Genomic DNA, 71,316 nt, shown 5'->3' with positions numbered 1-71,316 from the left:
GTGTGTTAGACCTTAAGGAGGATGATCGATAGCACCTGAGTCTTGATTGCTTTTACACAATACAACACTCCTCTAGTCCATACCTTTATTAATGGGGAATTTTTGTGCATCACTGAATCTGGATTGCATTTAATATAACTGTTTCCTACTTGGGACAATTTTGTCTGAACCGCTTGTTGACATATATCACAGTCTCCAACTGAGTTACATCCATGAGCTCCTTGGAATATCTGGGTAAGACTGTACAAAATGCAGCCTAGCAGATGGTAAATCAAATAAAATGTGGTAGGAATACCACCCAGCAGAGCCTCACGCCCAGAGAAACCCTGAGAGTACTGGACATATAGACTGACTTGTTTGTAGGAGCCTAAAAACTGACAATATACTGCTACCATGGAGAGGCACGTCAACTACTGGAAATATGTTTCTGGTAAATAATGATTAATGGGTCAGTGGACAGTCTAAAAGTAGCTCATTAGTCAGTAAAGAAAAAAAACAGTGCTGTAACATACAGCAACATCTGTTTAATGTAAAACCTTCTGCAGTTCACTGGTCTGGAAAAGCTGTTAATTCAACACTAAGTATGTGCACATTATGAATGATGATCTGTCCAAATTCTGTTAGCTCCTCATTCTGAAAACCTGGGATAACAGGGATCATCTATCACATGGCTGACTTCACAAAGCCATTCACAACAGCAGCCAAGCTGACAGAGGGAGTGAGAGCTTCATCATCATCACCACACCCTGCCAGCTAGGCATTTAACTAACAATGGAGCTGAGAACACTGGGCACGAGGGCACTGGTTTATCGTCCAACTTGTCTGTAAGCCTACATATGGTGATTTTACTTAATGTTATGTCATATTTAACAGGACAACATACTTCAGTGCATATTTTATCTTATTTTATGAAATAAAATTAAAGTAATCATGTACAAAAAAAACTTCTTCACAATCTTCAGCCATACCTGACCTGTACCATGTCGGTTGCTCTAACTACTTCCAACCTTTACTTTCCTGTTCCAAATTGATTAAGGAGTGAAATTTCTATTGCTGAAGAATGAATGTGAGGATAGAGATCCCCAGACATTCTTTTCTCACATAAGTTTCTCTGTTTGAGTTGATAATGTTAAACAGAGATCCATGGGGTCATGAGGTACTGAGCTGAAACACGGGCTGCTATGAGAATCCAGCTACACTTGCTTTCTTTGAATCTCGACACATGTCTGAGGATATCATTTCCACGTGAAGTCATGCCATGTGATGATGAGCCAGGACTCAGTTTTGATTGGGAGGAAGTAAAATACTTTTTTAAAAAGAAGAAACAAATATATCTTACAGCCCCCTGGCTAATAATAGCAGCAACAGGAGAACAGACTGACTCGGAGCAGAGCAAAAGAAACAACATCATGTTGTCATTACAAATTCTATTATTAAATTTCCATGATGCCATGGTGTGTTATGGTTTTGAGACATGTTTTGTTTCACAACTGACAGCAATATTCTGTAGACCTGTAAAGTTGGGCTTCGTTTATGTCTATATTCCCATACAGGTAAATCTCCACCACAACTTTATTCCCTTGCAGAAAGGACAAAGCCCTGAAACACCATTTTGTCTATCCAACAGCTAAACACTGGGACGTAATACTGCCTTTAAATGAAGAACACTTACAGGAAATAGAATAATTCATGAGCATTAACAAAAACATGTGTAACGTAGAAGTGGCCTGCCAGGAGATATCAGCAGTGAAAGCGTCAAGTTGTATTTTGACATTTACAGATTAAAATCATGTGGTAACCATATAGTGAAACAAAACAATCCCAGATGGCATATTTGATCAGTGCAATTCAATTAATGACATGCCATATTCTTCAGCATTAACTTTGTGTGTCTGCCTTCTTTAATTGAATGCACATATTTTTCTGTTACAACAAATATCCAATTTCTATAAATTTAGCAATATTAATCAACCTAAAAAGAAAGCACTCTCTACCCATTTGGCTGTGTATACCATATAGTTACTGGACTCCTGGTTTTAAGTGCAATCACATTTTTTATTCCTATGTTATTATCAAAATCATACTCTTGATCAAGCAATGCACTGTATGTAATCAGTCCTGTAAAAACTGAAAAATTGAACACAATTTTATGCAACATGTTGGCAAAAACAGGTCTCAACTGACTTGTTAGGGTGAGGCCTACTGGCTGTTTGGGTAATGTGATTAATTCTTCTATGTCATAAACCTGAAGGCCTACTGAATGACTGTGGACTTAGCTTGGTTGACGCATATTTAAAATTAAGACTAGGAACTGGTATAACTGGCACAAAGGTCTTTTGTCAGTATATCTACTGCCTGTCACACTGTTTGTTTGCTGAGCCAGTGCTAAAAGACACACAGAAATTCCACCCAAAATTAGTCGGACGGGAGTGCAGACAACTTTTGTAAGGACATTGAGGAGCTGAGGTTTGTTGTGTGAAAACATAAAACTGGACTGCCCTCCAGTGACTGGCTGCTGTAACAGCTGATGTGGAACATTCTTGGTTTACAGTTCACAACACTATCTACACTGTCACATGATTAAAAACTTTCAACATCTACAGACTTACAGTTTATATTCCTCACTTGCACGACTGTGTACGCTTATGAAGGGGCAACAGAAAGGAAATGCTTAAATATCTTACCAAACAAAGTCAGTTTGAGTATTCTACTGCACTGGATGGCGAAGGAGAGGTCAGAGCTGTCGAAGATGGTGATGAGGTCGTCATCTACAAAAATGAAAGAGACCAGATGATGTATTGTACTGAAAATTACCTCTATCCAAAAAAAAAAAAAAAAAGCCTTTTTGTTAGGATACCAGAAAACAAACAAACAATGACTTCATTCGCTTATTGGATTTACACTGTCAAGTGTTCAAATACATCATACACTATATACTAGTTTACAATAAATAAGCTGGGCTGAGAAAAAACGTATTGTCAACATTTACAAAGGGCCAGCGTCCTGACTCACCTTCATCCTTGTATTTTATGGTAACCTCGTCGTTACTCTGCAGCTTGCCCCTAAAGACACGCTGCATCATCAGCACCAGCTCATCGTAAGTGATGTCTTCATTATGGATAGGGATGCGTCTGATGTCGTCACCCAACTGGGCTTTGATGATCAGCTTGCCACTCAGGTCCAGCTGGCCGTTCATGGTGCCGTCCGACCTGTTCTGCTCCCACCACTTAACAGAATAGGAGGAGAGGTAGTTTGAAAAACAACCAACTAAACAACATGCCTATTGCCCCAGCTTTCCTTCAGTCTTTCTCACTGTCAGTTAGAGGCCATTTCAGTTTTATTTCTGTAGTATAACAAAATAAGCAGTGGTTGATTTTAATTTCACCACATGCCGATTAAAAACAGAAAAATTTAATAAATAAATACAAAGTAATATTAAGATTAAAAAAGAATAACAATCAATCGGCTCAGTATTTAAAGACGTCTATTATTTATCTTTATATGTACATCTACCTTTAGAATGAAACATGTTGTCAATGTGGTACTCTATTAGTGTCAAACATGCACAGAAGAGGTTCAGTAACTGCAAATACTGCATGACATGGGACTTCTCAAAGTTGTCTGCTGGACACTACAGACAATATGGCACAATACAATGCTGGGTAACACCCATCCCACTATGAATTTTCATTAAATTTTAATTTACTGTTGATGCACTAATCTTTAGGAAAAAGAAACGGATGTATTGCATGTATTATAAGTTAACCTTAGAGATCTTTAGGAATCATAAATATTGATGTAACGTTAGTTTACATGGAGCTTCCAATGAGTAGATGTTATGAGTTATGTTATCCTGGTGTGTCTTTATGCTTTACAGAACTTGGACAAAATAAACAGACAATTCATCTACTCTAATAGCCTGATTTATCCAAGTGCACTACATCATCTCACAAAATTAGAAATAAATTAATAACAGCTACATGTATTTGTCATTATAGTGACATTGAGGCCTTGATCTGTGTAAGTAGGTTAACAGGTCAGGGGATGTGGTTGCTGTGAGAGTCGTTTTTCATGATTAAATTGTGGTTGTTTCTTTAACAAGGACAATGAGATTATGATGAAATTAGCAAATCCTCTGAACTGATCTTTATTGTCTTCCTTGAAGGCACCTTGTGACATTTAAAAAATGAAGGAGCGAGCTGCACTTCACTCTAAGGATTTAATCACACAGTCTCCATCAGTAACAATATCACACATTTTCACTTTAACTGCAGAGTCTAAGGGTCAAACACCACCCTGTGAGGTGGCTAAACCTATTCTGTGCTATTGTAGATCTCCTTACAGACTTTGACCCAAATAACAACCAATTAGATAAAGAGAGTCAGAGCTTTCAACCAAGTTGAGTGGATCTTTTACAAGAATGTAATGTGATCATTTGTATGCCAGATAGGTGAAACTACCAGAATTTGTTTGGTATGCAATCTGAGACCTACATTTTTAGTCTGTGATAATTTAACATGTCTCTCATTGATTGTGTGTAGTCACCAGCTGGATTTATTACGATGTTACCTGCCCATGATCTAGGCAGGACAATTTACTACTGTGAATTTAATTCCAGAAATGCTGCGGCTTTGCCTGTCCTAGCCAGATGAATAATTGGCTGGATGCTAGGGATTGTCTGGTGGCTAACGTTTAGCATACACTTATATTAAATGAGGACAACAACAAACGAGTATCTACCGATACTGACTCTTACACACTTAACATTTAAATGTCATTAAAACGCAACTTAGCTAACGCTGTTTGTGAAAGACGCTCAATCGCAGAGTCATCTGTCAGTGGCCCATAAACAGCAGTCCCCTCCTAACTGCTAACATCTACTAGGCCGCCTCACCACTACAGTGACACTGTTCACAATATGAACTAGGTATCCTGACTAAAAGGCAATAATATGTTTAATCTATCATAGTGATGAGCATGAGTTAAGAGTAAACTGTATGCCTTAATTTCACTTTTTAGAAGTAGGTCGACAAAAAGCGATTTCCTGTGTAACTTATAATAGCTGCTTTTAATAGGCATTGAGGGCTAAGAAAGCCAACATATTCTTAACTAACTAATGTTTCAACTTCTCAGTCCTTTAAATAAGAGTAAATAGTTACGCATCTTTTTGTAGCTAACTTCCCACAAATCAGTCTGCACCTGTTTGGGCGAGTTAGCTTAGCGTTAGCTCATTACATTAGTCAGCTAACGCTAGCTACTTCGCTTGCTAGTTAGCATCATACCAGTCAAACAGTGATAGCATAGTAACTGCTGTGTGGTTAAAACTAAATGATGATACAGCTAGGACCCAAACCCAAGAAAGCCTTTTACCTGAATCAGACGACTTGACCACGCTGTATTTCACAGGTTTCCCCTAACCGTGAAAATCAAATCTGTTAGCTAGCCTAGCCAGACCCGGGCCAGCATCAGGAAGTGTCCTCCAGACTGTCAACGTCAGCCAGTACGTGGCATTCACTGTGCGCAGCCGCACACCATCTGACCAAAGTGCGGTGTGACTGACACACCTAATTATAAAGATAACAAACAAACACCAGTCATCAAAAGTTGAAGAGCATTCGTTTAATTTTATTTGGTTTACAATGCATATGTTATTCATGTGCACAGGCTGAATACACTGGCTTTCTGATGCTAAATAAAAATAACTGAAAACATAACTGACATTGTAAGAGGTAGACTTAATGAAGGAGAAAACAATCAGGACACCTGCAGCAATGGAAAACCACTTCCTAAACACATACACTGGCATTTTCTGAGCAAACTTTACAGAACTGTGCAATAGTTTTAGGCATTATAAAGTTAGGATGTTTTTAAAAACAGACTGACTGGATGATGTTGAGATCAGGCCACTCTGAGGGCCATACCATCTGTTGCATGACACCTTATAGACACCTCCCTGGTGGTACTGCATGATGGATAAGAATCTAAACATCAGAAGAGGTTAACATTTTTGCACAGGACTGTATATGTTGGAACAGTTCATGCCTTCACTCTGTTTTATGAGTATAAACACCTCTACATCTTTTCTGTTCAAATCATGGCAACATCTTTATAGGGATGACAACAATGATGTGGTCCTAAATGACCTCTTTTTCTGTTTGGAAAAAATCAGCAGCCCAGACTCAGTGATGGAGAGGGTACAAGGTGATTGAATTCCAATGACACTTGTCAATAATTGTGACAACAAAAAAAAACAGGTTTCAGCATAAATTGTACATCTTACTCCATCTTATATCTATCTGTGAGAGAACACTGGTTTCTACAGTATGTTATGATATTGATAACTGAATAAATAGACATGAATAAGTCTCATAACTCATTTTTAAATTAAAAAACACAGTTCAGCCCAGTCACAGCTTTCTTCACTCCATTATTTCTTCTTCTTCTCCTCTGTGGCACTGAACCATGAGTCTAACAGTTTTTTCATGTAATATAACTGCCAGGCATGCACTTGAACAGCAACCACCATGATGAGGTACATAACTGTCACTGCAGAAAAGCCAAAAATGAAGCGGTAGGCCTTTCCATGGCGGTAGAGCTGCTGTGCTACAGGAAACATCTCCATTCCACCATAAATAAGAGGTGCTACAGTGAACAGCCCTGCGCTGATCATGGATATGACCAGGTAACTGATATTGTTCTTTGGAAGTGACAGACTGCTGCAGAGCAGAGGAAGGAGACTGAGCAAGTAGGGGTACTCCCACTGGTATGGCATGGATACTGTGTCATGTGACACTAGGTTGAGGTGGCTGACAGTCACCTGTGCAGCAACCAGCAGCCAGATCAGAAGGTGGACCAAGTTTAACTTCCGTACCTCTGACTTCAGAGAAGCACTGCAAAATATAAAGCAGAATGTCAGGGTGTGTTGGAAATCCTTGAACATATATCTGCTATTTGTAGATAAAATTTACATTTAATGAGCAACATCAGAAACAGATCAAATTTACTTGCCTCATTTGGTAGTGTGGCGCCACCTTTTCTCTGTGTTTAAAGTGAGTACCATTGGTACCCTCAGCTCTAGGACCTACACGTGATGTCATGTTGAGAGAAACCTACTGACACACAAAAACCATCCTATTTCAGAAGCCAAAACCTGACAGAACATGAGCTGCTACTAACAATTATTAAACATTTTTAATTATGTTGTCTCTATCAGGAAATAGTGAAAAATGCCTATCACAATTTTCTAAAGCGCAGAGTGATGTCTCATATTGTTTGTTTTGTCAGCAGTTCAAAACCAAAAGATGAAAATATTCAATAACGTTTCATTTGCTATAACATGAGAGACAGAAAAGCACCAAATGCTCACCACCTTTGTCTTTTTTGCTTGAAAAATGAGTTAGATGATTAATCATTTAACAAAATAGCTGCCAGTTGTTTTTCAGTAAGTCATTTAATTGAAAATTTAACTAATTGTTTTGTTTGCAAGACAAAAAAGATGCTATCAGAGGAGAGAAAATCAAGTAAATAATGACACAAAATCGTCCATAATAAACCAGACTGTTGTCTAATTCTGACACCAAGGTGTTAAGTGTCATGCAAACTGACAATGACTAATTTCACCCAGATTATTTGGGCCGTTGGACCGGTTTGAAGTAGGTTAGTGCGTTAGCTGCTGTTGCTAAATAACCCAATTCAGCATATTTACCTTTGAACAAATACGTACTGTTTTTGTTAGGGTTAGCGTCGTTTTATCATAAGAAATGACAACAGAGTATGACACTAAACACGACGCTGCGAAATATAGATTACATATAAATCTTACCGCTGCGTGTTTCCTTACGTCTGATCAAATCCGTTGTTTAAATTTGGACTGATCTCACAAAAGATGTAACAAATGGATTGTAGCCAAAAGCTCAGCGCATGCGCTCAACCTCTTCAAACAGGAAGTCCCCCTCCTCCCCCTCCAACGCAGCATCAGCATCTCTCCTCTCATCACGATTTAAATCCTTTTCCTGGATGTTACTGTACCAGTCATTTAGAAGCAATTCTTTTTTGATTTTATCATATATATCATTTATCCATATTGGGTTTTTTCTCTTCAGATAAGATTGATTAGCTATACAAAAAACTGACACCTTCTTTAAGACAAAAAAATCCATGAAATCACAGCCTATTAGATGGATGGATCAATGTTGAAAAAACAAACAGGTTTTTTGGAAGTGTCAACCAGAACAGATGCGACCCGACAATCCTGTAATCCAGCCACGTGCCTCAAAGCGCTTAGGGGACTCTTTTGTGCCATCAGTCATCAGACTCCACAACATCACAGCACCACCTACCATTATTGTATCTATCATTCCTATTTTATTTTTATCTTATTTTTTATCTTAAACATTTTTCAGTAATTGGCTTTTCTCGCACTTTTTCATGGATAAGCCCCCACATTGAATTTTTAGTTGATATACCAGCCTCTTTCAAAAGAGTTTCCCTTCTGGGAGCTTAGAAAGAAGATGTCAACAATTTCTTTTTAATTAAACAATTTTTATTTAGAAAAAACAACATAGACAATAATAACAAACATGAAACATTAAGACATAAATTCATTGGTTACACTGAAAATATTAGCACCACGATTAAAAAGAGAAATATTTGTTTTTCCTTTAAAACTATGTGTGCTTGATGTTCATTTTAAAGCATGTAAGTGATCAGCAGATAAAATAATAAATTATTGACATAATTGTTATTAAGAATTGCTGAAACATTGAACACCTTCTTTGAGTCCATTCATTGTAGGGCAATTTTATATGTGTTCTCCACAAACCTGGCAGCAAGACATACTGAATGAAGTGCACAATGGATACTATGGAACCTAATTTAGTTATCTCACCTCTAAACAAATCATACAAGAGGAACTAGTTAAATACCAAGTCCCGCTGTTTAAGAGTTTCATTTCAAAAGTATAATCCTTCACATATGACACTTCCTTACAGTATTACACTGCCATTACAACTACAAAAGGATTATGTATGATGGTTTTCTAATTTGAAATCAACGTTTACAAACAAGTTACAGAATATTAACAGTTGAATCTTAAATTACATCAGCCAGGTGACAAGTTGCTTTGAAAAGAAACTAATCAAATGTAGAGTCACTGTACATAACATTCCATTGTAGTAATAACTGTACAATTGTTCATGTTCACAGATCAGCATCTGTCACCTACACCTGTATAATACTACGGCTTGGTTAGTGACACAAGTATTGTATTTTCTGTATATTGTGGTGTTAAATTTAGTGAAAGGAGTGGTTTTCATAGTTCAGGGGATAATAGTGTGTTTGTTTGACCATTGAGTTTTAGCATAAAAGTTTCTATACAGCACTACACCCATAAACCTATATGCAAACATTAAAACATAAAATGAATAATACATTCTTACTCTTTGATTCTCACTCATGGGAGCAATTGTCAGTCAGCAACACACTTGCTTCGGTAACATTTCATGTGTGATTACTTAATTTTGATCTTATTTTTTCTGTGCTCCCTCAAGTGAGCACATTAATTACCATTATTACTGAATCACCAATAACAGTTGTCCCTGTTGTATGTAACACACCTTAAGTGAAAGCTATTTAGGTTGCTCCCACCCATATTTTGTAAGTTTAATTTTTTTTTGGTAATACAATGGGGAGCTTGGAAGATGGATCCTTTAAAAATCTGAATTAGAGTGTATACAATTAACCTTTCTCCAAAACTCAGTCATTTGCAGGTCACAGAACCAGAAATGTGTTTACCTCACAAACACATACAAACTGCTGCCATGTAGACCTGTTAATGATCTGCATTGTCATTCTCTCTTGTCATTTTACATATTTGCTGTTATCAATTGAGAGATATAGACTATATTTATACAAAGGTATGCATGCAAAAATAAAAATTTCCTACCAGAATGTCTTCATGTTTTCTACCGTATTTCACATTCTTAGCACATGGGGTAGCTGCCAGTTTTGAAGAGGTCCAGGGACAAAATTTGACACTGTTGCAACAGTCTAACTAGAATTGTATGGTTTATTTTTTATCTTCTTTTGTATACACTTCACACATTCCCTTCATGTGTTTGCACCTGATAACAAATTGCACTTTTTTTTTCACTCTTATGTATGAAAATACATCTGGAGCCATCTTTAGGTGTTCTTTGAATGTCTTTTTCTCCATGCTGTAAAATAATAAATCTTTACTCTCCCAATTAAACAGCTATAAGGGTTTATAGTATAAAAACTGCTGTACATACAGACTGTCATACTTAATATTTTCCTTGAAATATTTTATCTTGTCCTCTCTTCTCTGGTGATGATCAACAGTTTGTTGACTTTCCATTAAAAAAGACTGCTCAGTCTAAGGTAACTTATGATCATATTTTATATTATACAAAAATATGCTCCCATTTTGTTCTCACTGAAGCCTCTCTCTCCCTGCAGTTTGTGGTTTTACATTGGATACAACAAGTACCCGGAAAAGGAGGAGTGCACGTACTGCCCAGCATAAAGTCCTGAGGCTTGATCTGAGGGCAGCTGAAGGTACACAGTGTCTCCAGGTTGTAGAGGTAATACTGCACTCCCTGATGCTTGGTCTAGAAAACCCTTTTTGTATTCATCATATGTATACATCACTGGCTCATTGTTCCTCATCAAACCCACCCAAACATTAGCTCCTTTGCAGTGGATGTGGTAGGCAAAGTAATAAATTCCAGGCATGTCACAGGTGAAAATTCCTGTCTGGGGGTTGTAGTTTTGGCGACCGTTGTACAAGAGCTTGTCAAAGACAACTGGAGTGCCCACAGGTGGAAAGGGAGTTGTTGCTACAGCTGTGAACGCTGGCATTTCCAACCCATTGGCACCCATTACTTCTGCACCATTGCCTCCATACTTGCCCTTCTTACCATAACTACCAGCCTTAACACCATCTAGTCCAGGACCCATTTCAGAGAGTACTCCAGCCATATCAGGAGACAGACCGGGTGATCCAGGTGGGCCAGGTGGTCCAGGCTGACCTGGTTGCCCTGGGGGTCCTGATAGGCCCTCTTTTCCTGGTGGTCCCATAGGACCAGGAAGACCGGGATTGCCCTCACCTGCAATACCTGGCAGACCAGGTGGACCACTATCTCCTTTTGGCCCAGGAAGACCAGGAGGCCCAAATGGTCCTGCTGTGCCATCCATTCCTGGGATTCCTTTAGGACCTTGAGGTCCCACATTACCAGGTAATCCACCTTGTCCTTTTGGCCCTGGAAGTCCTGGAGGACCAGGGGTACCAGGAAGACCTTTATGCCCACCATCTCCTTTGGCACCACTTGGTCCTGGAGGACCTCTTGGCCCTGGCTCTCCACGGTCTCCAGGCAGACCATCCTTACCAGGTATCCCAGGAGGACCTGTGTCACCCTTGGCTCCATCAAGCCCTTTAGGCCCTCCTTCTCCACAGTCTCCTTTGGGGCCAGGTGCACCTAAACCTCCTGGGGCTCCCATAGGCCCTGGAGGACCTGGTGTACCATTTGGTCCAGGGGGTCCAAGCATACCGGGAAGTCCTCCGTGGCCCTTATCTCCTTTTGGTCCTGGATGTCCAGGTGGCCCACCCATACCTTTATCACCCTTTGGTCCTGGGAGTCCTGGTTTACCAAATCCAGGCAGTCCTGGCTTTCCTGGCAGACCTGGTGGTCCTGGATGACCTTTTGCACCTGGCATGCCTGGCTGTCCTGGCAGACCGTTTTGACCTGGCTTTCCTTGACCAGGTAGTCCTGGTGGACCAGGCTGTCCTCCTTCACCGGGTACCCCAGCTGGCCCTTGCTCTCCAGGATGACCTTTCTCTCCTGGTGGCCCATGTGGGCCTGGTGCCCCATTCAATCCAGGTTTTCCAAAACCAGGCAGTCCTCTTGGACCAGCTGGTCCTGGGGGCCCTGGGAGCCCTTTGTGACCAGGTTGTCCTGGCTGCCCCATCCCTTTATCTCCTTTGGGTCCTGGTAATCCTGGTAGCCCCGGCAGACCTTTGTGACCTGGCTCTCCTTTTGGCCCTGGTTGGCCTGGTAAACCCTGCACCCCTGGTTTACCTATTCCTGGTAGCCCAGGTGGTCCTGGGGGACCTTGAGGTCCTGGCTGTCCAGATGGCCCTTCCTCACCCCTTGGGCCCATTTCTCCTTGTGGCCCTGCCTCACCATTTCCTCCTGCATTGCCTGGCAGTCCTGGCAAACCTGGTTTCCCCACAGCAGGCACTCCCGGTGGACCAGGAGGTCCAGGTCGTCCCATGGGTCCTGGCTGTCCATTTCCTGGAGGTCCAGGAGGTCCTGGAGGTCCCTCTGGTCCAGGTGGCCCAGCTGGGCCTGGTTCCCCTTGAGGAATTCCCTCAGCTCCACTGGGGATTGTCTGACCTGTGACAAATGAGAAACATTAAACTAGAAATCATGAAATTGACAATACATGGACAAAGTTTTGGTTATCAAGTTGCCAAAGTTGCCAGTTGGTTGTAGAAAATACTTTCTATAAATGTTTCTTTTCTGGCACTTGAGGAAACAACAAATACAAATAAATTATTTACTATATGCTATGAAAAATAAAGAAATGTTTGTGGCCTTGGCATGTTTTAGTAGGTCATGTCATATTTGTTCAAGAACTGAATGTAAATGTTCATGGAAGATTCTTGGTTAGTGAACTTTCTCACCTTTGTCTTGACCACCATTATATCCGGCCCCTTTACGAGCATTTTCTTTGCCCTTGTGCATGGGCATCTGGGGTAGCTCCTTTCTATAATGGGGATACTGCATATAGGGCACTTCTTTGCCAAGGTACTGTTGCTGGGTAAAGCCATCTTTGCCCATCCCCATGTGTTGGAATTGCTGTACTGGCTGGTATTGCTGAGGGTGTTGCTTGTGTGCGTAGTATGCCCCACCACTCACACAAGTAAGTACTACAAATTGTAGCAGTGTCAGAAAGAGGGGGGCAGGGAGGGGAGGCATGGCCAGGGCCTGAATGGAAGGTAGAGAAGACAAGATATGAGGCAGGGGTGTATCTCTTTGTAAATCCTGTATGTTAGTAAGTACATCAAACATTACTGTGGTAACAGTTTAGAACTTCTTGAAAGATAATAAGTGCCTTCAAGTGAACATCCTCATTTGCACAGTGAAGGCTGTTGCAGGCCACACTCTGTCTCCCTCAGCTGTCTATACATTGGAACTAAACATTGCACATTGCTCTTGTGAACAGTGGTTTCTGTTCAGTGTGTGTCACCTATGTAATATTGTCATAGGCAGACAAGAATCAAAAGGTTTTTCAGTTCTTTTTTTCTCAACTCTGTTCAGCATTCATAAATATAAACAAAATAGATTTAATGAGTATCTGGGATGGTTTAGTGTATTCCATTGGCAACTGACTGAAGCATTTCTCCTACTATGAACTACTTATTCTACTATTCTATAAAACCACCAAAAACAGTATAACCTACAGGAAACCATTAACAATTTACATAACAAAACAAAACAAAAAAAGTTGTTTATGTTTTAAAGCCTAAATGACATTTATTGGTCAGACCACTTAACTTCATTGTTATTTCCTTCAGTACCTTTCTAAACACATATGAATGGGGGTAATAGGTAAGTGCCAAACAAACATCAACAATAAAAATGACAACAGCAACAACAAAAGTAAATTTGGCAAATTTTAAACATCACAATTGGCAGGGCTGAAATTGCTCCAACTTTGTATATATTTCGGACTGAACTATCAGTCCTTTCCTGTATAGCTCTACTAATGAAAAGCACAATCACATGGACTTGAATAGGACAGGAATATGAACTTCAGGAAATCTTCTTGGGAATAACCTCTCAGACATGTCTCTAATTGCCTTTGTTCTAAATCTGACATCCTCTAACTCCTAACTAAGATGGTGCAGAAAAATTAAATGACTGTATGCAGGCTTTTGATTATGTGTTCTGCAGCAAATTTTGCCAAATTTTCTGATGTACAAATGTGTTCAAGTAACAATATAACGCAATAGTGTCCTTTTGCTTATTTATGGTCTTTATTGATTGAACTGCCTATGTTTTATGCCTACTGGCTCTGTACTTTCATATTTTAGTGATTTCAACTTTGGCTGAGTCTAAGGTAAAATGTGTATGGTAAGCATGGTAAGCAGTGGTATGCAATTTATGCCGTTTAAACCTGGCTCTAAAATTATACACGAGACAAATGACAATGTGTCACTCTCAAAGACTGGGCTGGGGTAAGCTGCATTTACCACAAGGGTCCACAAGAGGGCACTATACTAAATGTAAAAAAAAAAATTTCATTTTCCCACTGATGTTCAATTGCTGGGCTGAAACTTTGGTGGTGCTATGATTAATCTTTTCTGATATCTGCGTTTCCAATAATGCACTGCACCTTCACAGAGGTAAGGTGTGCAGTCCTGTGGTTGTAACATACTGATGTGCACATTATTACAAGGTATACAGATATTTTTGTCAAAGGACAGTTAGGACAATGTACATGACAAAGAAGATTTATATAGCCTGAATTGTAAAATGAACATGATGTGTGGAGACATTAAAATAAGAACATTTGTATGAACATGCATTCATTTCTTGACACTTAAGCTTTTTATTTTTTTATTTTTTTAAGTTTTACAAGTGTGTGAAGTATTTTTGCCACCTCCTAGCTAACTCACTGGTGTGTACACCACTTCCAATGGTATTAATAAGGGCATTCTTGTCGTTCCTGCATTACTGCAATGGATTCAGTCAGGCATCTGTCCAACAAATAAATCCCAAGAAAATGAAAATCCCCATAAATGGCATTAAAAGTAAAGTAAGAAGATGACACAGGAAAGTGCCTAGTAATTGCAATAACTTAGTAAGAAATATCTAGAGTAGGTGCATGTCAGGACTACAAGCAACACACATCCAATGTCAAACCTCAAAACAAGACTTTCTCTCAGCTCAAAACTCGTGAGGAGGAACCCACTCATGTGACAGTGCCTGTCTGATGTCTCTCATTTTGGCCAGCATTCAGACATCTGGTCCAGCAAGTACATTTCTGAGAGAAGAGAGTTGTCATCCTTCTAAGCAGTTCAGACAAGCTATTTATTTCTTACTTGCATTATTTAACCCCTGAGCTGTCTGCTTTAAATAGTCAGTAAAAGAGAGAAGCAAAGAGGTTTTCTTTGGCTCCACAACCCATGAATAAAAATCCCAGCTGCTCCTCTGAGTGTCTGCGTGTGTTATTAGGTCATTCTTCCCAACTACCATATCCAGCTCAGCCATAATCGACTCATCTCCCACCACACTCCCTGCCCAGGTTCAACTGCGATTCCAGTCATAGTTTATTACAGCCAACTCATCTGTAGCTTTTCTAATTCACATCCTAAACAACATCCTTACTGTCCACTCCATCACTGACTCCTTGGATCTTTTCCGCCCTTTCACCTTTTCTCAGTCGACTGCTGATTTTGACATGGCTGTGCCACTGTCTCCCCCAATGAGAGCTGGCCTTTGAAGGAAGCCCACCTAGTTTCCACAACGACAGAGGCCAGACATGCCAAAGAGTCCGGAGGAATGCTGCCGATTTTTCCCAACAAGAACTGGAACCTATTTTTGACCACCGAGCGGAAGCTGTGGCCTGTTCCCAGCACCCTGATCAGCTCTATGAATCTGTGAGGTCTGCAGACAATAAACAGAAGTGGAGGAATGGCCAGTAAAGTTGATCTCTGTGTGAGACAGGCCAACCCTAGCATTAAACCTTTTCCCATTGTGTTTGTGAGGCTGCATTAAGGTTCCCAGGCTGCTGAAACGGACATTATACAGGACAACAATGACTAACAAAGACAGTGAGATAATGGAAATATGTGCGGAGAGGGGAGAAGATGTGTACTGTTTTGTTAAGAGTCTAGCATTAAAACATTTCACATTAGCACTTTAATCTTTTAGAATTGGTTTGTCTTTTACAACAAAGAACGTTGATAGTTCCTTACAAAAGGTGACACTTTGTACTTGTACGCACTACATACTCTCAGGTACTGTAAATGAAAGACTTGTGAAGAGTGGAGACTGGATGTGGGGGGTCGGTGAAAGAGGTGCATTGATCCTGAGACATTTGTCAGGTTAAAATAATCAGACATGTCTGACAACTAATACTTAGAGGTGAGAAAGCCATCATAAGTGTTTCAAGACCCTGAGTGTGTTTTGAGGTTTTGTGAAAAATGTGCAGACTTTCATCCACTATCAAATGAAAAACTCACTCTCCTCTACTTTCCACAACGGGATGAAGAAGTTTTTATGGCATACATGCAGCTGAATGAATTGATTACACCAAAATTCATATTTCATCACTTTTGACATTCTCATAACAAGACCACCTTACAAACACTTAACCATTGTCATTTTAGACATTTAGACCATCTGTATCACATTCTAATGTAATGTAATGACTAATGTATCTAATGTAAATATGCTTATTTCTTGTTTTTTAGCTTATTAGAGAGATGGCAGGGTGTTTGGTGATATAGTTCTGATGTATAATGTGTATCTATCCAGACAAGAAAATGTGACGGTTTTACTACGTTTTAGGAACGTCCCAGCTCAGTGTTGGTATGTGTGTGTGCATAGGTGTCTTTAAAAGGGGTGGAAATATTCTAACAAAATTTGCAACTACAGATCAGAGGGACCCGCACAACGAAGGTCTGTTCAGTGTCACATAGCAACGCCATAACATTGTCATGGTGACCACAGAGTGATGGAAACACCTTGCGTCTTTACCTGGTGTGCTTTTCTCCAACACATTATTCTACATAAGTGTTGCCTCCCGAGTGACTTGTTCATACAGTAGAGCCACTTTCAGACTCTGACATAAACATTGACCAGCAATTTCCAAGTTAAGTTGTTATTACAGAAAACAGAAAGAGAGAAGGGTACAACAAAGTGACTATAAAGAAGTCTGTTATACCCATTACATTTATTTTCAAGCACTAGTGTCATCCCTCCATCTATATTCATGCCTATGGCAGACATGAAGTCACATATAAATGTGCGACAGCTGTGAGAAGTTTTGATGGCATGAGTAGCGTGTTGTGAGCGGTTTCTCACATTTGCAAGATTTACAGTTTAATTTTTCACACAGAAGTGTGAAACAGTTTGTCTCCCTCAATGAGGATTCTCTGAGAAGCAGTCATTTGTAACAGTAACTAAACATGAACAGAAACCATGTTCTACATTTTCATACCAGGCAGATTTCACCAGTATATCATTCAGTTCACACCCTTCCCATACTAGCTTGTTAATATAACAGGAAAAGACACACGCACAGTTGAAAAAATACTGAGAGAACTGTAGACAAATGCACAAACATGCACAACATCCTGTGCAATGGACACATATTTTCAAAAACGGATCATAACTGGGATCATTTTAAAGTCAACTTGAAACAGTGAAGAGTAATGTATTCATGCCTAATCAAGTGATTTCCTCTAAATTAATGGTATATTTATTATCATTTCTATGGTACAATAATCACCTGTGTCTTGTATAATTACATATTTATATTTATTGCACTATATAGGACTGAAAGTCTACATCCATGCCAGCGGCTCTGTGAAGCAGTACTTGTGTTTACCATGTTCACCATCTTGGTTTAGTGTGTTATCATGTTAATAGTTGCTTATTAGTGCTAAACACAAAGTACAGTTGAGGCTGATGGGGATGCCATTAGTTTTTTAAGTGTTTGGTCATAAACCAAAGTATTGGACAAATTGGACAAAAAGTTATTACAATTCAGTGGGTGAACATGAATGTCTGTTTATCGTAGTCTGTGAGAGGTGGTGGTGCTGGATGAAACTCACCAAAGTCCCAAGGATTCATCCCCTGGGAATCATGGTTGTATGTACAAAATTTCATAGCAGTAGTAGTTGTTGAGATATTTCAACTTGGACATAAGGGGTAAACCATGCTGCCAGCACGGCTCAAAAAGCCCATGTAGAACAACTTTATCACATTTGCTCACGCTGGGAATGCTATGAAAAGTGCTGATTGTTAAAAAAAAACATTATAATTGTTTGTATCTATCACTATAAAAAACATTTTCATTTACTTTTTCACACTCACAACATCCCATCCTGTAATTCAAATTTGACCTGACACATTTACCATTAGACAACAACCCAAGGGGACAAAGAGGTACAAATATCTGTGGTTCAAACCCAAATTTTTCAACATCTGCTGCCAAAATCATGTGTGGCGGGTCATACACCACTGAGCTCTCAGCATGTCCCGTCTGGCCCAGACAGCCTCAAAAATAAGCAAACCTGAAAGCAGTCTACACTGTATGTCTATGTGTCATGTGTGTATGAACGCGTATGTATGTGCCTCTGTTTCCTCGACTACTTCCAGATGTCCATCTTTTTGACATTTTACATAAACCAAACACAGCAAACTGTCCATCAGGTGTGCGACGTGAGAGGACTCATGGGTATCATATGTCTGTAAGCTGTATTGTTTTTTTTGCTGAATCAACTTTCAGCCGGCGGAAGCTGAGGTGTTACTGCAGTTTATACAAGCTGCAATCTCCATAATGTCATTAAAACCGCCACAGCTGTGCCACCCCATGAACAAATGTGTGAAGAAAGAATAAGGATATCAAAACTACAGAACACTGGAAAAAAATTCCTCAAACATCGTGGAAGAATGTGTTTTTAGCTCATTACAAAAAGAGAAAAAATTACTTCATTTTATTCAAGAAAGCTACTGAGATAAGTTAATTTGCTTTGAATTACCTTTCAATGCTTGTAGTGTCAGGACTACCACTGAACATAATACTTAGGTGGTAATTATATTGTGTAACAGTGATCTCTGGAGTGCAGTGTCACCTGAATAATTTCATACATATTGTAAACATATTGTAAATAAAGTAAATGTAATTCATGTCTTTTTAAATTGGTGTAATTTCCATCATACACGTCAGAACTCAACAATGTGGGTCAGGAAGAAGTACACATAATGGTTGAGTGAATTCTGGCCGATTTTTCACTCAGGAAACACAACTGCGTCTGGTGCCCTGGATTTGTATTGCTCATGCTCACACACGCACACGAACGAGCGTGCGCACGCACACACACACACACACACACACACACACACACACACACACACACACACACACACACACACACACGCGCGCAAACGCACTTTAGCTTACACAAACTGATGCACACACAGTGTGTCAGCTGATGGGACATGACTACCGAATAAACACAACTAAGCAGTGTGCCACGTTCAAGCACTTTTTAATCTCTGGAAATATAACCTGTTTATACTGTGTTCACGTCTCCAGACACATCTGTCTATTCTCTCTCCTCTGTCAGATACAGACGGCTCTCTTCCCACAGTGTCCCTTTCTCCCTATGTCTCAGTGTGAACAGAGCCATGTCTGTTCTTCACCATCTTCACCCTCTGCCTCATTTCTCTCCTCTCTGTCTCCATCTGTCTGTTTGCCCTCACTGGCCTTTTTCTCACTTTGGAAACATCCCGGTTCAGTGACCTGGAGCCACTCAGTGACCTTGCAGACTGCAGTGGAGGTCAGAGGGCAAGACAGCATGTCTCTTTAATCCACCTTGCTAACAGAGTAGAGAAAAGAACTACAGCAAAGTCCAGAGGTGATGAGATGCAGGAGGTATTGATTAAATTTGGGCAAAGATTTGAGGTTGGATCATCTTATGTGAACATTTTGCTTGTGCTATATTTTTGTGTGTGTAGAAAGACAGCATTGCAAAAGCAGAAATAGTCACTTATTCAACCAAGTTAGGTCTTACATAAACTCTAGTTTCTCCTGCTGACAGGAGGCCTGACCAAAAACTAGTGTTTAAATCCCACAGAACATGTTTGTCAAACCACTCTGCCTTCCTCCCTGTGCTGCAAACCATTTACAAATTCATACTTAAGCCAGCTGTACCCGTGCACTCAATCTTGGTAAGTGTCCTGACATTGTGGTTTCTCAGTGAAAGGGAAAAACATTTGCAGCTCCTCGGCTCCCTTAACGCAGCTTTTATCACAAAGCACACCTCGTAAAATTAACACCTCTTCAAGTCACGCTACAAACGTCCCCGTTCAAACAAACTTCGTACACACACGTACACAGCTGTGCAGCTAAATGACCAAAGTGTTTACTTCTTTCCCTCTCCTTTACCCTACCATCATTCTTGGTTTTCATTGGGCCTTTTTGTCCCTTTTTGTCCTGCACATTCCTAAAGTTTGTTGAATAATGTATACAGGGAGGTGCAATGTTGTATATACACACACACACACACACACACACACACACACACACACACACACACACACACACACACACACTTTACACAAAGTTTACCTCTTGTGCATAGAACCATCCATATCTAAGGCCTTTTTTTGTAGTAACACTTACACAATCTAAGGTCAATGCAGGTCCAATACATCAACTTTACAGTATGAAGAGAGAAAGAAACCGAATGTGCAGAAATGAGAGAGAAAGGAAGAATTTGTAATCAATAGAAAAAAGGCTTGTTTAATAGATTTTATTTTTATGTGGTGTAATGTGTCAGACTACAATAAAACTTGCAGATACCACATGCATTGATGCCACATACTAACACCAAAGTGCATCAAAATATTTCATTAAAATTTTCATTCATGGACATGCAACTAAAGGACTGTAGTTTCTGTAAAAGGATTGAGTTGCATGGATATGGAATCATATGAATGGCCAGCAACAGTCCTGAAAACCCACATTGCCTTGTGAACATTTATGTTTTAGTAACTAGTACAAATCATATCTCAGCTGTAGCCTCATAGCAACAGGCCTGAAAACCTACATTTGCTCAGGCTTTTGAGCCCTCAGATGATTCCTCAGGTTGCACACTCCTCCTAAAAGTATGACCAAGAGGAGTTGTACTGAATAAAAATCAAGTGATGAAGATTTTATCTTGTAGCAAGTGACTCATTTAAAAGTTGCTGTGACGGATGAGGCCCCAAACTGAGGAGCATTCTCAGAGAAAGAGCATCACAAAGCAAATCAGGACAGAGAGACAGAGCTGCTCAGAGCCAAAGACCACGTTTGCTCTGCAGTCTCTTCTCACCAAACTGCTGGTCTTGCCCCAGTCACATACATCTGACAGTTTGGCTTCAGCTTTCTGCATGTACACGCTCATACACATGCACACAAAACATTTGAATGTATATTTGCCTTCAGCAGAGGCTTTCTCTTACAGAGGGATGTACAGCACACACTTCAGCTCTCTGAAGCCCTGGAGAAATCAGCCTAACTATAGGGATGCTGTACATGCAGCTGCCTGACAAAACCCCACTGCTGCTGTGGACATGTTCCCTGAAGGACGAGGGTGTACAGAGATGATGCTAACTCCATAGCTAAAGGCCAGATTTGTGAGGCCTATCAAATCCTACAGCAGCCCAAAACAGCTATGACTGACACTTCATTTTATTTCTGTTACGAAGAACACACATATGATTTTGGACTAGAAATAAGAATTATGTATATCAATTAAAATTTATTTTCATTGATATATTTATATTGGCGCTTTCGTTTAAAACGTTGATCAAATCTGAAATTGGAACTATGTTAAAATAGTGGGGAAGGGGGCATTTTGAATTCTGCAATGAGTCGCTCTGTGATCAACAATTCAACCAGTCAAACTCAAATAATTTCACTATGCATTCCTGCAAAATTACAGTTAGAATTAAAGCAGACTAAGTTTACTTGTTAGAAGATCTATTGGATGGTTAGTATGTAATGAAACAACACTGGAAACTAAGTCACAGAATGCTCAAACAACTCATTAAAGGCAATAAAACAAAACTTTCATGAAAAAGAAAAAGAAAATGCTTGTATCAATCACAAATGAACTGCTATCATCGGTTAAAATCAAATGCCTGTGAAACACTTGATATTGTGAGAATATAGCAGTGCTTACCTTTGTGAGTGGCCGTTTATGGGGAAATAATCACTGCAGTCAGACTAACAGACAGAATAGCAGGCAGACAGAAACCACACAGAGGGGACCCTGGGATATGTGCTCATAACAGGCGCACACCTTGTGGACACAGCTTATATCTGCTGGAAGGTGGAGCCACCCCGGTTGGTGGGAGAGAGAGAGGAAGAGAGAGAGAGAGAGGAAGGGAGGGATGGGGACTTGACTGAGAATAAATATAATTCCCAAAAATGTTATGCCATAATTTATAGTGGCAAAACATGCTCACATCCCCCTGCTGAGCGCCCACAATGGATGACAATGATAAAGAGGAATGTTTCCCTCATTAATGTTGTGATATACTGGCCACTGAATGCAATAAAAAGCAGATTAAATCATTAACCTTGTGTATGAGTCCAGACACACTGGAGCTGGTTGTTCAAGATCACCTGTCCTGGCACACACCTGGTAAAAAACCATCTCAAACTGCCAAGGATGCATACATACACACACCTGAGATCATAATTAAGTATTTCCAGGGACTATATTTACCATATGTGAACTATTGCATGTAAAGACATTATAGCACTTGTACAATTAAAATTTTACTCAGAGGGGAGAGGTAACTAAATATATGTATTATGAAAGTGACAATGGTACCTCAAGTATTCATTTTTGTAAGTTATACTTTTAATCCTCCAAATTATATTATATTATTACATTTGTCTGACAGCTATGGTCCCACAGTACATATATATGTAATAATATAAATATAATAGTTGGCTGTACTTAATTTATAACATAATTATTATTTATTAATAATTATAATTATATCATCATTATAATCTAACAATTAAGGTTTAAAAATAGGCAACAAACTATGGAAACATGATCCTTTGCTGCAGTTAGACAAATCTAACAGTATAGTGTTATTAGAGTTGGCGCCACCTTGACCAATACAGCATCAAAGTAGAGATTATACATTAATATATCAATAATTCAAATTTTTCTGAAGTGACAACCTTTCATTGTTCTGGCACATTTCATTTTGAAACTTAACTATATTTTAATTCAAATACTAATACCCTAAAATTAATTAGATCAAATGGGAATGCAACACTTGAACAATATATACAATAAATTTATTGCGGTATTACTTATTTAGTTTTCTAAGTAAATTATTTAAGCACTTGTTCTACCGCTGAAACATACAAAAAGTCTATTTTGCCATGATTTTTTTCCCAATCATGCGAGGATCACCACCAGTGTAAATTTGACATGTGTTTAAAAGCAGAGGGAAAAATAACATTCTTGATTTCACACCTATTTTAGCAAGAGGGTGAAAACTTTAGTCAGAATTAAACGTGGTGAAAAGCTGTCTGATGAGCAGCATTGAGTCACAGCCACAGACTGAAAACAATCTTTCTCTCAGAGGTTCTTTGTTGGTCTGTGACGACAGATACTTTCCAGGGCAGTTTTGACACCTGTGTACAACAACTTCGTAACTGTGACGTCCTGTCACCTAACTATACATAGTATGAACAGTATTGTACCTGTGCTATGTCTGTGTCTTCTCTTTTATTTCCTTTGCGTAAATCACTGCACTCTTTGCTCTTGGGATTTTAGTTGCAGAACAGAGGCCAGCAGTGTGTCCTGGATGAGGGTCGTGGTTAAGGGTGGCTTAATGTGCGTGAGTATGAGAGATAGTGGATGCGTGCAGTTCCAAAGTGACACAGTGGCGTAAAAGGGTGGATGCCTTGCTGTATCTCCAACAGCCAGGTGTCAGCTTAGTCAGCTTACCAGTCTTTGGCGTCATATGGTAGCTGAGGACTGTCAGCCTCAATGATGGTCTCAGCAGGATCAAACATTTTTACTGCTATGTCGAGTTTATACGACAAACCAAAAACATTAGACTAATAAAATTGTATCGTCTTATATCCGTGTGAAAACGCTCTAATGAAATCATCCTTCATTAATGAGGTAATCATTTTAAAGTCATCATGTTAGCTTCAATGCTACGGTGTTTGTAAATGTAACGTAACGTACAACCTAAAGTCCAAATACTCTAATGCAGTTTTCATCTCTAAGGGGCATAGCTTGTAATTGTTCTCCACCCGCCCACTCAAACACAAAACTCATATAAATGCAATGAATGCACCACACACACACACACACACACACACACACACACACACACACACACACACACACACACGCACACACTTTGAGCTGCGGTGTGAAAGGTACACGATAGCCAGGGTGTAATGAGTTGTGTGTGTTTGCCCTTGTGCTTCAAATCTCTTCCTGTTCCATTAATGAAGCCTCAATGGGCCTCACAACTGCCTCTCACCATCCAGCCTGCACCTGCTCTACTGTATGCTGCAGCATGTGAAAGCAGGTCCTGAGCACTGCTTCAGTGCTGTTATTTCAATGCTGCAAAGTCCTCTTCTTTGACTCATGTCATCTTATCATTCAGTTTGTTCTTCTACCAGAAAGGGTCCACAAATTAAAGCTGCACTAATCATTATTTTTATATCAACAATGGAAGAAGTTACTGTATGTAATGTGAAAGGAGTTGCTTATAGTAGTGAACCTACAAATAATTATCATCCTATTATACAGTCTCTTCAACTCTGCTGAGTTAACCTTTTTAACCTTGTTTCCAGCAGCAGCAGGCAGCTGTTTTCAGAATAAAAGCTCTGATAAACCCACTGTCCACAACCTGTCCTGCTACAAACAGCAACCACACAAAGTAAGCAACCAGCTGATGAAAACAGTGAAGCATTCAGCAGGTAAGGAGTTGGTGGAGACCAAAACAGAGCTAAAACGAGTTACTATTATACTCTGGCATTCACCACATGACTCAATAAGAATTCAAATGTTGCTCTGTGTCTGCTGGATGTGCAAATAAGTGACTGTTTCCCAACATGTTTGCCATATCAGCTTTAACAGGTGATAATATATCAATGTTATGTTTTCAGCTTGTTGCATTGCCCCAAAGTGTCGCACATGGCTGCAGTCTTGGGATTAGAAACACAAGTGAGTCTTCATGAGAAGTAGGCGGACGCATGAAGCTCTTCGCTCCTGTGTTAGACATATAGTGAGTGGGAATAACCCAGAATCTACACACATACACGATTAACAACATATTTCGTGTGCACGTATCCAAACAAAGAATTGCATGCAGTATATAAGATAGAGTGTCTTTGTTTTCCCACCAGCTGGCACGTCTCCTCTGTGCCTTGAGAAAGTTTATGATGCGTATTATGCATGACATTGTCCAGAGCCCCTGATGAGAGTTACACTAGGTATTTGTGTTTTAGCCTAAGCGTTCCAGTGGCGAACCACTTACAGGCTGAGAAAAAACACTTGTTTGGTCATACTATAAATACTACGTATTAATAGTACAAACAGTTAGATGGCAGACAGAATGGCATTTAGGCAGAAGATGTAGTATGCTTGTCAGTGTGGGGAAATGTGCTGAAGTTTTCTTATTAGTATTTGTAACTTACAGAGCAATCTGTGCCCAGTCTGTCATTTATCACTGTCTATCTATTGCTCATGGTCTCCAACTTTCACACACTATTTTCTATGACCTCTGCTCCTCAAACTGTGCATGCTTGTGTTTTGTGAATGAATGCACATGTTGTCCAAAGGCCTACGGGGTCCCAGCAAGCTTCAGTGCAGCACGACGACTATAGATGTATTTCTAAATATTTGCACTGCTTTGAGTTTACATTTTACAGTCATAAAGCGGAGACAATCAGCCCAGCACCACAGTAACTCTCTGTTAAGAATCTGTTTTTAACAGTGTAAGATGAGTTTGAGTTGCGGTCCCATAGTGCTGTCACATTTTCAGATGAGTTTACGGCATCTGAGTTTGTAAGTCGTCCACATTCCTTACTCTGTCCCTCTTCACCATGAGGCAATCTTGGAATTTGCAGTGCAAACAAAAGTAAACATCTGAAAGTGTCCATGTCACCTCACCCGTAGGGACAGAGAGCTGTGGAATTTAGCTCTGCTGGAAACCACCCAAAAATACTAGTGATTTGTTAATCAATCAGTGCCATCAACATGGGAATGCCAGTCTTCATAATACCTTCCTTGTCAGTAATCAAACTGCTGTTTTCCTTTTTTTTAAAAAAAGCATCTCCATACTGGGTAATTACCTAAATATAGTCTGAAAATATTTATGTCCCCGTTGCCAGATTCTGATCTCACACTGAGTTAATATTTACCTCTTCATGATGTCACCCAGGGGCATCCAGCTGCTGGGGGACTCTTTCAGCAGACAACAAGTAAATCAGGGTTATACCTACAATGCTTTTCAACAAGTGTGTGATCAGCTTCTTTCTTTTTAGACTTTTACTATTTTGAACTTTTGCCCCAGTGCCCAGAACAGTGAACCTTGACCTTCCTTCTCTGACCCCGTAGGTCACACTGAACTAACCCTACACATGGACAATGGAGGTGGTAAACCAAAAAGACTCATGTCAGGAAGAGAGTCACTCTGGCACCATGGCTCTATGGGCAATGTCAATCTATTGGCCGGTCCACCACTTTGGCTCATGCTGAAATATCTCCACAACTAGGCTGCTCGTCGTGTTAATCAGCTTATCGGAAAGTTTTAGCATACTAATACTGTAGATGGTGAACATGGTAAACAGTGTTGACATTAGTATAGCATAGCTGTAGTCTCATACCAAAACCTTATTTTCCTAAAATGAGTGAAAAATAAATAAACAAGTAGGTACCAGATGAGTTTTACCAGTATCTATCACAAATCAAATTCCTTCAAGAATTTTCAAGAATCAAGGGTCATTTTTCATAAAGCTAACACCAGAATTTGCCATATTATGTCTTAAGATACCAATGCAGTTTTAAAGGCTGAAATAATCTCACTGGATTGGAATTTTCTTCACTTTTTTTTTTAGACTTTTAGGTGAAAACAGACCAAACAAAAAACAATCATGATCAGATGAAGGTTTTCCCTACGGCTGAATATCATAGCAGTTTATAGTATTTGTTGTTTTCTATCTACCATCCACAGAGCTGTTTATTTAATGTAGTAAAATCAATGTAAATCTTCATATTTTCCTTCACAGCAAGCTTGCTAACAGATTTACTGTAGGTCTACAGCTGCCTTTAGGTTAGTTTAGTCCTGCCCTCTCTTCATCATTGGCTTCATCAGTGTTGCAGCTTTCACCCCACACCTGCTACACTCAGGGTGGGTACTTTTCGTTCCTTGCCTCCCTACCACAGGTCTAGTCATAAATCATTGGGTTTAAGAGTCCCCTGTGTCACTTCAAAAATACCCCTCTCACCACCAACAAGGCCAGAGGTTTGTTATTCAGTTTTTTAAGAAAACAACCTTGTTGCTCACACAGTGGGGCTCCCAGGACTTGTACTGCCACCTCCCTCTCTCACAGACCTCCACCCAATGAAACAGATGCACACTGTGGGGTTTTAAAAAGTGAGGCGTTCCAGTAAAGTCAAAATCCCACAGCCTTTACTTTATCTCAAAATTATCAGCCATTTGTCATACGTACAATATTTGTACAGATTTTGGATTGGTCTTTGATTTGGACAACACAAACTGCTGGATCACACATTTAGGCTAATTTTCTCCCGAAGTGGAACTAAATGTGTAATGTATTCCTCACAGGGGGCTCCCATGGTTCGGGCCCAACCACCATGACCAGTCATTATGACCTTAAACACCACAGTCTCCATTCTGTCTACCCAGGGAACCAGCAACAAACCCTGTGGCTACAGTTGCGTATTCATCCTACTGTACTGTACATGTATCTGCGTCTCTAAGTGAGTAGTGGGTTTATTTAGCTTTGTGAGTTTGCTGTGAATGTACAGGCGGTCCACACACTCCCCCGCTCACAGCTGGTTGTACCTAGACAAGTCTTCACACAGCAGTGTCGCAGCAAAGCCCCCTATACATGCCCATACTAGAGACGTACACATGCACAGTCTCTCTTCATACCACATGTTAAAAAACACGCATACACAGCAGCCAGCCCACAATCCTTTGCCTCAATCGACAGGCTGTAACATTCCTGTCTCTCACCCGGGGCTGTCCAACGATGACATCACTGCACCAAGAGAGACGGGTACAGGGTTTACAAGGTATGAGGTGGCTTGGTGGGTCGAGTCTGATTCAAAAGGCTCTCTCTTTCTCATGGACCCTTGTAAAAACAGCAGTTTATCCAAATGAAATATATTACAGGACATCAAAAACAAACAGAGCTGAATCGTCTTTGTCAGATGTATCTTTGTCTGAGAGGAATGTGAGCAGGAGTGATGTTTGTGATCTGTATATTTTGACAAAATAGTTCACATTTTGGGAAATACACTTATTTGCTTTCTATCCAAGGGGGAGATGAGCAGATTTATGCCAATTTCACATGTGTGCCTAAACTGATTAATTTCCACATTATCTTGTCTCTAAAGATGCACATAAAACAGAAATGTAAATGTAAGACAATTGAAATATTAATAAATAATAATAAATAAACAGTCCAGGCTATGATTGTGTCACAGAGAAGTTGGCACTTCCATTTAGCATCCTCAGCATCCACACGCTGCATTTTTTGTATTCAAAGCATGTAGAAAGAAATAGAGAGAGATTGTGGCAGGAAGTAGACAGTCACACAGTTTGGGGGGGATTTACTGACTATCCAGCTGCTAACCTCAGTGAGTGCACACAGCTCTCCTGAAGTCCTGACTTCAGAGGCCCAGTTACACACCCTCCAACTCTAAAAAAAAATGTACCTGTGGCTAAAACTTTCCACATCAGCTGACCAACACACACGATTTAAATACGACAACTTTGGAGTCACATTTCTCCGCTTTTGGTTCAGACCCTGCACTTCAATAGTTTCCTGGACCAGTCTGCCCATTAAAACATACAGACCAAACTGACATCAACCCTCCATCAAACTCCTGGTAAGACTGAACAAGCCAGCGTTACTGGGATTAGTTACTGTAATGTAATTAATGAATTTCTAATTGTAATCTCTTGTACTCCTCACTACTCAAAAAAGTTGCCATGACGAAAAAATATTTCTGGTGAATTAATTTTTTTTTCCAAAAATGTGAAGTAAAAGGATCAGTAAGCTTATATTTGGGCGAATACGGTACTTATTGCTGGGAGAGTCAGACTTTTCTTAAAACTCCAATATGCATCACTAAATAATACAGAAGTGGCTAAAATGCATTAAAATGTAGATGCCTCACATCAGCCAAAATCTATGTTCAAGATAACGAGATGTAAATGTAAGAGATACAAAACTATTTTGACCCTGGATGTATTTTTTTAACCCTCACATGAGCAAGTCAATTGGCTTGAGTTATCAAATCACCTGGACACCCTTTCTCATCTCACTTGGGGTAAAAAAGTAAATAAGCATATTTCCCAAAATATGTTTCTGCTGCTGTGAGCATGGGCCTTGTGCACAGGTTTTGTTAGTGGAGGAAATCTTTATGGGAATCTAAAGTCACACCTACTAGATAATCCAAAACAGCCTACAGTCACACATATGTACAGAAACCCCCCCATACTCCCTCATCACACTGTGGTACGACTGCCTCGTTCCTAGACACCTGCATCCACAACTCGGCAAGCAGACTGAATGATATGAGCGGTATACTGTGAGGCATATCAGAGGGAGACAGACAGTCTGTAGATTCTTGACATGTTTGATTTACTGGTCAGATTTTAGGTGAGTGGGTAAAACACGTTAGTGACAGATAAACATATTTACAGGGGGGTATGGGGCATAAAGTCTTTTAGTACAAGGTCAGACATGGACAGAAAAAGTGAAGAGGTGTTACAGATCTGCTCTGTTTTCCTGTCCTCTGGTTGTCCTGTCATCTGTCTTTCTCCTCTGATGTGTTTGTTTGTAAATTAACTGATTGACTGAATCATCTAATACTTTTAAATTCTGCATTAAATATAGATTCATTTATTCACTCACCTTTAAAAATGTGCTTTAATTACTGAAAATAATCAATCAGACATGGGCACACACACACACCAATAGACAGCACAAGTCAACATTCTATATTTGCCTTGGCGTGATTAATAGTCTTCATAGCTTTGTGCCAATACTTGCACAATGTGTGCAGATGATGGTTGATTTCAACTCCTCCAAATGACACTCTGATTTATGAACTATTTGCAAGTACGTCTCTCACTTTGTCTAAGGCAAGAGGATGTTCCACCTCTGAGATGACCCTCCCAGGCAACACTTCCTGTCATGCTGTGTATAAATCCCACATACTCTGCAAGGATTAACAGACCCTCTCAAACCCCAACCATGCTACTTGATTTGGTGGTCACTGGTAAAGCCAGACGGAACACAGCGAACAAGGCAGAGTCGCTACCTCCCATTTATTTTCCCTCCAACACATCCCTCAGCTAAATAATGATAAGAGACCTGGAAGCGTCGGAAAGGCACAGAACAGCAGCCGATCACACCCTAAATCTGTCACATTTTTATTGTGAAATACTGAAATAAAACTACAGTCAGACACAGCCCCTGCAGCAACCTCTTTTTCTATGAAATACAACTTCCACAACCACAGAAGCCAGTAATAAACCGTACTTGCCTGACAAGATGATGGAGCCACCCTAAGCAGGCAGTTGTGGGACATGTTGACGCTTCTCTTAGTCTGGCTGAAACATTAGCCTGAAGAGAGTCACAATGGTGATGTCATCAGGGTTAGCTTGGACTGGGCTTGGAGACCTGGCAGAGAAGTGTATTATCATGCATTTTTAGAGCTTGACATAAAGGGACTCTCTAAAAGACTCTGCTGCTTTAATTGTTTATGATTCTCTGTCTCTTAAATTCTTCCAACTTCATGGAAGTGCAAAAAACAAACCAATTTGCTATCCTATTTGCTACCTTGCTAACTTATTCTCAGGCTATGGGCGGACACACCTGTAAGGTACCTCACCCTGCTGCACAAAATCACCCATAAAATTAAAAAACTTAAATCATTTAGGTCTTTGTATGGATTAAACAAACAAGATACAATATAATGTGTATGCTAGTGAGTAAATAAGTGTATTTCCCAAAATGTCTAAACTATTCATTTAACTAAGGCCTGTAACTAATGACAGTGCTCTGTGGCTCTGGAGAGTTGTGTTATATGGAATATTCCATTCCATAGCTTGATAGTAATCGTAACAATGAGCTTAAGAATGAGCAGGACGGTCAGGGTGAATGCATGTTGTCAGAGCACAGGGCAAACAGCAGGATGTGACCACACACAGGCACTGCAGAATTTAGGTGCTGAAAGGTCAGAGGTTAAATGACTATTCTGACTTGCTATTTAACAGATATCAGAGATGGAGCTACACACAAATTGTATATTCCCACATGCATGTTACAGTATTGTAAACATGCTGCAGCACACACTCACATACACTGAGGTTGATCCTAACATACAAATATTTCTTATGATGCTGACTCCACTCATAGTGCCTTGCTTCCCCGTTATCTGCTGTTTTTAACTAGAGAAGAGAAAAAATACAGACATGTTTCTCACTAGGTGAAAGGGTAAGGTATTGGGCTATAAACACAGGTGCCTGCTGAAAAGCATTGTGGGTAGAGTATCTACAGTGAGGTGTTAGTATGTGTGGAATGCTCATGGGACTCAGTGTTGACCTGGGACAAACAGATAGCATGCTGGGATGCAGCATATGGGGACAAGAGAGCTCTTGCTTCTGCAGTTTGCCAGGCCTCCTAAGTGTTGATCGTTGGCAACAGTGCAGCCAGAAGACAGAGTATTTGTAAGAGGGCGAGGTCAGTACCTAAAGAAAATGAAATATTTATGCATTTGATGCAATCAAAAGAAGAAAAATGTCTTATTACTATAAATGAATAATGAAAACAAGATGACACTGATTAACTCAGTGCCAAATCTAGTGCTAAATCTAAAATGATAGATCCAAGAAAACAGGATAGACAGAGCAGGTTCTCTTCCCTAACATTTTTTCTTCCTCTTTTCTTTGCCATGGTACCATGTCAGACAATACAACCAATAAGTACACAGTAAGTGAATTCACAGCCTGTTTCACTTCATTTCATGCATTTTATGCTCTGAAACCAATCCGCCCATCATGGTTTGTGTCAAACTGTGCTCAGCTTACACAAAAGCACTATTTAATGTCTACCTTGTGACTGAAAGCACATTGAAATAATCTGTATAATGACTGTAAATGTTGGCACTCCTCGTAGCTGGGGAGAACAGCTAATGTACAGTCCACAGTCCCAAATGGCCCATATATTAGGCGGCCCACTGCACTACCCTGTGTTATTTAACACTACACAGACTGTTGCCATCATTAAATGTCAAACCAAGGGCTCTGACATGGCATGCATGCATGCATGCCAGGTATAATATGCTTGAATAAAATGCAGCTCTGAAATTTATTCTAAAAACTGTGACCTTTATTTGTGCTATTTGGTTTGTTTCAATTTTAGCACAATTTCACCTTCACAAACTTGACATACCATGTATTTTATGACATGGGTCAGTTCTTCAATAAAGGAAAAGGATTCTCCTGGAGATTAAAGATAGTTACATGACATTATCTGCAAATTATAAATACAGAGGTCCATGTATGAACTATCTCAGATGAATTTTACTTCATTCATGCACCTACAGAGTGTTAGTTGGCATTTGTTTGGTATAATTGCCCTAGTTTTAAAACTGCAATAAACTAACAATAATAAATTGTTGATATGGCAGCAGGACTTTTTGTCTCTTTCATTGTAGTAGTGGTTATAGTTACAGTTATAACAGCACTAGTAGTGGATAGATTAGAGTACTTTATTAATCCCAAATGGAAATTACAAATAAATATCAGTAGAAAACAATAGAAAATGAAGCAATCCAAACAAATTTAGTGGCAGTAGAAGTAGCAGTAGTTGTAGTACTAGCCATGGCCAGATCAACATCCTAGGAAGCCTTGGGCCAAAAATATATTGTTGGACCCCTATTGACCCTCACTATACATGGTAGTTTCATTATTTCCCCAGGCACCCAGATACCAACATTACAACAATCAATCAATACAAACTAAAACAGTTAAGATCTTAACAACAAGATGGAGGATGGAGTATCTGTCATAGTTGATATTCTATTTCTAATCCTACTACTTCTCAAATTAAATCTCTGTTGAATAGCCAGTGATTGAAGATTAAGATTTATTCAAAGATCCAGTATGTAATGGCACAGCCCACCGTTCCTCTGTGTCTTTACAAAACCTTTAACGCTATATTTGTTAAGTCCACTGAATCATCTTTATTCCCCAAACACCTTAAGCAATATCAGTTAAGCGCATGTCAAGACGGGCATGAGGCAAAATCAGTTTGAGAGTTACTGAAATCTTTGGCAGGAGCTGGATATCATACTAAAACAAAGAGGTTTTGAGAAAACCAAACCAAGCCCAACTGTGTTGATGTGTATGCCAAAAAGTCTCTCTAGTTCTCAGGTTTTGTAAACTGTTGTAACTGTTCACTTCGCTGGAGTGAAAATTCACCACCAAAGCCAAACCACCCCTACAGTCACTACATTCATACAGATGAGATATTGCCCAAGTTTACCACAGAAAAGGATCAGAGAGCAAACTGGACAAAATTAGACGTTTTAGGTTACCTACAGTGTTTTCTTTAGCTTGGAGACACCAAATTAGACCAGATGAATAGGGATACAGCAACTCAGGTAATGTCCAAATTTAAATAGGTCACATTAAAAGCTCCCCTGCAATCCTTGACGACATGTTACCTCAACTAAAAATGATTCCAATGACTTCCATCCGGTGAGTATATAGGTAATGCCACATGGAAATCAAAAATGAACCGAGGGGTTCAAGACCCATTTGCAAATGTGAATTGGTGCCAGGCCAATCTACGTGTGTAGAGCTCACACATCTGTGTCAACCAAAACAAGTCCTTCCACTTTACCACTCCATTCCTTACACTACTAGTATCTTCATTTTAGAGATAAATGAGGGGTCAGTTATGAGCATCACTGTATATCGTAACTCCATAGAGGCAGTAGCCTACTGTCTGACTTCCCTCTCTCTCGTCATTCTCTGTCAATCACTGATGTATTCTTGGGCTGCAAGTTACTACTTGGGAGACCCCACAATAAAACCTATATTGTAAACAATGTGGAGCCGCCCTGAAACACACATAACACATATGCAAACATCTTCTATACACAGCACAAGGGAGCTGAGAATGGACAGACGGACCTCCTACAAGTTGACCTTTGAACTGGTACCGTAACAAACTAAACTGCCTTGAATGATGTATGGCCTGCTGGAAAACTGTTTTCTACTATTTGGGTTAAGAAATTAATTTTCCCCCTAACGGATGTCCTCCATTCTTCCTCTGAAGCCGACTCAATGGGCAGAGTTGATGGTTAGACCAGAATATCTTAAAAAAACATGAAGTCTAGGGCTGGCTGCCAGAAAGATGAAACCTTTTATTGTGTGTTTGAATAATAAATGAATTGGCCTGGAAAAGTTTACACGAGGTGCTCATGCAGAATGAAAAAGAAAATACACAGCACCTGGACAAGGAATGTGTCCAGAAAGCCAAGAATGGATCTTGGGCAGTCAGAGAGAGCTAGTCCATGCAGCTCAGGTCCAAATATTTCAGCCACAAGAAAAGCTCTGGGCCTTGAACCAAAACTCGATATTGCCAAACACTTTTCAAGGCAGAAAAACCACAGTTAAAAATCTGTCCCAGTTCTAGAAGATTCAAACTGAAATTTTGTCACAGATCAAAACAAGAACCAGAGCTTGTAAAACTCTTACATTAAAATACCTCAATCACATACTGTAAATCTGTACATTAGTGAACACAGAGATCAGAAAAATAAAAACATGTGCACACTGTAATATTATCCATCATAACACCACTAACTACAGACTAATATAAAGCTGAATCAACACCTCTCTTTCACAATGTTAACAACAATCAAAACTGATATATATCAAAAAGCATTTATTTCTATGTACAGGGAGTTTCTATTTTTCAGTCTGCGGGTATGGGCACAGGTGGAAAAACAGATACAATTCTTTTCATCATCAATTAATCTATTTATGTATTTATAATCTCTTACTACTTTGATTTATCAACTAATCGTTTGCACTATAAAATGTCAAAAAATAGTTTGAAATGCGCATCACAATTTCCCTGAGTACAAGGTGTCACAGATAAAGTCTGAAAGTATTTAATTTACAGTAATCCACACCAAAGAAAAGCATCAATCATCACATTTGAATCCAGAGAATGGGATTTTTGCTCGATAAATGACTGAAACAACTACTGTGCAAATCTAGAGTCCTGCATCTTTCAACAAATGGTTCATTCATTTTTACAGCAGAATTAATTTGATCTCATTTAGATAAGCGAGAAAAAAGGCCATCCATGTGATGTTGAGTTTTGTGGATGTCATCACTACATACTTGCATGTGTGAGGCCTGTAAAGTTTATGGAAGATGGTCCAGCGATCTCTCATCACCTTTGTCTACCACATCCTAATTTTTCTTGTTTGACAGCTGATTGGCACATTTAGTGAATGTACACCATTATATTAAATATACTACAGAAACATATGCAGGTTAAACCTACACAAGATGTGTAGATATATGTGATGTGAATATGCTCCAGTGAAAGCCTGAAAGGGATAAAACAGAGTTGGAAATAACTAAAGGATGGTGTCTCTCTTCAAAATGGAAAAAATATGTTTGGCCCACTCAGTGATTAGAGGTTTGTCATAGTGGAACTGACAGTCTTTAATTGAACTTAAGACTTATAAACAGTTGTCTGAGATAAATATAAGTTTGTCTTATTGTAAGTATAAACTGACAGGAAGGTACAAACAACTCAGAAAAGGGATAGCCCCAGATTTTGAGCCATGGAAAGCATCATCTTATAAAATTGTCTTGTAAAGGTCTCCTTGGAACAATTCAACCTCAAAATGTAAAAGATGTCAAGCGATATCAAATCCTCCAATCTAAATGTATGATCTAATAACCACCCTCTTTATATCTCATAGTTTATGTTACAGTACTGTCATATAAAACCTGGACCGAGTTAAAATTGAAGAGCAAACTAGTTACAGTACAATTAAAGTTTTTTTTTTTGATTGCAAGAGGTTATGGTTGCAGGGAAGTGGTCAAAATGGATGGTGGGCATACTGAGCACAGGATTCTGATACTGGAGTCCCAGTTAGTGCAAATAGGCAGTGGAAGATCACTAAACATGATATATTGTTGTTCTTAACATGCTTTCAATCAGTGGTTTCTTATTACACCATTTCAGTACATCTTTTAATATTCTATAATGTCTCTTTTGTTTTTTGCACAGTGTATTTCTGTGTGCACATAATGTTGAATGAGCTCCTTGTTCAGTTGTTTATTAATATATATTCCCAGTGAAGATGGGATCCTAGTTGAGGCAAAATGACACCCATCATTTACATTCACCTCTGGTTTGGAGGGTGCTGTGGTTTTCTGATTATTTAGAAAACTAAAGCAAATTCTCCAGGTTAAAAGACAACCATCTGTGCACCGGGTCTGATTACCGCTGTGGGTATGTCTTCCATAAACTGTCTATTTGTGTGAGGAGGTATGTAGGAAGCTGAATATGTGATGTATGTCGACTGTCCCACTGGAGGGTGCTGTGGTGTGAACAGACAATGTGGTTAATGGTTGTACAGCGATGGACCACCAGCCACGATCACCCTTAAGTCCATGGGGAGGATACTGAGACCGACTCATCAAGTCACACGTGTTTATTTAATGGAACAAAAAATATGGAAAAACCCGGCAGCTAGAAATCCACATTTCCTTCCACATTTCCATAACCACAGACAACCACAGACCCTTAGACACTTAAGCTGTACTGTTCCTCTGCCCAACATTTATGATGACGGATGGAGGACGACACATAACTCACAGCACTCATGTATACACTCAGACACTTGCACACTAACAAAGGTACACATGCATGGAAAACACTTGCTGATTCAGTCACTCACTGAAACACACACACACATACTCAGTAAGTTGAACATAAATCTAAGCGAGGACAATAATCATTTAGATCAAACATATTAATCAGCTGAAACACAGGTGTGCAATGCAGCTATATAATATCACACAAATGGTTTTTAAAGACTTCTGATCTGATTATCAAGGATCTTATGTATCATTGGTCTAGCTTACATCTCCCCCTGCACTTTGTTCTGTGTGAAAAAGGACCAAGGATCTGTTGGCAGAAATCAAATATAATATTCATAATTATGTTTTCATTAGTATAAAATCACCCAAAACTAAGAATGGTTATGTTTGCATTATTGAGCCCTACATATCTACATAGTGAGTGGGTCCTTATCCATAGAGCCCAGAAAGGACAAACCAAATACTGGCTTTAAGCACGGCCTTTTGCATTTTTATGATACCTAAAGGCCACCAGAGTTTCTCCTACAAGCTTGGAAAGGGAGGGAGAAGGGAGGGATATTCAGTTGGTTACAATCTGCAACCTCACCTCTAGATGCCACTAATTCCTACACATTTTAAATGTACTACTTTAAATGTATAGTATGCTTTGCAAGATATGTGATTTTCATATCCACAAGTACACAAAGAGCAAAGTACAAGTGCTGCAAATTGGACCAAGGTGCAATACTTATATATATATATATATATATATATATATACTTTGTGACTTTACATGTCTGTACACATGCATGCTCACATAGTGTTCACATGCACATTTGTCTCACAACCAAAAAGTTCACATCAAACTGTAAACATCCCCAATAACATACACTATATAACCCAAATTCAAATTCAAACTAGGCAATATCCTTCATCTTTAACCCTGAGCCTACTTCTACTGCCTTAAAAGACTTAATATTATCTCAGGTGTAGCTCCTATTGAAATCTACAAGTATCTCACGTAAAATTAAATTGAAATGCAGTCTTACTTGTGCGCGTGCGCACGCGCGCACACACACACACACACACATTTGTTCACATACTATCCGTATACTTGTCTTACGAGAGAATCTAGAAATGTTGCTTCTAACCTAACCTGTAACCCTGAAATATCCTGCTTAAAAATTAACATGGCCAAATAAATGACTTAAAACCTCTGTACACACATATGCATGGTTTTTATTTTTTTATACACTGTATTTGTTGAACACAGTTAAGTCGATTTTCCTTGAGCAATAACTCCAAAAACTACAAACACACGACTACAAACCCTCAAATTAACACAAATTCAAACCAGACACAAACCCACAGCCACAATCTCCCCAAATTTCCCAAACTCAAACAAGACAACATCTATCGCCTAACATCCAAGAGGCTCTGAAGTTAACCTGTACATTACAATCTCTTCAAACTTACTTGACCAAAGAAATTACAAAAAAAAAGAAAAAAAAAAGAAAGAAATTAGGAAGATACTTTGGCCAAGTAACTGTCTGCTTGTCTTTGCCTAAATCCATGCAGAGTCTCACTCAGAACCAGTGGCTATTTGGCACATATCAGAAACACATTTCTGGTGAGAAAGCTGAAGGCTATGTGATGTTTTTTAATCAATGCAGAGAAGGATTTCCATGGTGATGGATTTGCACTTGTTTGAACCCTATACTGACTCCCAGTGGAGATATTATTTAGTGCACGGATTTTACTGCCAGCAATACAATGACTTGTAAGAACTGCAACAAAGTTGTCATAGCAACACGTTGAATGAAATTACATTTAATACATTAAGAAATTAAAATTCCTCATTTCTGATTGTGTGAAAATGCTGTAGATCCACACTGTCCAGTCTTGAGGGCACTTATTTGGATTCAATATGAAGGTCTAATGTAAACCAGTGAGAGTCCTTCCTTTATTCATTTGGAATCACCATGGAAACACTTGACCCTGTGGTCACTGTCAGGACCTTGGATGAATTCTTTGAAGCCCAATGCACTTTGCAGCTGAGTGTGTTAGAATACCAATCAGGTTTCCCCTGCATCTGTTGACCTTCTCGAGCTGACCGGTCAAGAACAGCTACATGCTGAGACTTCAAACGTTTGCAGGAAATTCCATTAATTTCCCACAACAACAGGTCAATATCATTTATAACCTTGTGCAGTCTGCTCCCTCGTTTAAGTCCTTCAAAGGTCGTATTTGCCCATTTCCATTTAGGAGAGAATTGAGGACCATAGATGTCATCTACTCTTGAAAGATTTAATTGCACTGCTTTTATGACTGCTATCCTGTTATCCTGTCAGTGGGCAGTAATTTTGTTATTAAATGATCTGGATACATCAAATAGCAACATTTATTTAGTTCCACAAAGACATCATCAAGAAGTTCAAATGCAACTTCAAGAGTGTGCACTGATGATAGACTCTCTCTCTCTGATAACTGTGATCACAATTTTTTTAAGTATGAGTAGTGTAGTGGGTGTGGGCAGATCGATATCTTAAGTCAGTGATGGAGTGCAACTTTTTGGTTTTAAGGTGCTTGTATCTAACTTGAGAATTTAAGTTTCATACATCTCCCCTACTACATTTCAGAAATAATTTAGTTTTTTTACTTCTCTTGGCCCTACATTTATTTGACAGGTAAAGTTACTAGTTTCTTTTCTGATTTTATAAAAACATATTTAACAATTTTATAAATTATAACACTGTGCTATAGCTAAACAGTTTTTTTTTTACTTGTGACCCCTTATGAACAAATTCTTTTACTTTACTTATATAGACTTATGCAGGACCTTTACCGGTGTTTTTTGTTGTTACCAAAAGTGCAGGAAAGTTTGGTTGTACCTATTGTTTCCTGTATTTGTTCCTGAGCTGATTGTTGCCCACACCTGGAAAAGGAGGTACAGACATAACCAACTAACCATCACTATCATATAAAATAGGCACTGTGAGACAAATGGCCAGCTGTTGCCAACTTGTCATGAGACTTTGTGACCACTGAGTGGCACAGTCTCAATTCAGTGGTTTGAGTCTGGTCAACCTCTCTAACAAAATGTGCAGCTTTCCAGCAGGGGTCCTCACTGTAACAGTTTACCTGTCTTTATAATGACAGCTGCTTAAAAACATGAATGCTTAAGCAAGTATCATAAAATTGACCAGTTCAGAAATCACTAGTGTGGCTCCAAGCCAAAAGAAAATCTATAATAATACATATCTGGATGTTGTTAGCAAGATAGTAGATCTTTGACATGAGGTTTTTACTTCCTGTAAAATAAATCACATGCTAAACAGTCTCAAGGCAGCATCTGATCAATACAAAGACAAGTCATTGTACAGGCAAAACTTCCCAGGCTGAAAATTATGTCATTTATTCCAAGAGTTGGACATAGTGTTATGAACAATTTAATGCAATATCATAGAGTAGCCATGCAATAAATAACTACATGTACTTCCTAGGTGCTTAAAATGTTATTTGTTGATAAACATGCTGAATAAACTATAGTTTGGGAACAATTAAAAAAAAACAAAAAACAGGACAAACAGCACAACAGTAAAACATGGTTAATTGCAATGGATTTTCATGTGGGAGGTGTCCGTAGTCCATTTGGATCCTCTCAATATAATGTACTGGCTACTGAGTATATTTACTCATGTATAGCCCATATCACATGAAATATGACCATATTTGATGAAATAACCATGTTTTATGGTCATTTTTGTGTTTTGTCACCAGTTTGCAACAAAGTGAGATGTCATCAAATCTACATACTGGGTTTTTATAATAATAAAAAAACAACAACAAACATTTTAAGGGAAAATGTCACCCAAACTCATGGGTTGTATTATGTTTCTAAAGATAGTTTAAAAAAAAAAAAAACTATCTTTAGAAATTTAATTTAATATTTTCTGCAGGGATATTCCACTGGGTTGAATTAGGCTGAACATGTATTTATCTTTTGAAAACTGCTTATAGTATATTGGATTTTAGGGAAATTTGTAAGAATGTCCCATCTTGATACGCCTGCCACTTTGAATATATTGGAATTCCCCTTGTGCAAATGTGTCATAGAAATACAGATAGAAAATGTAAAAACTAAAAAAAGGGAGGCGAGGGTTGTGTAGAAGTGGACAATTTAAGCATGAGTGAATATTTGGCTCCTAGTCTAAACATTACACTTTCTTACACCCTCATGGACATCTGCCTACAGTCTGCACACAGATACTATATGTGCACACACAGTCTCTCTCTCTCTCTCTCTCTCTCTCTCTCTCTCTCTCTCTCTCTCACACACACACACACACACACACACACACACACACACACACTGGGCCATCCATCCAGAACTTAAAAAAAAAATCAGAATCATTCGACTTATTACTCATAGGCTACAGGCTAAAAACTGTGTTTGTTGCTACATGTTACTATTGGTTACTCTTGACAGTTGCATCACATCCAAGCTCTTTGCCAAGTTAGGGTGTATTGTAAAACAATAACAAGTGGATATTTTCTTATGTCTCTTCACATTGCTTGGTTGGTCTTATGATGTGTGTGCCACCCAGTTTCTGTACAGTCTCACTTTAATAACTCTGTATTGGACCACCTTTCTAACATCCCAGCACATATGGTCTCTTGTGCCAGATTTGGGTGAACAGACAACACATTAATGGCGTAATAAAGGGTGGGCGGTTTATTAGCTCAGTCCAAGTCCCAGTGATTGACTAACAACACAATAGTTAGGCTGATGTTTCTGCTGTTATTCATCGGACATGGAAAGCAGCAGTGCACATTCACTCATACACTGTACTTATTTTTCGTGGGGCTAAATACTTTTACACGTCTACATTATAGGGGAAACACATTTTAAAATATGATTTATTAAAGTTTCTGTAAACGATCATCACTGCCACTAGATGTCACGATAGACCACCAGCATCTCAGACCAAAACAAATGCCGCCTCCACAATACCTCCGACTTCCGTTCCGCCTCAACCCCTTCGACATCCCCTCCCTTCATGTTCTCAGCCCGATGAAAGCGGCCACTAAACACACACCAAGAAGCACAATTGAATAAAGTCATCCTCTGCGCACGAAAGCCAACAAAAAACAACGCAACATCCACCATTAGCCCAGAGCTAGCATTGCCTAGATATGCTCCACAGCAAAGCCGGCGATAAGCTAGCTAGCGATAGCAACATTTTTGCTTCACACGTTCATACAATGGATAACAGCAAGTTAGCTAACATTATCATTACCTACCGACCGGTAACTAATGAAAACAGACATGTAGCTGTGTGTAGCCATTTAATTACTTACATGTGGAGGAGAAGAAAGGCCAGTTCCGAGTCGAGCTGGAGCCCCTTAGCTGCTCAGTGTTCTCCATCTTGGTAAAGCGAGGCCAGTATTGGCTCCAAGGTCGGACTGGGAATTAAATTCAGCCTTGGACTTACTGGCTTCATGGGACCGCTACACGAAGGACATTCGCGGAACTTGTAAAGACACCGATGGAGCCTGTCACAACTTTATGGATACTGATTTGAGTCGTCTGCCAATCTGCCTGTGCTCTGGGTTTACCTCTTTCTGTAGTGAACCCTGTTTAGATGATGACATGGCTTCTTCGGTGGAGGATGTTCTGATTGAGGAGGATCCTTTCACCTGAACTCTGCCTATTGCTCTGTGCCATCTTGGATGTGGGCGTTCACTGTGTACATATAGTTTGACCAACAGTTTAACAGGAGGGATTCACATGCACTAATGCACATACTGTAAATGCACTTACATGGATACCATAATAAAGAACAGCAAAACACAGATATCAACAAATACAGAAGGAGCTTGATTCAGGACGCCATTACTCCACTGTATCTTTGCATAGAAAATAGTTATTTGCTGCTATGCTGTTGTTTAAGTGAGATTTTTGCACTTTTAGCGCTCAAAGGCATAGGCGTAGTAGGGGGTGGCTTATGGGACTCCAGCCCCGGATGTTTTCCTAAAAGCACAGACTCTTATATGAAATTTCTAATTTAACTTAAACTCTCTGACTGGACCGGCAAATCAGTGGAGCTCTATTACTACTGTACTTGCAGAGCATTCGGGGTTGATACAAAACACCTGATGGTTTCATTTTGGTGTGCTGGGTGAGCCATGAGGGAAGAGCAAGGGGAAAGGACAGGACAACCTGTGGACCAGGAAAGGAAGCAGGAACAGGTGAAGAGATGATGTTAGGAGTTAGGAGGAGAGAGGAGGAAAACTTGTGATCAAGAACCAGGAAAGGAGTGGAGAATGGGTGAGAAGAGGAAGTCTGGATTTGAAGAGTGAAGAAAAGAGTAGAAAAGAAAGGAGTGAAAGAGAAAGGGAGGAAAAGGATGAAGGAGAGATGAGGAAATGAGATGTGAAAACTTGTGAAGAGGCAGAGAGACAGGTATGGAGGTAGATTTGTCTCAATATTATTTGTGTCAACAGATTGACAGTCAGAGTGTAAATGTGTGATCTTCCACAAATACAAAAAATACATTTTTAAACTCACAAAAAATATCATGCAAATATAAAACAGGTCCGCAAATACACAAACAAATTCCATGAATAAAAACATATCTGTGAATACATCTAATTCATTTACAATTAATTGAATAAAGTCTGGTGCAAAGTGCAAAAGAAGGCAAGTATTAATGGTAGTGCAGTGTGCCAGCTGTAACTGAGCAACTGTAAAGGAAGGTGTGTCTATGTTATTATACTTTACAAATGCTGCATAAGACACGCATGGAAACGACATTATGAATGGAACAGTTAATAGTGTATAAACTGTGTAGCTGAATTAATTGTATAATATCACACTTCTGGTAGAACCTGAAATGAAAGGCAGTATGAATAGAAAAAGAAGCGGTGGTTTAGCTTTGAGGTTTATGAGGTGTATGATAATAATCACTCATCAATTATGAAACAATACTCCAGCTCAAGTTTCCCAGCAACATGATGAATGAGCTATTGCTGACTGTTCTGACTGTGCAAAGAGTTGTGAAATAAAAACAGCAATTTTCACAATGGGTTAATCTTTTTGTAAAAATATTTGTTCATTTTCTCATATGTGTAATGCAAAACTGAATATTGCTAGGTTTTGGACAGCTGGTTGAACAAAACAAGATGACATTTTGCCCTTTGGAGAATTGTTTAAATGATTAATCAATTATAAATTATTGATTTTTTTTTTTTTTTTTTTTTACAAATGACAACCGAAATTTACATATACTGTGTTCACATTTTTAAAACTCTTCACTCAGACTCTTCACCAACATGCAGCTCAGCACAACAGCTAATCTCACATCCAGAATGCACTAAAGCAGTACCTCATATACATATAGCCTATATGTCAGGATCAACTCTGGTACCAGAACACTGACACACTGACCTATAAAAAAAGCCTTAAAAAAAACCTGACACGTCTCTGTGTCAGGCTGGGCTGTGTCTGTGGTTTGTTTTTTCTTTTTGTTTTTTTTTTAATGTAAAAGTAGCAAATTGCAATAATTTGTGTTATAAAAGTGTTATAGATAAAGTTTAAATAAAGTTACAGCCCCATAGTACTCCTATGCTGGAATAATTATACTTTACACCTGGTTTTCTCTGTATTAATTACTTTAAATAAAATGCACTGTATTTAGAAATATATACAGTATAAACTAAATTAATAACAGTCCTAAAGCAATACAAATAAAAATTTTAACTGACATTGCCCCTCTGCAAAACCAGGGGCCACAAGACTCACATGACTACTGGTTCAAATTACTGATATAAAGTAAACCTGGGGCTTTTGGGGCCCCTGAGGATCTTGGGCCACGATGCACTTGCCTGCTTCACCAATTTTGGTCGTTGGTAAACCTGGGATCATTCAGACCACTTGGGGGACTCGGGTCTCCCAGATCCAGATCGGGAGGAGGAGCCTGAGTGGAGGAAGTAGAGCTCCACAGATTGGATGTGTGTATGTGTGTGAGTGAGTGTATGTGTGTGTGTGGAGCAGTTCACTCCATAGTGAGAGTGTCGCCAACCACTGGACTGTGAAACGAGGAGTAAAAGGACATCCTCAGGAGGAACTCGCTCTCGAGAAATTGAAGATCAGTAGATTTCCTTTTTGTTTTTATTTTCCTCGGTACAGGTTGAAGCGGTGCAGCCGGTCCAGAAGCGAGCAGTATGCATTCAGACTGCAGGCTGCTATGGGCAGAGCGGTAATGGTGGGCAGGGGACCGACAGGGGCCGGGGTTCTCGTCCTGTCGATTCTCATCATTCTCACCACGGAAAGCTGTCGAGCGCAGAAAGGTTGGTGCCACCACACAGCTGCGTTTGTGACAACTGGAGGAGCCGAGTGCAGCCACAGACACATGCGGCCATGCTGGTTTAAAGTGTGAACACAGACGTTTTGGGTGTTTAGAGATAAGCTTGAGGAACGGTGTGCTGTTATTGTCAGCCAAACTTAAACCCACCTTACATGGCCGTGTGTACGTGGAGTTCCGCTTGGTTTACACCGCTTGCCGCCGCCCGTCGTTGTGTGTGTTTTTTTTGTTTTTTTTTTTTTAGTGAAAGACGGGTGTAGTTAAAACCAGGCAAACCGGTTCTGAAAAGGCTTTGATAGTGAAGGAGTAACTGCTGATCTGTGGACCAGTTGCTTGCTGAATTCACATGTGGCTTTTAAATGATTTTTTAAACATTTTAAATCGCAATCTATTTCTTATTTACCTTGTCTGATTCGCTTGGTACCTTTAAATTGCTAGATTTTTCAATGGAGTCTGGCTATAAGCTCCCTGTGTACGAGACAACAGCACATTTGTGGCCTTGTTGTCCTTCCAGGTAGCCCGGTTTCGACTTTTACCGTGGATCTAGTTCTACAACCACGTCAAACTTATAATATGTTATGATTGTTGAGGGTTTACTTAACACTATATTGTACTTAAACACGGATATTTTGTAGGTTTTTTTTTTTTTCGAGCCGGGAGCCAGCCTCAGGTGGTCAGAGATTGGGGGTAGGGGAAGCAGCTAGAGTGGGGGTATGACTGTAAACACGTGGACACAGTTTGTCATAACCTTAAATTTCACATGAGTTATAATTGTTTTTTTTTCCTTATTAATTGTCTCGTGTTATATGGATAGAAGTTAATGGTTGAATTTCTGTCTAAATTAAGTTGCGTTTTGGTTTGTTTTTGAGCATGAGGTGTAACTTCAGGAACTCCTGTTGAATACCATGCAGTTGTTCAGAAACATTTGTGAGTCAGAGTGAGGGAGGCAGTTTTGTTTTTGTCCTGTTCATCTGGATAGTGTCCACTGAGGAGCTCTTACATAACTCCAGGCCCACAGAACATACACTTAGCACCATGAAGCGTGACTGTTGAGTGTTATCTCAGAGCTCATGAGCCCACAGCATCAACAGACACCATGTCTGTGCTTTCTGACAGCTCAGAACTCAGAAAACACCAAAACAAAACTTCTTCTTCAAAAGTCTGAGGTCATGATTGTTGTAAAATTGAATTTTAGAGTCATTAAATTATCTTTAGATTTTAAGGATGTGGTCTTAAACTGCCAGAAACAAATAAAATCAGATAGCTGTTTCTTAAATTTTATGTTTTGGTCAGAATTAGTTGATGTTCTGTGCAACACCAGCCAAAAGGTTTGAATAGTTATAAAACGCAAAGCCAACCTAATGCTCAGCGCTCTGCTGAACCCAATTATTACATGGCATTCATTTGGCAGATGCTTCTATCCAAAGCAAATCACATTCCTTTTACCCCACATTCACACACAATCTGGTTCGGTGTCTTTCTCAAAGGCGCCTCAACATGCAGACGAGTGTCTCACCTCTGACCCGATGACTAAAGCTGCAGCCACCCCAGATACAGTATCTCTCATGTGCTGCACTTCAAACGCTGTTCTGCCACCTTTACACTTGCATGATGTCCTGACCTGCAGAAAGAAACCTAAACAAATCCACAAACCTAAATCCCTAAATCCCAAACCAAAGCCTTGAAAAAGATAAATGTAATTTTAGATTTGCGCTGTAACAAACAATTATTTTCTTTTTCTCTGTAAAATGTGAGAAAACACAAAACCTCAATTTCCTGACTGCTAGGAGACATCATCAGATGCCTTGTTTTGTCTGAGCAACAGTGATAAGATAAGAGATAGATATTAACCATATGATGATATACATAAAGAAGAGCAGCAAGTCTTCACATTGGAGGAGTTGAATACAGAGAACATTTAGCATTTGTGCTTAGAAATAATAAACATGATAAATAATAAATGGCATGTGTTCCAATTTATGTTACTATTATTATAACATATTATTTATTTATTTATTAGCTTACAAAAAAAGTGCTAGGGTTTTGGTTAATTAATCTTGATTTAAAAGTCTGAAATCAGCAAAACTCTTGGTTTGGATTCGTTCTTCCTGCCTCCTTTTTCCTGAAACTGTGTGTTTGTTTGCCCTGCAGGTGATGGCTGTGGCCCCAGTGTGCTTGGCCCCAGCAGTGGGACTCTGTCCTCTCTGGGTTACCCAGGGACATACCCCAACAACACAGTGTGTGAATGGGAGATCAGTGTGCCCCGTGGCAACAGGATCCACTTTCGCTTTGCTGAGCTGGACATAGAAAACAGCGACTGCCAGGTCAACTACCTCCGCCTCTACAACGGCATCGGACCCGAGAGGAGTGAAATTGGTGAGACTGACGAGTAGCCACGGAACTGGACGTGAACTGGTTTGCAGGCTGTCAGGAAAATAAAAGTCAGATTGTTGTGACAGTTGATCGTGTTTGCCGGAGGTTGTTCAAACTTTTTTGCACCATCAGACCTACAGCAGACACTGTCACTACTGCGTCTTGCAGGAGCTATAGAGCTCATTAACTCATAATAGGAAAGTGTTGATTTTGATTAAAAAAATTTAAAAAAAAGCTTAATCCATCCATTGATTCTCTGCTGATTGTCCAGTCCAGGCCACTTTAATTTGATTAATTATATCATTACAAATTATTGTTATATACTGCTGGGAAGTACTGGAAAAATGTGATATAATGATAAATAATTATTGGCCATGTAGTTCCTCCTTGTTTTCCAGTAAAACCAGAAGTTAAATTACATTCTATGTGGTTCTGAAAAGTGATTTAAAAAGTCTGTAATTTAGTGAACCTGCAGAAACCCTGACAATCATTGGATTGTGAGAAACATTTGCTGTAGTCGCTCACACCTCAGCTGCGTCATCCTGTGCCAGATTATATGGGAGAAACTCTGTTGTTGGCTCTTGTGATGTGTATCCCAGTTAGTTACACCAGCCACTACACAGGGATACTTGCTGTATTATTATTATTATCCTTATTATCCAATATAATGCATGCTGAATGGTACGTCTGTTGTTATATTTGTTAAACTAAACAGGCCTGTGTAACTAACCAGAGGCTGTATCTCCTGTGTCTGTGCTGTTTAACAGTGAAGTACTGCGGTTTGGGTCTGAAGGTTAAAGAGCCGATCGAGTCCACTGGCAACCAAGTCACTGTCCAGTTCATGAGTGGGACCCACCACACTGGACGTGGATTCTACCTGTCCTACTCCACCACTGAACACACAGGTAACAAGCTCTCAGCTCACTCACCTGACTGACTCATCTGTTGATCATCCGTATGTCCCAGCCTGCAGGGGCTTCAGCACTGATGTTTTGAGTGTGTTTTGGCCCTGGGTGTAAAAGTTGCTTTGGAGATCGTGTGTGGCTGTGTAAGTCACAGCTGTTTCATTCTGCACCACATTCTTATGTTTTTATCAGTTCTGATGTAATTAGATTGTCCTGGAAAGACCTGGCAGCTTAATCACTGTTGTCGTGTGAAAACTTTATATTCCTCCTTATGTCAGCTTTAAAGAAAAACAGCCATGTCTGCAGCTTGATCACTGTGCAGTTTTGCAGTTTTTTCCTGTGCTATGTTTGTGAGATATATATATATATATATTCTTTTTTTTCGAAGTTGAAACATGAAATTATGGAAATTGGAGCTAACAAATGTTTTGACAGCGACACTTGTCTCTCTACCATGTTGGTCATAAAACAAAATCCTGCTGGTGGTGTCATTAGAGGAAAAGTTAAATCACGGCAAACCATCCATTAGTTAGATTATATATAGATTATTCAGGTTGGACAAAACTGGCGCAGCAGTTTAGTGAGTGTGCAGCATCGCTGTCCTCAGAGCCACATCGCCGTTTGTGTGTTTTTTGAAGTGAGAGGGAAAGTGCTTCTCCTATTTGCATTGATTGCGTTATGGATCTGGTCTGATTTATTTGTTCTTGGATCCTGACTGTCCTCTCTGTGGTCTCTTTTTGGATTAGGCGTCTTTTTGAAAATGACTTCATGTACGTTGAGTTTGGCTTTCCAACCGTTCTGTCTTGTATTGGTTACAAACTTTGTTTATATAAAATGTTGTTGTATTTCCTGTTTTGTGAATATGTTTTGTTGTCAGGGCCAACATATATTATTGGATCAAAGCAGACAAATTACATTTCCCATTATCCTGTAAGCAAACAGTGTCCTCCGTTCATAAAATGAAAGCGAGAGTTAACGTTTAAGGATGACTGGAGTTGAATGGAGGACTGTGTCTTTAGTTTTGCGGTTGTGATGATACCCAAGGGCAACTAAGAGGAGTGTTTACGATGTGGTGTTTGCTCACCATTGAGTGTGCATTTAAACACACAGAGCAGATAAGGCGCTGCTCTGTGGTGAATGGTATAGTCTGATCAGCCACATATTTTTTTGCCTAAATGAGAGAACAGACAGCACTGACCAGAGAGGGGTAGCACCAGCAGGTGTGTTTATAGCTGCTGAAAAAGCTTTCGCAGTCCCTGGGCACCAGTGAATGTGTCAGTGTCTGGCCTCTGTCAGATTGCAATTTAACAGACTTCCATGTCTACAAATTCAAAATATGAACCAAGATCCAATTTATTGTTGATGTATTTGTCGTTTATTGGTTGTACGTTGGGTTTCAGTGGAGTGTGGCTGGTAAAAGATGCCAGAGAAGGGTAGAGGAGAGTGCACACAGATATTTCAGGTAGTGACAAGAGCCAGTGACAACATGAAGCCAGTGAAGAAGAGAGAGAACAAGGGGCGAGAAGAAGTGAGAGTAATTGAGAGTGAAAAGTGGTAATATTTTGTGGTTTCATTATAAAGTTTCCCCTCTGTGAGAAGCTGTCAACTATCCTCTGTTGTGATATCAGTGTGATAATTAACAAGTGTATGTGATAGACAGACTATTATGAGATAAAACAGTTTCTGTCACCCCATCCTAACACTGGTTTGTAGATATAAATGTTATAATTATTTCCTTACATAGACTTTTACGATTCATTAAAAAACCAGTGGTGACTCATCGTTTCTGTAGGATATGAAGCTAATCTGGAATGTGGTTTGTATTTACACCAAGGTATACCTAAATAATCTAATGCAGTCCAGAAAAACAGCCCTGCCATAACATTTAGCCTTTTAAGAAGGTTGTTTGGTCACACTGATGTAAATGTGTATATTCAACTATATTTATTACTGAGATCATAGTTAAAGGGGATGTTGTCCTGGACTTCATCATACGGAGAGGGGTTTCTAATCTTTCGTCCATGCCATTTACATACATGCAGTCCAGTATAACACCATCTCTAACTATAACTTCAATTCCCAAACACATAATGTATTTAACACCTGTATGACAACAAAAACAAATTATAGGTATCATGAAAGTAGACTTCATAGCAGAGCACGTAAGCTGGGTTGTATTAGACTGTGCAGGTGTACCTAATGAAGTGGACACTGAATGTATGGAAGCAGCAGTTTTTTAAACACAACGGCTACGGCCAATGAAATCACATTTTTTCTTATAGTCAGTCATTTGATTGTTTTTCTTTTTCTGAGATCAGAACCGTACATGCCGTGATGCACCCAACCACATTTTCTGAAGTGTCTAGTTGTTGAGCTAGTCGTGTTTACTTCCACCTGTCAAAAGGAAAAGGGGCACATGTGCTGTGTGGTACAATGTTTATGAAGGAATTCATTTTAAAAAAAAAATAATATCAGTAACAAAATAAAAGAAAGCTGAGTGATATGTTTACCCATGATGGTGTGCAGAATACACTGTATTTATATTTGAAATTGAGTTAATTATTCACATTCATGGTTAAATATTTTGTTAGTAGATTAAAAATCAATATGTTGTATTGCTCAGCTGATTATAATTGAAAATAAATGTTTCTCTGTTATGTTTACAAACGTTGCTGATACAACAAGATACAACAAACGAGACAGAGAGGGAGAGAGAGCGAGAGAGAGACAGAAGGCTTGAACCAAAACACATGATGATGAGCCGGTATGTTTATTCACAAACGGACTGCATTGTGTCTTCTGGTGCATCTTGTCCTGGCTAATATTTCAGTGTTTCAGCCACTCAACAATGAAGAAGACCGTTACAATCAGGCTGTGACTAAATAGTTTCATTATAGTTTAATCTGTTGATTTACTTTTTTGATTAGGAGGCAGAATGTCGGGGGCCCCGGTGGCTCACCTGGTAGAGTGCGTACCATTATGGCTTAGTCCTAACCGTAGCGACTCGGGTTCGAATCCGACCTGTGGTCTTTGCTGCGTGTCCTCCTCCCTTCTCTCTCTCACTGGATCTAGAATAAAGACATAAAAAGCCTGAAAAAAATAATAAAAGGAGGCATGTCATGCTGAATGTCAAAAAATGGTGAAAAATGGCAATTACATCACAATTTCCCTGAGATCAACGTTGATGATGATGATGCTTGTTTTGTCTGAGCAACAGACTGAAACCCAAAGAGCAGAGCAACAAATACACACATTTTAGAAAATGGAGCGGGAGAATTTTGACATTTTTGTTCTTGATAAATCACTGGACTGAATAATGAATTATGAAAGTTGCTGGCAATTAATTTTCAATCACTTGGCTAATTGATAAGTTGATTAATTGACTAAGAGTTTTTGCAAAATGAACCCTGATTCTCAGATGCGTCAATGTTTTTGTTTTAGGACCTTTACATAAATAAGCCAGTGTGTTGAAACTGGTTTGTCGGATCTGCTTTGAGTAAAGAAAACGTTAAAGAAAACACTGTTATGGCCAATTTTTGCACATGACAGTTTGATAATTGATAGTATAGATATAATTCATCTGATACAGAAATACCCACCCCTAGCTATTGTACTGTATGTGGAAGTCTATAAGGCACTTAATCAGATTCTGGTGTCTTAAAATTGACGGATTATCTCTTTAATAAGAATGTTGTTGGTAAGCACCGTGATTTCTGTTTTTGAAGGGCGAGCTTTGTTATGTGGAAAGATTTGTGTGACTTCAGATAAACGGATAATTGAAGCCACAAGAAGAGGAAAGCAGTGACGTGTGAGCAGGAGGAAAATAATTCTGTCTTGTGGTCGTCTTGGTGTAACTGAATCACACTGGGAGGCAAACAAGTCCATCAAGTCCGTCATTTCATTTTTCCACCAAAGTACTGATGCATGTTTTTTCTTTGTCATATAACCGATGGGCAGACAGTTGGTATAGCTAAGTTACACCGTCACCATGGCGACTTGTGGTGGTTGGGGGGTATTTGTCAGTTTGACTCAGAGGTTAGTTTAACAGATATTTGGAGTTTTTTTTGATAATGTGGTCAAGACTCACAGAGACTGACCGCCACCGCAGGGTTTACATACAATTCCCAGCAGCCCCCACCATCCTGTTGGACGTGTGTAGTGTGCCTCATTACTGGAACACTGAGGAACCCCCAAAACACATTTTCATGCAGAGCCACTTTGATGTGTTTGGAGTTGAGCTGTCAACAGTTTTTATAATTGAGAATTTTTTTTAAGCCAAAAAATTAATAATAATTGGTTCCAGCTTCTCAAATTTGAATAATATTTTCTCATTTTCTTCTTCTTTGATGATATTGAAGTGAATATCAATACCAATAGTGGTTTGGACTGCTGGTTGAATAAAGCAAGCAGTTTAAATATTTCCCCTTGGCACTGGGAAGATTTGATGGGTGTTTTTTTTTTCTCCGCAATTTTATAGACTAAACGATTCACTGGAATAATAAGTAAATAAAATACAGGGCTCAAATCCTTACATTTGAAAAACTGGAACCAGCAATTAATCTATGCCTGAAACAATTACTGTTTTACCAAAATTGATGCCATGAAGTTTTGTCCAGCTTTGCTTTTCTCCTGTTTTATATATAAACAGAATGTCTTTTTGGTTTTTCGCAATTTTTTTTTTTTTTTTGACAGTTGTTATTTTACCAGAGAGAGAAACAGGGAAGAAGCGGCAGTGACGGGTGATGAGTTAGCTGGAACAGGCAGAGAAACCAGTTCTGACGATGTTTGTTTGCCTTTGCAGATCTAATCACCTGCCTGGACAAAGGAACTGATTTCCCCCAGGCAGAGTTCAGGTAAATAACGTTTGCTTTGTGCAGATATTTGTGCAGTGATCAAGCTGTCAGATATTCATTGTGTGTGTTCTCTCTCTCTCTGCCCAGTAAATACTGTCCAGCAGGCTGCCTGACATCTACTGAGGAGATTTCTGGAACTATACCAAATGGATACAGAGAGGTGAGTGCATACAGTACACATGTGCATGCACTGCAGTCGTTTTCTTTTTGTTGGTATTCGCTATCTTCAGCATCACATTTCCAGGTGAGTCATGGTGCCCACTGGTCCCCTGCTGTTTGGTCACAACCCCCAGCAAAACCGCACACAACCCACCACATCATCGACGTTTGCTTACTCACATCTTTTGTCTCATTACTGTGCTGCAGGTTTGTGTATCTTCCAGCTTGATTCAGTAAGGGCCTCCTTTTATTCCTTGTGTAAACGGGCCCCCGCTCTGTGGTATGCGAGTCCTGGGCTGATGACCTCACAGCACCCCCGCTGTGCGTGAGGTCATGGGTGCCGAGTCTCTGGCTGATGACCTCATGTTCAGAGCTTGAGGTTTTTGTGGAAGGAGGGAGGGAAGGAGGGGTGTTGCTGGCTGATGGAAGACAAAGGGGGGGGGGGGGGGGTTGTCGGGGTGTGCTTCAGGGAGTGAGGCGCCCCACAGGAACAGAGGAGGGGCAGGGTCAGCGGGTGAAAGGGAGGTGAGATAATAGTTTGGCCGAAAATAATAACCCTCTAATCCAGTCCAGCTGCAAGAGGGTGCAGAGCAGAGCTGTGTGCTGAGTGTGTGTTCTGTAGAGGCTGGAGAGAGTGAGTGTGAGTGAGAAGTTGGAGAAAATGTCTGTGCGTGCATGTCGGTATTTTTTTTTTTTTTTTTTCCTTTTGTGTATGTAAGCATGTGATTCATTCATGCTTGTGTTTTGGGGGTGTGTTCGTGTGTCACTAGGCTGTAATATTATGGTGATTATGGAAGCCTGATAAACTAATATGCATACTTGAGTCTGTATCACACAGGGATCAGCTGCCCCACCCAGACCAGATTCTGCAGCTTTTCTTCATTCTCTCTCAGTATCTTTTACTGTGATCCATGTGCTGGTTTTGATATTTCCACATCCCACTTATCATATCTGTGTGTGTGTGTGTGTGTGTGTGTGTGTGTGTGTGTGTGTGTGTGTGGTTTCCTCTGTTGGAGTCAGGGTGCGGCGGTTTGGAGCAGTGCACCGTGTTTGTGTTAGTGGTTTGGTATGGCTTGCGTTAGGATGTGGTGTGTGTTTTTGGGAAGTTTAAGAGTCACAGGGCAAGTGTTGATTGCATGTGGCAGCATTCGACTGCCGTGCATGTGTGCGAGAGTGTGTGTGAATACATGTGTACATGTGTGTATATATGCTTTTCCCACAATCTTGTCGGCTGCGAATTCCAGTGTGCGCCTTTTCCAGTAATAAAATTCCACCTCACTCAAGCAGCTGTTCATGGGAAGGAGCTTGTGGCCAGAGAGGATTCAGGTTTTGTCCTTTTCCCAGTGATGTGGCAGCAGGTTTGGACAGGAATGCAGCCGGCAGTGAATCATTACCAATGCCACTTGGTGTTCTCTCTACAGAGAGGTGACTTCATGCTGACTCATCGGCCTTTATCTGCCTCAGTCTGAAGGTTAAGAGCTGACAGTACTGTTCTCTCTCACTTATCTGCAAACGGCCCCAGTTTGCAGCGGTACCAAACGGTACCATTTACTTGAAGGACAGGTTCAATCAGCCTGGGCCACAGTCAGCTGCCTATATGAACAGTGAAACAGTTTTTGCTTGTTGTAATCGCATCCCTTGCTAATGTGCTCCAAATGTAAGTGATGGAGAGATTCTGCAGTCCTCCTCTTGTGTAAAAATTTATTGATAAGTTGAAGCGAATATGATGCTACAACCATTTGAGTTAGAAGAATCAAATGGATATTTTCCAAAGTCTTAGTCTTTTTAGAACAATACAACCCCATTTTCTGGTTCTTTGTCTACCACTGCGGCTCATCAGGGAAATACAAAGAAGGAATTCTACAATAAAAAAGACAGTGACTTTCTGTTTTGACTCAGACTGCTGAAGTCTCATAAGTTCTTCATCTTGATTTCGTCACTTACTATGAAAGCACATTAGGAAGGGACCGGGAGGAATGATTACACCAACTACATCCTGTTCAATCTTCATATGGACACCTGACTATTGTTTTAAAGGCCAATTCATACCTTCCCCATCCACATGTCTGCCCATTTCCTCACTCCGCCCAAAATCTGTGACTGTATGCTTCGCAAGTGCGCCATCTGTGCATGCTCCAAATAACAAAATGGATTCTTGTTTTGAAGAGAGGTTGTGATTCGGCACATTTATATGATTCTTCTTATACACATATGCTATTATATCTGCAATAAGCTAATAATATATTTATTTTTTTTAAAAGACAACCAAGAGTGTCTGTTTTTGTTCAAATCCGGCTCATTAAGTACAAAAAATTTTATAAAATCCAAGATGACCATTAAGAAATCCTTATCATTGATTTACAACATTGACTAAGACACCACCCACAAGCCTCGTGGCTGCTATAACGTGTTCAGTATTCATTCAGGCTGCAAAAACAAACCCTGGCAGCAAGTGTCAATATTAGGACTTGTGATGGGAATTTCTTGCAACGTTGCTGATTTTAAAACAAAGTCATGCAGCCAACTTCCTGACGAGTCTGATAAGATAAAATGTGTGTGTGGGCTAACTCAAGAAAAACTTCAGTTAGCTTTATCTTCTAATCGTTTTGAAGCGGCTACAGCTCATACTGCAGCAGACAAATAACCAGACAACTCTCTTGTTTTTTTTGGTGATCTCCCTTTCTACATTTGTAGATCTGTTTTCCAACATCCAACCAAACATCAGTCACACAAGTGAATTACAAAGAGCAACTCAGTGATTGTGTTGTTTTGTTTCAAATGAAGCCTTTCCTTTTGATCTGTTATCCGTTTAATTTGCCTAATCTTCACAGGCCATCAGATACAGATGGTAAACTATGTTGTGTTAACCAGAGTAAGTTACATAAACAGAATCTCTGTGTAATCTTTCCCTCTGCAGTCCTCTCCCCTGTGTGTGGCAGCCGTCCATGCAGGTGTGGTGTCCAACGCTGTGGGAGGGAGGATCAGCGTGGTCAGCAGCAAAGGCATCCCTCATTATGAGAGCACACTGGCTAACAATGTCACTTCCACTGGGTAAGATCGTTAGTCGCTACAGCTCACACATCCTGCCTCTCACTCTGTTCTTCATGCACTGGTACTTTGCTCCTGCTGTTTCATCACATGTACGTTGAATGAACTTTAACTGTATCAGTGTTTATTTTAAATTTAATAGAATGCGAGTTTTATCAATAAAACAAAAACAGATCAAAGTCATGTTACAAAATGTGTTTGAATTTTTATGCACTGTGTGTCTGATCCTCTAATCCTGCACTTCTCTTCTCAGAGGAACTTTGTCAAACAGCCTCTTCACCTTCAGGACCAATGGTGAGTTTTTATTATAAAGCCCCATTATGAGGTATAATAGTTTTGTAAATGTTTGCATCTGGACTTCTGTGTCCAGGCCATTAGCAGGGTCTCTCATCCTTTATCTAAATGAAACTGTGGAATTACAAGCACTTAAAATAAGTCCTATTAAGACCTCCTAAATCTCTTTCAGTTTCCCAAACATTTTGTATTGTTATTAATGATGGTGACGGTCTCTGTGCTTGCAGGCTGCTATGGGACGCTGGGATTAGAGTCTGGTGGTGTTGCAGACACTCAGCTCTCTGCTTCATCTGTGTGGGAGTGGAACATCTTTGGTCAGCACAGCGAGTGGGTGCCATCGGGGGCTCGCCTTAAAAAGGCAGGGCTGCCCTGGGCGCCTTCTCAGAGTGACCAGCAGCAGTGGCTGCAGATCGATCTCAAGAGGGAGAAGAGGATCACAGGTACACAACAACATGAACACAATCACAAAGATACCTTTTATGTAAAACTACACACTCACTGATAGTACTATACACATAACCATTACCTTTAATTCAACTGTAAGACAGGAATAAGGCACTCCAGCGAACAAAAAACTCCCTCAGGTTTTACTATACACTTTGTTCCAGACTTAAATATCAAGTGTGTGTTCTGGAGACAAAAAGCTAAAAGAAAACAATTTAATGTGACTGAGAAGTTAGAGAAATCCTCTGTGATGAAGGCACAGGTCTTTAGTCATGTTCGTAGAACTGCTCTGTGAATGGCAGAGTGGGTTTGTCCACCACTTTGGTCCAGACTAAAATATCTCAACAACGAATAGATGGATTGCTTTGAAGTTTTGTGCAAAAAAAAAAAAAAAAAAAAAATTCTACTGACCATGACTGTGACTGTGTGACTGTTACTCAAAAGCAAGCAGTGACTTGCGATTTTGGACACAGTTGTCACTTTGCATCATCACTGACGGGGTCACACAACAGTAATTTTCACTTCTATAAAATGCGACACGTTACATTGTCTGATTTTTAGCCACAGATGCTACTTTTTGTTCCACTGTGTGATGTTCGGGAGCACTATATAGTGCATACATTTCTTTAATTTAACTGGGATGTCTCATACATAAATTATCTTTTTTTTTTTCTTTTTTTTTTACCTGACCTGAGACCTGAGATTTATGCCAAAATGCTAGTGCAAGATGGGAATGGCATGGTTACATAAGAACACACATCACTTATTTCCAACAGTCACATATAGCATGACAGAATAAGACCTGATACACATGGGAGATGAAATTTGGCTTTTTAAAACAATTAGATTCCTGATTAAACATATTTTTTAAATGTGATGTTTGAGGATGTTTTATATGAAAGCAGCATTTTCCAAATGAAGATTTACACACTCAGTCTCATCTCAGTCAAGTAAAGTGGTTTACCGTGAATACAGTGCACTTTACAGTAAGTAGGAAGTAATACTGGACGCAGCCTCACAGTCTTGTTTAAGCTTTCAGTCGAGTCAGCTGTACATTATCATCTTGTCTCTGTCCAACCAGGCATCGCCACCACAGGCTCTATCCTGAGAGAGTATCAGTACTATGTTTCAGCATACCGGGTCCTGTACAGTAATGATGGCCAGCAGTGGTACAACTACAGGGAAACAAATTCTACACAAGACAAGGTAATACAATCACAAAATCAATAGACCATGCTTCCTCAACAATTACATCATTGGCTTTTATGCTTTTTTTTTTTCTTCAAATTAGTGCAAATGGACAAAAATGTCACTTTAGAAGGCTGCAGGGACACATAGTTGGATTGTGTCCATAGCAACTGGTATTGACTCAGAGATGTTTATGGCAGGAAATAAGAGAAGTCAGTGGTTTGAGTTAAGTGCTGTGGTAGACAAGTCAGGACACTTGGGCATTAATAATGAATGGATATGGATTTAGTGGCCGGATAGTAAGGCTGGAACTGCTGTCTACGAGCTGCTCTCTGCTGGGATTCTCACAAGCTCTTATTGTGTGGAGGAAAGTAGTTATTAGCTCGCCAAGTTGGAGACTAATCGGCTTATGGCTTATAGTGTAATTGTTCACAGTCCAGTCTGAAACAAGAATTGCTCTGATGAACTTTCTTATAAAATACTACTACTGGCCCGCAGTTGGGTTTTAATCTCTGGCTCCTTTTTATGGTAGATTTTCCAAGGCAATATCAACTACCTGCACGAGGTGAGGAATAACTTCATTCCTCCAATCGAGGCCCGGTTTGTGAGAATAAATCCCACATTATGGCACCAGAGAATCGCGCTCAAGTTGGAGCTGCTTGGCTGCCAAATTCCTGCAGGTAAGCAAAGTTGGTTGAAGAGCAGATAAACAAATATATGTTCCCAGAACCTCAGATGTAAGTTTGTTTGTTTGTTTTTTGGACAGCGAGGCGGAGGACAGAGCCGAATCCGAGGATGATACCCCCTTCTCGTCATACTCCACCCCCTGCGGGTACAAAACGCCCGCCTCACCTTGGCCAAACTACACACACCCCAGACATAAGAAACACCACTATGCCTCCCCACACCAATAAAGGTGCGTCAGACTTTCAGTGAAAAGAAAAAAAAGGCTTGTTTGATCCTTAATAGAGGCAATTGTCATCTGGTGTTTACTGTAGTATCTTTGCTCTTAGATGTGGCCCTGGCAGCAGTCCTGGTTCCCGTGTTGGTCATGGTTCTGACTGCTCTCATCTTGACTGTGGTTTGTGCTTGGCACTGGAGGAACAGGTATGTGTTGTTCTCGTTATCCAAATAAAAAAAACCTGAAAACTCTTGTTTTTTTCCTCCATTAACTTTGTTTTCCTCTGTTGACAGGAAAAAGAGCTCTGAAGGAACATACGATCTTCCTCACTGGGATCGCACAGGTACGTCATCACTCTGCATTATAGGCTCTTAGCTGTGCATGTGCTTCGTGAGAGTTTGCTGGTGCAACTCTGTGCATCTCATTGTGCTTCTGCTGTAGACTGGTGGAAGAGCATGAAGCAGCTGCTGCCGTCCAAGATGGTGGAGACCGAGGATTCAGTTCGGTACAGCAGCAGTGAGGTGGGCCGGATAACGGGGAGAGGTGCTGTACCAAGACTACATGCTGAGCCTGCAGGTAAACACTCACCGTTCAACATGGTGACTACTGGAGTAACTGTTCTTAATAAAAGCAGCTTGTTTTTGTGTTTCGTGAGAGATGTTTTCAATGTGTCTGTGTCGGGTGCTCACGGCTATTAAAGGCACCCTGTGGAGTGTTAAAAGCAGTTTTAATTACGTTCAGTGTTGGTCACCAAAAAGCAATCTGTGTGTCCTTACAGCACAACGTAAAAGCTGAGTGCATTTCTTATCTCCTGAAACACTGTAAAACCTTTATTTTTGAGTGTTGTGAAACGTTTATTTCAGCAGTTCTGTCTTTAAAAGGACATTACAGCCACCAACCGTTGTATACAGAACTGTGTGGAAATGAGGAATGTCCTACAACTGTTCTTGTTTGACATGGCTAGTCTTTGAGGTAAACACCAGTAATATTGGCTAAGATGTTAGATGACTTAAAGATGCACAGAGGAGTTTTCTTGTAAACAAGGAAAACTTGTTTACAGTCAGCATTTCTTACCGAAACACACTGTGTGTATTTTCAGAGTCTAACAGAAGTGTTGACTGTATTTCCTCAAAACATCCATAGACAAGTTGTTGTACATTGTTCACATCCATATCTACTGCTACAACTTGCAGTCATTTTCTTTTCGTTTGGATTTGTTGGCACATGGCAACACCTACTCTCACCAACTGTTGATGAGTGGAATAGACTGAAACTGGCAGCTGGAATATGTATCATGTCACCTGCATGCAGTGCACACCTCGTGCACATGCACAATACAACTTAACAGGAAGCCACAGCCTTGGTTGCTGACTGTGTGGACACCACGTATAAACAGTAAGATATCCCTGGTTATTAATATAATTTAATATGCTGTCTCTGCAGAATATGCCCAGCCGCTAGTGAGCGGTGTTACAACATTAGGTCCACGATCAACTTTTAAACCAGATGAGGGGCCTGACCCAGGATACTCAGATCCGGACCTGTACGACGCCCCCATCTCACCAGACGTGTACCACGCCTACGCAGAACCCCTGCCAGCTTCGGGATCTGAATATGCTACACCCATTGTGGTTGACATGGGTTGCCACCCATCGGGGGGCTCCTCTTTGAACCAGCCCTCCACTGTGTGTAGCTTCATGGGCGCCGGACCCGCCTCCCTGCTCACACGAACAGACAGTGGCCAGTCAGGGAGGTTGGCGTACGATACACCGAAGAATGCCACTGGACAGGTCACACCTACTGAGGATCTGACTTATCAGGTGCCTCAGAGTTGCTCTCAGAAACCAGCAGGACAGAGCTGAAGGGGGATGCACATTGCCTTAATCACTGCTCAGCGCAACCCACTGGACAAAGATAGAGAGGGTTGTTAAAGGATGAGGAGGTGTGAACCTGTGAGCCCTGGAGCCTGGGCTTGAGTCTTGAATGAACACTACCTTAGCTTTAGATTCATCTGGAGATGTCTGTATTGCCTAATTGTTTCTGCATGGCCACAATCTGCTTGTGTAGTGCCATTACAGTCCTATCACTGAAACCACAAAGATGAATGTGTTTGTGCCTGGTGTGAGCGTCGGAGGGATGAAAAGGAGAAAGCTGACTACTATTTGCTAAAAGACTTTGTCCCTGTTCTGTGATTCTTAGTAGTTCTTGCATTCTGTGAAACTGTGATTTCCATGATTCCCTTTATTATTCTGTTACATACTAAACCAGGATCGACTGACATGTGCTTCATGATATACTTTCATCAAATCTAATGGTTCTCTATGAATTGCATGTTGCATTAAGTAGTCCACAGTCATGGTCAAACAATTCTTCCTTTCTAGAGAAACTCTAGTTTTCATGGTACGTTTTGTCTTACTTTTTTTTTTTTTTAAAGCATGACTTGAAATTGTGTATAATTCTAGTAATTCCATTAATGCAAACCTGTTAAAACTCTCAAGTGATTTACTGATATTTATTTTTATTTCACATCCTGCTGATAAGGAGAGACTCTTATTAAAAAAAAATAAATAAATAATACCCCATCACTACCCGTACTGACGACAGATCAGAAATTTGTGGTTACACTGTTGTAGACGCCTTACTGACAATGACTGTCGGTGCATTTTTTTTTTTTTTTTTTCTTAAACTTGTCAGAGATGTTGTATGTTAACCTGAAGAGGCCGATTGGGAGAATCAAATCCAACATACTCCCCAAAGCGAAAATACTTTTTTGTAGTATTGGAGACCAAATGTTGCCTTTTCTATGTTTATGCAATGTTGATTCACAGCAGATTCGACTTTCACAACCTGTGCCAACATCGCAAGTTTAGCCAAGTAAACATTAAAGCAGTCTTAACGTAGGAACAAGCATTTTTAAATACCTAGTTAGAGGATGTTCCAGAGAAAAGGTACAGAGAGATGAGATAGATGGGTAAATCTGTTACAGCTGATAATTCTCCCTTGTGTTTGTTTATTTGTGCATCATGGTGACTGTCTCGTGTTGAAATGGGTGTTTGATCTGTCCTAATCCATTTGGGTGTGACTTGTTCCTTCCTTGTAACTATGTGCATCAACATCTGTATGTGTGCTAAGCTGATTCCATAATTCAGTCCTGTGTGTTTTTTGTTTTACGGACTGGTGATGATGTGGCTTATAGCTGTAGTAGGATGTGTTCAGCCATTGTCTGTAGCACCAGTAGACTGCATTCCTCTCCTGTCCACCTGTGGTACTGACCTGACCAAACACAACGTGGCAGGAGTGTAGGTAGAAAAAAATGGAACAAGCTGCTTTATACCTTTTACAGAGCAGCAGCCGCCCCCCGACCCTGAGGGAAGGTGTTGTTCACACAGCTGTGCCACCAGTCGTGCTTTGATTATGCTCAATAACCAAGGCGATCAATATGCAGAGTTTTGGTGCTCCCTGGTCACAGAGGGGTTGTGTTTATGTGGCTCTCACTGATTGTATATAGAGAAATAAAGAGTTTTTAAAAGAAAATGTTTTATTCAAATCTTCAGCTGTCATCAAAACAGACTCCACAATTACACTGCAAATACAGTTAAATAAACCTTTTTTTCCCCCTTGATCAACAATGGCCATACTTACACAAAAAAAGATCTAAACTGCATCATTGTTTTGGTTTATAAAATCATTGTTCTGTGATAGTTTGGTTTATGTATGAATATCTGATTAAATTACATTCCCATCAGCTTCAGTTGTAGTTTGCGTTGAGTGCTAATTAGCATATTTAGCATGCCAACACACTAAAGTGAGACGGTGAACATGGTAAACATACCTGCAAAGCCGCATGTTTGCTTTGCCACTTTGAGCATTTAGCTCAAAGCTCCACTGTGCTCTCACAGAGCTGCTAGCATGGCTGCAGTCTAAAAACAAGCATTTCTTTAAGCACCTATTGTACCATGTAACACTGACATAGATGCAATATTAGCTGCACTCGCTAACCTTCATGCTTAAACCTTAATTAAAAACCTTTATTCAGTATTAGGAAGTAGCGTTACAGGGTTTGTCTAATGGCTGGTGCCCACTCTACATCACACTAATTAAAGTGTAGCTTTTCCACTTTGCCATAATGACATGAAATGCAGCTTTAACACCACAGTGACTGGAGTTTACTAATTCTTAATATAATAATTATAATAAGTATATAATAATCATCTTAATAAATATTAACAGTGCATGAACAAAATGGTGTGTGTTACAAAAAATTCAAAAGTTCATCAAGTAAAAAGGCACCCAGCTTTCACAAGTGGTTGTTCCGAACAACATCATCACAACAAAAGCCGTCACACATGTGGATCATTTAGCTGATTGGGAAAGTCATTTCCAGATGTCAAACTAAATTCTTCATTGGTTTTCCTGCAAATGCTGTTATGGTATTGCACCAAATTAACATTCTTTTTTAAAACCATTCTTATCCTTCATTTGCTCACATCAGTGCTCTTGTCATTTAGGATTTGATGTCTGTTTAAAGCAGCTCCTAAGCAGCACAACAATTATCAATTTTCAGCTGCTTGTGAGTTTTCTTTTTCACTCCTCAGCGTCCCAGTGCACCTCTTACCCTTCATTCCTCCATGTTCTTGCCATTCTTTCCGAACTTACACCAGACCACCGTGAGGATGACAGCTATCAGTAGGATCAGGCTGCTGGTTACTAGGTAAGCAATGGGCAGGAAATGGTTCTGACCTCCAAACCAGGTCAGCGTCGTCAGCACCACTTCCTTCCTACCTTGGAAGTACTGCACAGGGAAGTCTGGAAAGGCAAAGGTCAAGGCCAAAAATAGGTGATCACAAAGGGATGCTCAATGGAAAATAGCTGGCTCGTAGTCTTAAAATAGTCCCCAAGACAAAGGAAACAGGTGCACACAATAGGACCACATAAAGCCATCCCTGACAGCAGCGAAAGGATACTGTAGGATATGTCGATGCTGTAACTCCCGGCTGGAAGCCCCTGAATGAAGGGCTCGTTGGCTCGGTGCAAAACCCCATAGAGCTTCTTGAAGTTGGGGAAGGCTGCCTCCCTCATCCATATGATCAGGTCATCATTGATGAAGCCGTTGTTGGTCGGGTCGATGGGATCAAGCTCATACACTGGCTTGTGCCAGTACAGTGGCTTTGCTGTGCCTGAGGAGTAAAATCAGACTCGTTGAAGGAGATCTGACATACTTGGAGAACTGACCAGAAACTGAAATACAGATTGAGTTTGACCAAATTTACATCTCTATTTACCATCAAACACTTGAGCCAGTGACAAGTTGTCCATCCTGGGGTTGCGAAATTTGACATTTTTGTCGGTGTACCAGGTGATGCCTCTCCGTAACAAAGGAACCCGAAATTTATTTTGATTGGATTCATGATAGGTCAGAGTGAAGGAGTCTGGGAGAACAGAAGCGAGTTAACGGTGCAGTGAGAGGAAAGGTGGAGGAGGGATACGACAATTGATGGCATGTGTGTAAGCAATGGCGTTTACCATTGAAGATACTATTGGCCACAGCGCCACAGGGAGCAATGGGCAATCCATTCTGGTCTCTTGTAAACGGCTCACAATATGAACTGGGATTCTAGTGAGGGAACAAGGTTAATGAAGAAACCCAGGAAGATTATTTAACAATTCGAAATAAGCAAGAAAGCAGTGGTGGGATGTAGCTAAGTGTTTAAGTACAGGTTTATGTTACTTAAGTATTCCAACAACAGGCTTTACAAGCAAAACATATGAATATGATTTTTTATTATAAATTAAACAGTATTCATGCACTTTGAGCAAGACTTTGAATGGAGGACTTTAACTTGTAAAAGGGTGTTTTTTTTACATTGTAGTCTTGCTGCTTTAGCTGAAGTAAATGATTTGACCGCTACTGCACCAAAGGCAAACAAAGCAGCATATGAACAATTTCCATTTCAAACTAGCTTTCTGTCTAGAGACAAAAACGATTTTTGATGCAATAATTTATGTCAACTAAATCTAACATTAAGTGAAGTGTTAACAATGTTATTGTGGTGAATTAACAGGCAATGTTGTGGAGCTACCTTCAAGTTTTTCTTCCTGCCAACCATCTGTCCATCATCTCTGGAGTCCATGTATCTACGGAGGTTCTGATGAAAGTTTTTCAGGCCATAATAGAAAAAGACGTCTCCCTGGAACAGCACCAGGATACAGATCATCAGCATAGGAGTGCAAACAGAAATGCTTAATTGTGCCTTTGATTCACTGTAGTCCCTATGTATATTAGAGTATATTATAATTATATATTTGAGTGAAGTTAATTCATCACCATGGTAGTTTCAGAACATAATCTCAATTGAAGGCCAATTTAAAAGCTTTTTCAAAGCATTCAACCATGCTTCAACAGCTGAGCAAACTCCATCCACTTATGAGGACCTGGTGATGCAGGTGAACACTTGTGCATAAAGCTTGTACACTGGTCCTTCAGTAAGATTGGATATGATTGTCAAACTTAAAGGTTAATTACCTTGAATGGTCTCTCAATAGAAAACACCACTTTGCAGCTGCAGCTCTCTCCTGCGTTGCTCACATTTTTACGCTTTTCAAAACATATATTACAGTTCGAAGCATCTGTGTAGTCCAGCTGAAAAGAAAGGAGATTATGATGTTAATTGTAAACTGTGAGCAAGTTGTTCCTGTTTACCTAATTCGAAACCTAACCCTGGACCTTTCATCTCCGTGTCACTCCTTTTTATTGCACACAAGGGCATTTGGTCTCTTCCTCTCTCTGCCTCTCTTACACACATATAATGTGTGTAAGTGTAAGTGTATTTTAATATGTGTATTTTAATATAATATTTACACATATATGAAAAAAACTACTTTACAAGTTGGAACAATTTGCACAAAAACTCACCTTTATTTCCTGTGTGCTCTGTACCATGAGAAGCAGCCATACTCCCAGCAGCATGCATATCAAAGCCATAAAGTAGAAGAAAGGCAGCACAGTGTTAGCTGTCAGCATGGGAGACCACGCAGGTAGCCTCTGCTGTTTGAAAGCTGAGTTGTCTGGCCTCCGGGCCAAGGGCCCAGACTTGCCCTTCACTCTTCCCATGAGAGGGACCTTCGGTTGTGGACAGGAGAGGAACTTGCTGCACAGCGAAAGAGCCAAAAACTGTGTATGAGAAGGCACAGCTATCTTCTCTTCCTGTTCTTTATTTCAGCGATATCTCCGTGTGCACACACACACACACACTCAACTCTGCTTGCTAAGAGATTTTCCCAGCAGGCATTGCAGGGCGGGGGAGACCGTTGTGGCCTGTTACTTATTAACCACAATCTTCTACTAACTACCTCTTTCTGTTTTCTGTTACTTCCATATTGTTTTGTGTGATAACTTTTTGCTCTTCTTTGCTTCTTCCTTCCTACAAACCCACAGGTTTCTGTTTATTTACATCAAAATGACTAAGTAGAGTATTTTATATCTTTATTGTAATTTGCTGAGGGATATAATATGTTGGTTCTTGGCCTTTGTGCTGCTTTAAAACGCTTTATCAAAAGGATGTTACGATAAATGGGGCTTCCTAGTGGGCAAGTAAACACATGATCTCACTTTGGCAGTAGGAGGGACTTCCCAAGGTCAAGAGTAAACAAACAGAAGGATGCCGTTTCATTCTGAGTCCATTTATTCAATCCATCACACTGAGACATTGTGTTGGACAACAAGAGTGAACAAACAGCACCACACATTTGACACGGCCTCTGAAAATAGTAAAAGCACAGCACAGGTTTCACGCCGACACAAAGGGAAAACAAACAGGATGAGGCCGCTCGGCATGTTGTCGGGACCATCAGTACATCGCCTTAAACATCAGGTCTTCATGTGGATTATCAGCAGGTTTACAACATACACTTAAAAGAGTCCAATTTTGACTTTGTCGTCTTTACAGCCATTCAAGATACCGTTCTCCAGCAGCTTCATAAAGTCCAGTTTGATCTGAAAGAGACAGTCATACATGATGTGTAACATACAGTCGCTAGGAAGAAAACTTGAAGATCCTCTCCAGTCATGTTTTAAGGCATATAAAATACTCTGCTTTGAATAAAGTTCAGTTACCTTGTTAAATCACACCTTCTCTGTAATTGAAAAATTGAGAGTCTATGAATATGCAAATGTTTTTTATTTTAAAAGTTCAACCTCTGAACACAAGATGTCTCCTCCTACACAGATTAAAAAAACAATAGTCAGTGTCTCTACACCTGCATGTAGCTCTGCAACTAAAAACTATTTTCATTCTTGATTAATCATTTAATCAATAAAATGTCAATCACAATTTCCTAGCACACAAGGTTACATCTTCCCATAGGTTCTTTTGTCCAATTTACAATCCACAATCCATTAATTTTCAGCCAAGCAACTAATAACTGACTAATCGTTTCATCTTTACTTGTATGTACATGCCTTAAACTCAGTTTTAAAAGGTGAGCACAATTAAACTTTTCCCCTTCGGCAGATGTGAAAACAAACCTGCAGATATTCTGCACAGTAAAGGTCAAACATATACGTATGGTAATACTAATAAAAACACATTTTTAAGTGTAGGAAGACTTTAAATATATTTAGATACTGTCAAATACTTCATAAAAGTTGTGTGATTTGTTTGGTCATTATGTTTTCAGTCCAGCAGGGGGCAGTAGCTCACCTCAGGAATGTCTACCATCCTTCTGAGCTTCTGGTCCCTCCAGTTCCAGTCCAGAACCACGTACTTCAGTGCCTGCAAGTTCAAACCCTCTAGGAAAAAAAATAAAAAGAATTTCCACAGATTAGGAAAGCTTTAAAGCTTTGAAGTTAAACAGTGAGACTATCCTGCCACACTTACCTTTTTCAATAAGAGCACTGATCCTGCCCGGAGTCCCCACTCCAATGTGGGTGACACCTTTCTGCAACAGCTTCACCTGCTCCTCTATCTGTAACGATTGAAAGACACACTCAAAGAGAACTGTTCTGATGAAACTAGTTATTGCATACAAGCCACACGCATCATGGTGACTAACTGTCCTCTAGATTACCTTGATGTGTTTCGCAAATAGCTTTACTGCTTTGGCTTCACCCTTGAACGTGGTCAACTGCCTGAGAGTGACAAGAACAAACAGCTCTCATGTAAGTCTAATTAAGAAGTTGTAACATACAAAATTTAACAAACACCACTGGTATCACTTACTTGATGAGCTCGATGGTTCGGAGAGCAGAGCTACAGACGATGAGCAGAACCACCGAACTCTTTCCTGTATGCTGCTTTTGAATCTTTGCCCACTTGGGACAAACTAAAGGGAACAGGAAAAAGAAACACACGTGTTTAGGAGCAACGAATGATAAGAGGATTCATTCAAACTAAGTCAAGAAACATCACTCACCCTGTTTCAGATAAGAGGAGAGGCTGTGCGTCAGGTCATTACTGGACAGGAAACAGGAGTCTGGAAGAGGCAGGGGGGCAGACGGTGACCTTGGTGAATCAACAGATCAGCAGATATTGACTGAACTTTCAAGTTAAAGGGGAGCTGCCCTGACTCACCCTGCAATTTCAGCTCCTCCTGCTCGATCACAGAGCGCTTGTCTGAGAAGTACTGTGTGACCAGGTTCTGCAGGTCAGCCGGACTGCCCGGTTTTGGTTCAGAGGTGGCCAAGACCTCTGTAATTGTCTTCTTTTTCTGAAAAACAAAATATATTGATGTACCATTCAGAGACAAAGCCCAGTGACTGCCGTTGCTTTGAGCAACAGTACAAGCAATAATTCTTGTCTCTCTCTGCAACAGCAGGTGTCGCCACACTCACCTTCCTCTTTTTTTTGGGTTTAGTTGACTTTTCATCCTCAGTCTCTTTCTTTTGAGCAGTTACACACTCGGTCTGTGAAAAGAGAACAGGCAGAACACACAATTCAGGCAAAGTACTTATATATTACAAATATAAATCAGTGTTTCAATGCATTTTAATTCTCAGAGGTACAAATTTTATTTCCACATAATACATTAGATGTATATCAAATCTCTTAATTCATTCTATCATATATTGTATTACAAAGCATACAAAATCCATCAAGATGCCACACCAAATGATTCACCACAAAAACACACACAATTCAAATGCATGACATTCATATATTTAACACCAGTTCATTTTCCTATCCTTCATGTTGCACAAAATTATAAAGTAGTTTTTGGCATTCTTAATTTGATGCATTTTCTGAAATGTGTTCAATCGAACATCATAACTCCTGTTTATTTCAGTAGTGGTTTGAAAAAAATATGTTTTCTGAATAAAAGTATAATTGAGACACCGTAGAACCTTTTTCCATCTGATGTCAAATAAATTAGTAAATGAAAAAGCTTCAAACTGCAAGTGAGATATGTCTCAGTAAATCAGTGTCTGAGCCTGTTGTTCATTTGTGGGCAGTGTTTTGAGAAACTACTTTACACTGGTAGAAGCTGAGCTACAGCAAAGCTATCCTAGGCAGCAATGTAGTTAAAGTAACTAGACCTACTTAGAAAAAGTAGTTCAAACTAACAAATTATAAAATTGACAATGTACATGTGATACGAAATTATAACAAAATATAATACAAAGAAGTCACAAGATACCACTCTGTTGAGTTTATTGCAAAAAGTGGCTACTTGTTCACAGGTCATACATACAATACTCCACTATTTATGTGAAAGTGCAAGGAATGTCAGCTTTGGTTTTGTATACAATAACTGCTTAAGTATGGCCTTTGTGATTCTTCCTCAGGCTGAGATTTGGGAGGTTTAGCTATGATGGTATTGTCGCTGTGTGAGCACTGAGCACCCGCCCTTGGCTTTTGCACATGCACTACACAAACGTCAAGCATGTGGTTGCGACCACATTGATGACTGCAGGTGTGTTGCCTGGGCATGTTTTTTACACCGTTTGGGGATGGTCAAAGTGAATTCAATTACAGTAGAGATGCAATGTTAAAATACAAATAAAAAACAGTAGGTACTGTAAATAGACAACAAAAGCCTACTGGATAAGCAGGTACGACATAGAAATACCTGTTCACTCTTTTTCTTCTTGGCTTTAACTGTTTTCTCTGTTATCCTCTTCCTCTTCTCTGGTTTAGTCTCCGTCTTTGTTTTTTCTGTTGGCTGTTTCTCTTGTTCTGTCTCCTCCTCTGACTCACATGCATCTGGAAAATAAGAGAAAAAAGAGGGAGAAATGTCCTTCATGTATCTGGATTTATGGGGTTAACTTGCAACTGGGAGTAGTGCAAGATGAGGAAACTGTCAAGATGAGGCAACTCAGAGCAAAGAATATATTTTCTATCAGCCGAAATCAGATTTTCCTATGAACAGACATGCCTAGCCATGATGCCATCTTGGAAACAGACACTTCTCATGAAATACAAACTTATGGCATAAGAATCTGTTTCCACAGTTTAACCCCTGTACCAGAGGTTTGGCATTTGTACATTACGCCTCAGACTGTTTCTCCAGTACACATTTCGATCAGTACAGAAAAGCAGAAACACACAAACGCAACTTGAGATAACAACAATGAAGCAGACCTCAAACAAAGCATCTGGTTATATTTAGCCTCTCTGTTGCTACCACTTCTCAGTGCATACCTCTTGTCTCATGCTATGATGTCATGCTCAGACCCCTTGGTATATCCGCATGCTTGTTCAAAATATTTTAGCTTTGAAAACAGATGCCAGAAAGAACTCTGCAGCTTTTATTGCAGTGTCCTTGCTGGATATGCACTTTTAAATTACTGGTACTTTTACTTTGTAGTGCTTCCTGTGAATCCTCAAT

The 71,316-nt window shown here is 39.9% G+C and overlaps 6 protein-coding genes across 8 annotated transcripts in view; 1 reads left to right on the top strand and 5 right to left on the bottom strand.

Annotated features, from left to right (window-relative positions):
- The window catches only part of tfg (TRK-fused gene), a 16,121-nt gene extending 10,626 nt beyond the window's left edge, over nt 1-5,495 (bottom strand). For all 3 annotated transcript variants that reach the window (XM_022740108.1, XM_022740106.1, XM_022740107.1), the window contains exons 1-3: nt 5,371-5,495; nt 3,013-3,226; nt 2,685-2,768 (exon numbers count right to left, since the gene is read on the bottom strand). In XM_022740108.1, the coding sequence (XP_022595829.1) occupies nt 2,685-2,768; nt 3,013-3,196 (268 nt within the window). In that variant the 5' untranslated portion in view covers nt 3,197-3,226; nt 5,371-5,495. The remainder of the gene's footprint in view (nt 1-2,684; nt 2,769-3,012; nt 3,227-5,370) is intronic.
- Nucleotides 5,496-5,604: 109 nt separating this feature from the next.
- Nucleotides 5,605-7,931, bottom strand: LOC111218557 (protein jagunal homolog 1-A-like). The gene is made up of 3 exons (XM_022740912.1): nt 7,823-7,931; nt 7,009-7,109; nt 5,605-6,890 (listed from the first exon to the last, which is right to left on the bottom strand). Exons 2-3 carry the CDS (start codon nt 7,095-7,097, stop codon nt 6,428-6,430), a joined length of 552 nt encoding a protein of 183 aa, XP_022596633.1. The 5' UTR covers nt 7,098-7,109; nt 7,823-7,931; the 3' UTR covers nt 5,605-6,427.
- Nucleotides 7,932-10,485: 2,554 nt separating this feature from the next.
- col8a1 (collagen type VIII alpha 1 chain) lies at nt 10,486-12,998 on the bottom strand. The gene is made up of 2 exons (XM_022740946.1): nt 12,704-12,998; nt 10,486-12,413 (listed from the first exon to the last, which is right to left on the bottom strand). The coding sequence occupies exons 1-2, from the start codon at nt 12,996-12,998 to the stop codon at nt 10,486-10,488; spliced, it is 2,223 nt and encodes a 740-aa protein (XP_022596667.1).
- Nucleotides 12,999-44,991: 31,993 nt separating this feature from the next.
- Nucleotides 44,992-62,014, top strand: dcbld2 (discoidin, CUB and LCCL domain containing 2). Its single transcript, XM_022740418.1, has 15 exons — nt 44,992-45,314; nt 47,480-47,704; nt 48,469-48,606; nt 53,408-53,459; nt 53,547-53,619; nt 56,536-56,669; nt 56,920-56,960; nt 57,188-57,400; nt 58,486-58,610; nt 59,125-59,272; nt 59,359-59,508; nt 59,606-59,699; nt 59,787-59,836; nt 59,935-60,069; nt 60,937-62,014. Exons 1-15 carry the CDS (start codon nt 45,212-45,214, stop codon nt 61,353-61,355), a joined length of 2,100 nt encoding a protein of 699 aa, XP_022596139.1. The 5' UTR covers nt 44,992-45,211; the 3' UTR covers nt 61,356-62,014.
- A 141-nt stretch (nt 62,015-62,155) lies between these two features.
- On the bottom strand, nt 62,156-66,746 carry LOC111218227 (cell cycle control protein 50C-like). Its single transcript, XM_022740420.1, has 7 exons — nt 66,407-66,746; nt 66,017-66,133; nt 65,574-65,681; nt 65,017-65,107; nt 64,776-64,922; nt 64,458-64,670; nt 62,156-64,299 (listed from the first exon to the last, which is right to left on the bottom strand). The coding sequence occupies exons 1-7, from the start codon at nt 66,602-66,604 to the stop codon at nt 64,112-64,114; spliced, it is 1,062 nt and encodes a 353-aa protein (XP_022596141.1). The 5' UTR covers nt 66,605-66,746; the 3' UTR covers nt 62,156-64,111.
- A 411-nt stretch (nt 66,747-67,157) lies between these two features.
- On the bottom strand, nt 67,158-70,975 carry cmss1 (cms1 ribosomal small subunit homolog (yeast)). The gene is made up of 10 exons (XM_022740104.1): nt 70,954-70,975; nt 70,558-70,595; nt 69,323-69,394; nt 69,063-69,198; nt 68,905-68,964; nt 68,712-68,814; nt 68,560-68,620; nt 68,370-68,457; nt 68,193-68,281; nt 67,158-67,486 (listed from the first exon to the last, which is right to left on the bottom strand). The coding sequence occupies exons 1-10, from the start codon at nt 70,973-70,975 to the stop codon at nt 67,403-67,405; spliced, it is 753 nt and encodes a 250-aa protein (XP_022595825.1). The 3' UTR covers nt 67,158-67,402.
- Between the last annotated feature and the right edge of the window lie 341 nt (nt 70,976-71,316).

Source organism: Seriola dumerili, unplaced genomic scaffold (genome assembly GCF_002260705.1).
Source record: "Seriola dumerili isolate Sdu_G_001 unplaced genomic scaffold, Sdu_1.0 BDQW01000052.1, whole genome shotgun sequence".
NCBI classification, from domain to species: Eukaryota; Metazoa; Chordata; class Actinopteri; order Carangiformes; family Carangidae; genus Seriola; species Seriola dumerili.
This window is presented reverse-complemented; position numbering and strand designations above follow the sequence as displayed.

What these genes read in the sequence shown, in the direction of transcription:
- LOC111218557 (XM_022740912.1), bottom strand. Translation starts at nt 7,097, where the DNA reads ATGACATCACGTGTAGGTCCTAGAGCTGAGGGTACCAATGGTACTCAC. An exon ending in GCGCCACACTACCAAATGAG is followed by an intron (nt 6,891 to 7,008) that starts GCAAGTAAATTT and finishes TATATTTTGCAG; the next exon opens with TGCTTCTCTGAAGTCAGAGG.
- col8a1 (XM_022740946.1), bottom strand. Translation starts at nt 12,998, where the DNA reads ATGCCTCCCCTCCCTGCCCCCCTCTTTCTGACACTGCTACAATTTGTA. An exon ending in TAATGGTGGTCAAGACAAAG is followed by an intron (nt 12,414 to 12,703) that starts GTGAGAAAGTTC and finishes CATTTGTCACAG; the next exon opens with GTCAGACAATCCCCAGTGGA.
- dcbld2 (XM_022740418.1), top strand. Translation starts at nt 45,212, where the DNA reads ATGGGCAGAGCGGTAATGGTGGGCAGGGGACCGACAGGGGCCGGGGTT. An exon ending in CAAATTCTACACAAGACAAG is followed by an intron (nt 58,611 to 59,124) that starts GTAATACAATCA and finishes TTTTTATGGTAG; the next exon opens with ATTTTCCAAGGCAATATCAA. An exon ending in TCCTCACTGGGATCGCACAG is followed by an intron (nt 59,837 to 59,934) that starts GTACGTCATCAC and finishes CTTCTGCTGTAG; the next exon opens with ACTGGTGGAAGAGCATGAAG.
- LOC111218227 (XM_022740420.1), bottom strand. Translation starts at nt 66,604, where the DNA reads ATGGGAAGAGTGAAGGGCAAGTCTGGGCCCTTGGCCCGGAGGCCAGAC. An exon ending in GCAGGAAGAAAAACTTGAAG is followed by an intron (nt 65,108 to 65,573) that starts GTAGCTCCACAA and finishes TTCCCTCACTAG; the next exon opens with AATCCCAGTTCATATTGTGA. An exon ending in CAGCATCGACATATCCTACA is followed by an intron (nt 64,300 to 64,457) that starts GTATCCTTTCGC and finishes TTGCCTTTCCAG; the next exon opens with ACTTCCCTGTGCAGTACTTC.
- cmss1 (XM_022740104.1), bottom strand. Translation starts at nt 70,975, where the DNA reads ATGTACAAATGCCAAACCTCTG. An exon ending in AGAAGAAAAAGAGTGAACAG is followed by an intron (nt 69,395 to 70,557) that starts GTATTTCTATGT and finishes CTCTTTTCACAG; the next exon opens with ACCGAGTGTGTAACTGCTCA. An exon ending in GGATGGTAGACATTCCTGAG is followed by an intron (nt 67,487 to 68,192) that starts GTGAGCTACTGC and finishes TGTCTCTTTCAG; the next exon opens with ATCAAACTGGACTTTATGAA.